Consider the following 72,089-nt stretch of genomic DNA (forward strand, 5'->3'; position numbering starts at 1 on the left):
CCTCAGGGCAACTAAGCCTGTGAGCCACAATTGCTGAGCCTAAGCATCCTAGAGTCCATGCTCCGCAAGAGAAGCCACTGCAATGAGAAGCCCAAGCACCACAATGAAGAGTAGCCCCTGCTTGCTGCAACTAGAGAAAACCCACTTGCAGCAACAAGACCCAGCATAGCCATAAATAAATAAATAAAAATTTAAAAATAAAGTTCTTTTTGGGTAGATGCAAGAGTCATGGCAGGATTTCTCAGCAGGTGGATTTTATCACATGATCGTAAGGTTCTCATGTGGCTACATGACTTTTCCTAAATGAGAATACATACACAGAGAATACCACACATACTACCAAGTTTGGCATTTAACTGTCTCACACCAGAAATGAAGAAGCACATGTATTCGGAATTAAAATTTTAGGAAGAGTAATGCATTGGGTGCTCAATCTGGGAGTTGGCATATTCCTGTGTGATCTCAGAACTGAGCTGAACTTGGGGCGCAGCAGGTGGGGGAGAGGTATTTTCCAAGGATGGAATGTGGAAGCAAAAACATGACTGTGGACCATAGTTACTAATAAAAGAGCTGATTCAGGGACTCAAATTCAGAGTGTTAAATTAAAAATTATCCTGGCATTTGTTAAAGATGGTAAGGAGGCCTGTATTCAAGGGACTACTGCAATGGTGTTTTGCAGTAGAGCACAGGAATTGGACTCAACTGTGAGTACTCTTGCCTGGAAAATCCAAGGACAGAGGAGCCTGGTAGGCTGCAGTCCATGGGGTCTCGAAGAGTCGGACACAACTGAGTGACTTCACTATCACTTTTCACTTTCATACATTGGAGAAGGAAATGGCAACCCACTCCAGTGTTCCTGCCTGGAGAATCCCAGGGATGGGGGAGCCTGGTGGGCTGCCATCTCTGGGGTCGCACGGAGTCGGACATGACTGAAGCGACTTAGCAGCAGCAGCAGTAAATGCAAGGAAAAATGAAAACTTATAGCCAAGGAGCATGTAGGGCATCTGTGGATGGAAAAATACTAAAGGGAAATATCAGAAGTTAAGGAAGGGGGATTCTGGGTATTTAAACTGACTGGACAAGCTTCTTGCTGAAGGCAGGTCAGGGTGATCAGATATCACTGGGGGAATGACAGGAATGAGTAATTTGATCAAACACTGGGGATGATCATGTATACAGGGTAGGGGAGCCTCTTTAACTGATTTAGCATGATTCTTGCTCTTGCAGACAAGGCCCAGGGATAGGGCCAAATCAAAAAATTGTCCAGAGGAACCTGCCTAAAGTTTGGTTAAGGAAAGAGTCTTCATCAAGGATAAGGTTATAAGTATGCAAAGACAAGAAGAAAATGGTTTACACAGCCGAGGTATCCATCCAGGGACATCAAAGAATCAGCAGTGAAGGGTGGCTTAGGACAAGACTCCATGCATGCAGAGTGGTCAATGGAGTTTCCTTTATATTCTGATGTCCAAGATCATGAGGATGGTAGTCAGGACAACTTGCAAGAGGAGGAGTTGACTGAGCATAGTGATCAGTTCTTTGTTCCCTAAAATGAGGGGTCCCTAAAGCTAGCATCATAATAAAAATGAAAGCAGTGAGTGAAAAAAAAAAAAAAAACAAACAACTGTTCTTATTCTCAAATATGAAGCTTTTGGTATCTTATCAGCTATCATCAGCCTTGTCTAGATTTTTCATCAGCTTTTCAAAGCTATTATAGATGTGTTTTGTGATAACACTCCCAAATCTTTCTTGAAGTCTATTCCCTTTCTAAGCATTAAAAAGATGATCATTAATTTCCTAATATTAACTAAATTCAAGCAGTTTTTAAATGAAACTTTTCTAGGTATTTTTATATACTTTATCTTACTTTATCTTGCAGCAGTCATAAATGGTATGTGTGCGTGAGTGTTTGCATGTGTGTCCACTAATGTTCTTTCAGGTTGAGAAACAAAACAGAGAGGTGAACTGACTTGGTCAAGGGAAGTAGCAGCTTGGAAGTAGCAGACATGGGACTTAAACATGAGGTTTCCAAATCCAAGTCCTGAACCTTAAAACAATATTTGTATTGGAACATTAAACATATTAAAAAACATGTATGAATCTTTACAACCCTAAAGGACTATAGACTTTAGACTCCTCTGTTCATGGAATTCTCCAGGCAAGAATACTGGGAGGGTAGCCCTTCCCTTCTCCAGGGGATCTTCCCAACCCAGGGATTGAACCTGGGTCTCCTGCATTGCAGCTGGATTTGGAAGCTGTTATATATATTTTTTCTTGTGTTAAAATTGTGTCATCAAAAAATAGAGAGGGCTTCCATAATTTTCATACCTCCTTTCTCAAAAGATAACATACACAATTGCTTGTTTGATGCTTGCTAAGAACCAAAATATACTCCTGTTAGTGCCGGTCTAGTCATCAAGTGATGGAAATATAAATGCATCCAATTTTGCAAAAGTATTTTCACCAAGCCACATGGAGCCTCTGCAAGGCTTGGTACCCACAAATTCACTAAGGGTCAGTTTTTGTCAGTTTAGGTGGTCGGGGTCCAGGCTAAAGAAGCCGTGTTGAAAGGCAAAGCTCTTGGGAGGACCAGTAGACTTTCTTCTGCTCTAGAGTCAGTGCATCTTCCTGCCTGCTGTTCTAGTGACTGAAAGGGAAACTACAGCAGAGAACTCTGGCTGATGGATTGATGGGCGGGTTCATTTACTCATGTACAGTCTACTTCACACTTCACAAACTATTGTCAATGCTAAGAGGAGAGACAATGTGGTCCTCTTTTCAAACAATTTATTATTTCTTGTTCGGTGGTATGGAAATGCTTGCAATATCATGAACTAAACAGAAGCCGAAGTGCCTGGTACACAGAACAACAGAATGTGGGAGAGCAGCATGGACATCATAATTAGAGCACAGACTCTAGGGTTAAACTGGCCAATGTCCGAATGCTACACGTACAATTTACAAGCTGTGTGACATGGGCCAAGATATTCCACCTCAGGATCTCAGCCTGAGGCTCTTTGATGAGCTAGAGGGTGGGATGGTTGGTTAGATGGGAGGTTCAAGCAGGAGGGGATGTATGTAAACTTGTGCTTGATTCATGTTTGTGTACAGCAGAAACCAACACAATGTTGTAAATAAATTATCCTTCTATTAAAAATAAATTAAAACAAGATATTCCATCTTCTTTTGACTCAGTTTCCTCATCTGGAAAATGAGCATGAACTTACAGTGGTATGGCTAGTTTGAAGATTAAATAGGTTAATATTTTTAAACAGCTTGGCATTTAAGCACTGAAAAAGGTTTTGTTAAAGAAATAAAATTAGGTATCTTGAAAGGCAGGAAATAAAAATGGAAAAAGCGATCAAAATGAACATTGTGGAGTATTTGTGAATGCCAGGTACTCTATAACCTTTAACTTTTAATTGTCACAGTGACATGAGTCACTAGGTTTATGATCTCCATAATGCAGAGTTCTTCAACCTCAAAACAATTGACATTTAAGAATGGATAATTCTTTATAGTGGGGAGCTGTCCTGTGTATTGTATTGTATTTAGTAATATCTCTGGTTTCTGTTCACTTGATCCCAGTGGCACCCTTCTCCTGTTTGTAAAAATAAAACGTCTGTACAATTGACAAATGTCCCCTGGGATACAAAATCACCCTCAATTGAGAATCAATAACTGCTAAAAATCAGGAAAATGAGGCTAAGAGAGGTTAAGCAGTTTTTCCAAGTTACACAGTGAATTACAGTAAACCAACAATGGAAAATTAGTCTGTATGACCCATGTAAAGACAAGGATATAATGAATAATGTTCTGTAAAGATGAGCGAATAATGCATAAACTTTAAGGAAGTTTCCAGTATTGGGTTGTGAAATCCATTCTATAGTGACTAACCTGATTTTTCTTTGGGCAATAGAATTAACTTGATCAGGTGTATGTTTTATGTAGAATATGACACATAGACTGAGGGAATGAAGAACTAAAAAGTGAGAAGTTATGCAATTATCCAGATGTGGCATTTGAACTCAGGCTACGTAGAACAAAAGAAACAACGAATAAAACCATTGCAGAGTACATTTGTCGAAATTCTTCATCACTGTATTCAGGCTATGTGAAGGACTCCATACGCCCTTTTGATTTTACTTTTGGTACCCTTGCCACAAGATAAAGATGCATGCTTAGTTGTTCAGTCGAGTCTGATTCTTTGCGATCCTTTGGGCTCTAGCCTGCCAGGCTCCTCTGTCCATGGGATTCTCCAGGCAAGAATACTGGAGTGGGTTGCCATTTCCTTCTCCAGGGGATCTTCCCGACCCAAGGATGGAACAGAAGCTGTTATTTAACTTCATACTTTAGAGATGTGGCTCAAGTCCTGACAGATTAATTACAAGCACACAGAGTCATACAGATAGTCATTGGTTCTTAGTCTTTCATTTTAATCCCTGGAACACCATGTCTCCTTACACTTCCTTCTAATCTAAATGATCTCCTGTTACTGACTGCAAGAAAATTGATATTTACAAAGCTAATCAATACCAGTTTAATGTATCTGCTTCAATCCACTTTACTTAATAGCATGGCACAATCCTAAATAACCTTTTCAAACAGGAGAGATGCAGATCCTCTCAACTGTAAGTCTGATATAAATCCCTTCTTCCTCTTTCCATTTATCTTCTTTCCTTCCCTCCCTCTCTCATCATTTCTTTTCCTCTCCCTGTTTCAGCACAATACAAATTTTACAAAGTACATTGAAGTTAATAATCACTGTAATAGGATCAACAAAACAACTATCATTTATTAATATTTTGCCATGTGGCTGGCACAATTTTAAGCTTCATGCATTTTTAGCTCATTTAATCTTCACCAAAATTTTATAAGGAGGATATAATTGTTATCCCCATTATACAGATGAAAAGCCGGGCATACTTACTTCCCAGCATTATCAGAGTCAGATAAGCTAGTAAATGCACTAGCAAACTGCAAGACATGACAGATTTGAGCTGTTGTTATTAATTCACTTTTTTGATTTCATTATCTAACAAAGTGAAATCTGACAACTCTACTTAACCTAGACCCTTAAAACAAACAATAATTGGAATGGAGAGCAGATGCTTGCTATTTAACAAGGCTTGTTCTAACAAACAACAAAAGCTCTATGGTTCTTATTTACTTAGTTGAAAATGAATTTTGGTTCACTTTAAATCAGGTCAGGCATAATTAGGATTAAGGACCTACTGAACTTGAAAAATGATTGAACATAAGTGTCATCTATCTGGCCAATATACCTGTATTAAAAGAATTAACATGAATGACTGAAATGCACTGACCTGGTTCATTTGATTTCTGTTCTCTATTCAAAATATTGAGGGATGGACTTAGTGAGAAATAGACTTTCCACTAGAAGCTAATTTTGTTTTTCTACCAGACCTTATCACAGCTATTAAGACTATGTACAGAAATTGAGCGAAGAGGAATATACTATGATGTTGTGGAAATCTGATTTTCTCTTAAAGCTTTAATATATGTCACCAGCCCACACACACTGTTATGGTGTGACTTCTTTTCTGTAATGATCCCTACTCAGTTTTCATGAAAGGGCTTCCCTGGTAGCTCAGCTGGTAAAGAATCTGCCTGCAATGCAGGAGACCTGGGCTTTTGATCCCTGGGTTGGGAAGATCCCCAGGGGAGGGCATGGCAACTCACTCCAGTATTCTTACCTGGAGAATCCCCATGAACAGATGAGCCTGGTGAGCCATAGTCCATGGGGTTGCAAAGAGTCGAACATGACTGAATGACTAAGCGTAGCACACCACAAGCTATGTTAAGTAATTCAAGATGGATTCACAGTGGCCAAGGTGAACCCCACGATAGTTGCTTTCATGGGTGTGATATAGGACTGCAAGTGTCTCTGTGTGATAAATAAGACTTTATCAGAACAAAATGAGCAGTTATGTGCTTCCCAGATGGCCCAGTGTTAAAGAATCTGCCTGCCAATGCAGGAGATGTAAGAGAAGCAGGTTTGATCCCTGGATCAGGAAATCCAGATCTCCTAGAGAAGGAAATGGCAACCCACTCCAGTATTCTTGCCTGGAAAATTCCATGGGCAGAGGAGACTAGTGGGGCTAGAGCCCATGGAGTTGTAAGAGTTGGGCAAGACTGAATGAACACTCATACAGACATAGAAGGAGCAAATGACAGAGATAAGACTTCCTAACCATTATGATAGAAATAATCTTTCTAACCAAGGGTGTAACCATTAGGGAATACTAGCAGATTCCTTAAAATGAGACCACTGAGCCAAGCCACTTGAAGGCTCCTTGTGGGAGGCCCTGACTTTATGCTGCTGGGAGCTGCTCTAGTCGGCACTTTCAGAAGCCCTATTGGAGCAGAGGGTGACTTTCCGCTCAGACTCGTTTCAAGATCTGCTGCCAACTGGAATCACTGCTCATCCTGAGATACCCCTTGCCCGAACTTCTCCCTGGAGTGGTTTCTTACCTCCTTCTCTAATTTCCCCACTCGGATTAACCTGTGTTGTGTGCTGATCATGTGCAACATACTGAGTGATTTGTGAATTGGTTAGCTACTTTTCATGTATTTCCAATCTATGATTATTATCTGGGTTTACCTCTGGGCCCTGTGATGAAACACACAAGCTATATCTCATCTCTTTCACCACAGTATCATACGTATCTTCTCTAAACTGATTTCTTTTCCACTGCATCCAAGTTTAAATGTTCATGTAAGTGGTTCCATCAACTACCAAAGAATGTCTGGTGGTCAGATATAGTGGCATCATGTCAGACTTCATCCTTTCAACTATTCCGCACCACTTTTCCTTGAACTTGCTTCACTTTTCTCTTCTTCACTCCTGAATTTCTGCTTTCTCAGAATATTCAGTTTAGAGTGTTCATCTCAGCCTTTTCTCTTTTCTGTCTCCTCCTCTTCTCTTCTCCCTACTTGCCTCTTCGTTTCCCTCTTTTACTCTCCCCCTCCCTCCCCAACACTCCTGTCTCTTTCTCTTTTATTCTTTCCTGTGGACTCAAATGATACATTTGTCTAGATGATGCTTGAACTCAAACACTTTATGGCTTTATATATGTTCTCATAGTCCTCAAAATAGTGGCAGTCTCCCTCTCTGAGCTAAATTATACTTTGATGTCTCTGGTTGTGATTAAAAAGATATTTCAGGCCATCCATAGACCAAATCCAGTGATACGGTCTCACTTTCCTTTACTGCTCATGAAACAATGCCAAGAAATACTTATTCAGTTCTTTGTCCAAGGTGGGATTTATCAATATTCTGAGAAGTCCAGCCAGGGCTAGCTGAGTGAAAAAACTGCGTAAAGAAGGATTCTTGCTGGTTGCCAAGCACCTATGAGCAACTCTTTCATCAAGAAAGAAGGATTTGCTCTGACTCCTTTCATTATCCTTCTTGTGAAGAAATTAGGCAACATCCAAGCATAATTTTGTTTGGCTTTATTCAATATTCAAAGGGACATATTTTCCTACAAGTTATTTATTTAGGCATAAATATACAAAGATAAATACACATGATTTCTAAGTAAAATGACTTTTTAGTAGGAAATTTGCAGATGTTGTGTGATCTCTTAATGTGAGAAAAGCGGCCTACCTCTTTAGAAAGGGCAATCATGTTACTGACAATGTCTTACTTAAGAGCAACAGAAAATAGTCACCATTGTTAGTTCAGTTTGCTTTCAAAGCAAAGGAAAAATTGCTACTTGGTGGTGTAACGGAGAGGATTCTCCCAGAATTGTCCTCAAACACTATGAGGTTTGAGCTCCACGTGTATTTCCACTCTTTTAGGCAACAACAAAGAGATGGCAGGCAGATTTTTTAACCAAGTTACAGACAAAATTAAATTTACTAATTTAATTGCAAAATCTGCTCAATGACCATATTTCCAGGTTCAAATTACATAGTCAACATCAAGCTAACCCTTCAAACTACAAAACTCAAAGTTGATTTTTTTCTTCTCTTTCTTCCTTACCCTACATAAGCAATCAGTTCCAAAATCCTGCTGTCAGGCATTATTTATTGAACATTAATTATATGAAAGTTACAAAGACCTCCACCCCTTTTTCTATTATCTTCGCCACTGCCTTAGTTAGCTCTCCTGTGAACCTGTCACTGCAGTCACCTCACTAGCATTCTGGCATTCAGTTTCTCAGATTCCAATTTTATCTTTCCTCTCTTTCCTCCTTCCTTTCTACATCTCTAGGCTAAGCTCTTCCTATTGCTTCCTTGAATATTTTACTGAACTTTTATGTTCAGTAAACTTTTATGAACTTTTATATTTTCTATCCCTTTAAACACTTTGTTCTTCCTTCTCCCCAACTCTTGCATATATTTCATACTGTAATGTAGATGCTGCTTTATTTCTTGCTAATTATTCTTCACTAACCACTCTCCTGAAAAATCAAAAATAAAATAAATATGAAAATCCATAGCAGCTGAGTTAGGAAATTTCCCTAATGTGCTAAAAGGCCTTTCTCCTTCCCCACCATAGCACTCATCCCATATAGCAATGTCATTGCTCAGTGACACATGTATCATTTCCTTTTTCTTCCATAAGCACCTGTCCATTCACCCTGTCATGCCACTCACGATAAATATGCATCAGTCTGCTCACTACCCAGATGTTCCATGGCTATTCATAACTCTGTGACTTTAACCTTTCTCCTGGCTCAATATTAAATATACACCAATAAATTATTTTTATTCATTCATTTAACAAATACTTATGATTTGTTAATTGGATGTATGTTAGCTATTGTGTTAATGCTGTGGGTTCACACATCATAGTGCACCTTCTTTTGGATCTTATTCTCATTATTTTGAACTTTTATCCCTAGACCGTGGTGCTCAGCTCACGTCCATGAAATCTTTCCTAGTAACACCATCACATTTAACACTCCCTCTCCTCCCCCACCTCCATAAATTGCTTCAGTTGTATCTGACCCTGTGTGACCCTATGTACTGGAGGCTGCCAGGCTCCTCTGTCCATGGGATTCTCCAGGCAAGGATACTGGAGTGTGTTGCCATGCCCTCCTCCAGTGGAATCTTCCCAACTCAGGGATAGAACCCACATCTTTTATAGCTCCTGCATTAGCAGGTGGGTTCTTTATCATTAGCATCACCTGGGAAGCCTCCGGCTCCTCAACCTCTCCCATATTCACAATTCTACTTACTACTTACTCATTCAGCTTTCTATTTGTGGTCAGTTGCTTACATAAATCTGTCTCTGTTAGACCTCTCAGAAGACAGAATATGCTCTATTCACTTGCTGATATCACAGTTTCAAGTTCATATAGACTTGAAATAAAGGCTTAATAAACATGGAAACCCCAATTACCCAAAACAGCAATTGCTCATCAAAGAGAAATGTTGCCTGAGAGTTTCCTATAGAATGTAATAAAGGAAAAAGTTTATTGTATCCTGGTTAGTCTGTCACAGCATAAATTCCATTTGTTTGGCTCACATTTGCATTCTCAGCACATGATGCAGTGCCTGAACATCCTAGGCACTCAATAAGTAGCTCCTCAGTGAATTAATAGATTACTTACTCTTCTGTTGACTAGCTATATGCCTAAAACTTCAACTCCTTGAGCTTCAATTTCAGTTTATAAAATGTTATAACAAATTTTAACCCGCAAGCTCTTTGTGAGGCTTAAACAAGTTAGACCTCACTTGTGAATGATGAGCTATTATTATCATTATTTGCTAATTTAAAAATCATGTCTTGGGAGTCTTAATCACAATTAAGGTCAGCATGATTTGTGTGCTCACTAATGAGATAATTTAAATGAACACACTTAGTGGTCTTCTACAATTTTTCTTCATTTTCTCTGCTCAAAAAAGGATGTGTGCATGCTCAGTAGGGTCCAACTCTTTGCAACCCCATGGACTATAAACTGCCAGGCTCCTGTGTCCATGGGATTTTCCAGGCAAGAAGACTGGAGCAGGTTGCCATTTCCTCCTCCAGAGGATCTTCCTGACCCAGGGATCAAAGTCTCATCTCTGACATCTTCTGCATTGGCAGGTGGATTCTTTATCACTGGGCCACCTGGAAAATTCCCTAGAAAAAGTGTACAGATAATCAAAAGTAGGCGATGTTTCAAGTTCCCTGCTTCACATCCTGGAATTCTAATATATGGCTCATTTTAACAAGAAAATTTCAATGTATTTCATAGATATAAAATTGTAAGATTGGTTTGGACCATTGTAGACATCTTATTCTTTCTCCTCTTAATGAATGCACAATTTAATTTTAAATAATCATTACTTCTTGTCCCCAAACCTCAACCTTAATACCTCTGACACTAGAAGCTTAAATGTATAATGTCTTGCCTTGTCTTGTAGTGAAAGTCTGCCTTCTCAGTTTTCCTTTAACTTTTAAGAATTATTCCTGTTCACCTTCTAGAACTGTACTGGAAAATCCTATTTCTCCTTCTGATCCTCTGAACTGTCACTGTCTTGAGGCAGTTATTAATTCATCCCTAGATAGTTTTTATCCAGCTAAGTATTTCCAAATCCTACAACCAGCCTTATACTATATGGTTCTTGTATCTTCTGGTATTTTGAATGTCTTCCAGCTAAATCAGATTAACTTTTATTTTCCATATAGTGTTGTCTACATAATTGGGGGGGGGGGGTGCAGTACAAATGAGAATATGAAACCTCTTGTTAAAAATCTTCATAATTTACTATAACAATAGCAGAATCTTAAACCAAATGCAGAGTCCTTCTAGGTATGGGAATTTGTGTAATAGCACAAATTGCATGCTGATGAAATTCTGGAGAAATTTCATTTGCATAGTCTTCCCTGGCACCTCAAAAAGAGCTCTGAGCTCTATTGTATGGCCACTTTGCACACTATTTTCCTTTGTATGTGGTTTAGTCGCTAAGTCGTGTTCAGTTCTTGCTATCCTTTGGACTGTAGCTTGTTAGTTTCCTCTGTCCATGGGACTCTCCAGGCAAGAATACTGGAGTGGGTTGCCATTTCCTTCACCAGGGAATCTTCCAGACCCAGGAATCAAACCCAGGTCTTCTGCATGGTAGGCAGGTTATTTACCAACTAAGCTACAAGGGAAGCCTTTCCTTTGTATATCGTGACATAAATTCTATTCCTGATTCATATCTGTTTCCACACTACAATTATTATATTGAAACCTTACACTATACTCATTTGGATATTAAACCAAATGAGTATACCTCTGAACCAGGAATCAAATCTATTTTGTCCATCCCTGTATTTACTAATCCTTCACAGTGCCTATAAAATAATTGATCATATAATAAACTAAGTAATACTGATCACAATGATAGAAATTGGGAAGAAAAATTTGTCACATTAACAACTAACACAAAATCTCAATTTTCTGTAACTTTTGTGTCATAATGGTCTAATATCAATATGTATGCCGCTGTGCTATGATGCTCAGTCGTGTCTGACTCTGTGACCGCATGGACTGTAGACTGCCAGGCTCCTCTCTTCATGGTGATTCTCCAGCAAGAATACTGGAATGGGTTACCATGCCCTCCTCCAAGGGATCCTCCCAACTCAGGGATTGAATCCAAGTTTCCCACAGTGCAGGCAGATTTTTTATCATCTGAGCCATCAGGGCTGCATGGCGCTGTGCGGCGCTGGAGTGGCAAGCTGCCGAGAGGAGACACCCCACATCCAAGGTCAGTAATAGAGGTAGTGAGAAGATACCCAACTTCCAAGGTAAAGAGCAGCGGCTGTGCTTGGCTGGAGCAGTCGTAAAGAAATACTCCACATCCAAGGTAAGAGAAACCCCAGTAAGACGGTAGGTGCTGAAAGAGGGCATCAGAGGGTAGACAGACTGAAACCATAATAACAGAAAACTAACCAATCTAACCACATTGACCACAGCCTTGTCTAACTCAATGAAACTAAGCCATGCCATGTAGGGCCATCCAAGATGGACAGGTCATGGTGGAGGGTTCTGACAAAATGTGGTCCACTGGAGAAGGGAATGACAAACTACTTCAGTATTCTTATCCTGAGAACCCCGCGAACAGTATGAAAAGGTGAAAATATAGAACACTGAAAGATGAACTCCCCAGGTCAGTAGGTGCCTAATATGCTACTGGAGATCAGTTGAGAAATAACTCCAGAAAGAATGAAGGGATGGAGCCAAAGCAAAAACAACACCCAGTTGTGGATGTGACTGGTGATAGAAGCAAAGTCTGATGCTGTGAGCAATATTGCATAGGAACCTGGAATGTTAGGTCCATGAATCAAGGCAAATTGGAAGTGGTCAAACAGGAGATGGCAAGAGTGAATGTCAACATTCTAGGAATCAGCAAATAAAATGGACTGGAATGGGTGCCTTTACTCAGATAACCATTATATCTACTACTGTGGGCAAGAATCCCTTAGAAGACATGGAGTAGCTATCATGGTCAACAAAAGAGTCCGAAATGCAGTACTTGGATGTAATCTCAAAAATGACAGAATGATCTCTGTTCGTTTCCAAGGCAAACCATTCAATATCATGGTAATCCAAGTCTATGACCCGACCAGTAATGCTGAAGAAGCTGAAGTTGAACGGTTCTATGAAGACCTACAAGACCTTTTAGAACTAACACCCAAAAAAGATGTCTTTTTCATTATAGGGGAAAGGAATGCAAAAGTAGGAAATCAAGAAACACCTGAAGTAACATGCAAATTAGGCCTTGGAGTACAGAACGAAGCAGGGCAAAGGCTAACAGAGTTTTGCCAAGAGAATGCACTGGTCATAGCAAACACCCTCTTCCAGCAACACAAGAGAAGACTCTACACATGGACATCACCAGATGGCCAACACTGAAATCAGATTGACTATATTCTTTGCAGCCAAAGATGGAGAAGCTCCACACAGTCAGCAAAAACAAGATGGGGAGCTGACTGTGGCTCAGATCATGAACTCCTTATAACCAAATTCAGACTTAAAATTGAAGAAAGTAGGGAAAACCACTAGACCAGTCAGGTATGACGTAAATCAAATCCTTTACAATTATACAGTGGAAGTGAGAAATAGATTTAAAGTACTAGATTTGTTAGAGTGCCCAATGAACTATGGACAGAGGTTCATGACATTGTACAGGAGACAGGGATTAAGACCATCCCCAAGAAAAAGAAATGCAAAAAAGCAAAATGGCTGTCTGAGGTGGCCTTACAAATAGCTGTGAAAAGAAGAGAAGCACAAAGCAAAGGAGAAAAGGAAAGATATACCCATTTGAATGCAGAGTTCCAAAGAATAGCAAGGAGAGATAAGAAAGCCTTTCTCAGTGGTCAGTGCAAAGAAATAGAGGAAAACAACAGAATGGGGAAGACTAGAGATCTCTTCAAGAAAATTAGAGATACCAAGGAACATTTCATGCAAAGATGGGCTCAATAAAGGACAGAAATGGTATGGATCTAACAGAAGCAGATGATATTAAGAAGAGGTGGCAAGAATACACAGAAAAACTGTACAGAAAAGATCTTCATGACCCAGATAATCACGTTGGTATGATCACTCACCTAGAGACAGACATCCTGGAATGAGAAGTCAAGTCAGCTTTAGGAAGCATCACTACAAACAAAGCTAGTGGAGGTAATGGAATTCCAGTTGAGCTATTTCAAATCCTAAGAGATGATGCTGTGAAAGTGCTGCCCTTAATATGCCAGCAAATTTGGAAAACTCAGCAGTGGCCACAGGACTGGGAAAGGTCAGTTTTCATTCCAATCCCAAAGAAAGGCAATGCCAAAGAATGCTCAAACTACTGCACAATTGCACTTATCTCACATGCTAGTAAAGTAATGCTCAAAATTCTCCCAGCCAGGCTTCAACCATATGTGAACTGTCAACTTCCAGATGTTCAAGCTAGTTTTAGAAAAGGCAGTGGAACCAGAGATCAAATTGCCAACATCCGCTGGATCATGGAAAAAGCAAGAGAGTTCCAGAAAAACATCTATTTCTGCTTTATTGACTATGCCAAAGCCTTTGACTGTGTGGATCACAATAAACTGTGGAAAATTCTGAAAGAGATGGGAATATCAGACCACCTGACCTGCCTCTTGAGAAATCTGTATGCAGGTCAGGAAGCAACAGTTAGAACTGGACATGGAACAACAGGCTGGTTCCAAATCAGGAAAAGAGTACGTCAAGGCTGCATATTGTCACCTTGCATATTTAACTTATATGCAGAGTACATCATGAGAAACCCAGGGCTGGATGAAGCACAAGCTGGAGTCAAGATTGCTAGGAGAAATATCAATAACCTCAGATATGCAGATGACCTTACCCTTATGGCAGAAAGCAAAGAAGAACTAAAGAGCCTCTTGATGAAAGTGAAAGAGGAGAGTGAAAAAGTTGGCTTTCAACATTTAGAAAATAAGATCATGGCATCTAGTCCCATCACTTCATGGCAAATAGATGGGACAAAGTAACAGACTTTATTTTTGTGGGCTCCAAAATCACTGCAGCCATGAAATTAAAAGATGCTTGCTCCTTGGAAGAAAAGTTATGATGAACCTAGACAGCATATTAAAAAGCAGAGACATGACTTTGTCAACAAAAGTCCTTGTATTCAAGGCTGTGTTTTTTCCAGTAGTCATGTATGGATGTGAGAATTGGACTATACAGAAATCTGAGTGCTGAAGAATTGATGCTTTTGTACTGTGGTGTTGGAGAAACTCTTGAGAGTCCCTTGGACTGCAAGGAGATCCAGCCAGTCCATCCTAAAGGAAATCAGTCCTGGATATTCATTGGAAGGACTGATACTGAAGCTGAAACTTCAATACTTTTGCCACCTAATGTGAACAGCTGACTCATTTGAAAAGACCCTGATACTGGGAAAGATAGAAAGTGGGAGGAGAAGGGGACAACCAAGGATGAGATGGTTGGTTGGCATCACTGACTCAATGGACATAAATTTGAGTAAACTTTTGGAGTTGGTGATGGACAGGGAGGCCTGGTGTGCTATAGTCCATGGGGTTGCAAAGAATTGGACATGACTGAGTGACTGAACTGACCTGAAATCTAGTATGTGCTGAACACTGATTCTATGGAGAGGGGACTACAATGGATGTAGAATAAACATAATTCTAGAAGTAGCTCTGTTATTGATTGGCTGTATTACCCTAGGCAACTCATTTAACTTTTCTCAGCTTGAGTTTTCTTATCTATAAAATCATATAACTAGATTAAAAAAAAAAACTATATTTTGCCCTCAAGGTCTAATATTCTCCAATTCTGTAGGTTAAGTGCTTCTGTTGTACTATAGAGTACACTGCTTGGTTATTTAGTCACTAAGTCATCTGACTCTTTTGTGACTCCAAGAAATATAGCCCATTAGGCTCTACTGTACATGGGATTTCCCAGGCAAGAATACTGGAGAGGGTTGCCACTTCCTTCTGCAGGGGACCTTCCTGACCCTGGGAGCAAAACTGCATCTCCTGCATTGGCAGGCAGATTCTTTACCACTGAGACACCAGGAAAGCCCAGAGGGCTCACATCTGAGGTCTATATGATTTGATTATATAGAGTTTTAAAAGAAAAAAAAGAGCTAATTATATTACAGAAGGCAAAATAAATTCATGAAAATATGAGACTTTGTAAATGTCATAGGTAGCATTAGAAATCAGTGAAAATTTGAGATATTAAATAAATTGTACTCAGACAAATGACATATACAGAAAAAAATAATATTGATATCCTATCCCACACTTTATATAGAAGTAAATTGCATGTTGATTACAGATAAAAATGTGCTAAGCAATACTTTAAAGCTTTTAAAAGAGAATGCACAAGATTATATTTAAGTCCTGTTTGCAAAGGCTTTATAAATAAATTAGGGAAAACGAGTAACAAACCGTAAATGGAAGCATCAATAAGTCAACCCTGTAAACAAAATTAAAAGAGAAACCATACACTGGGAGAAGATATGTACAATGCATGTAAGAAAATAAAATTCACATTCAGTATATGTAAAGAAAATCTACAAATAAGTAAAAGGCAACTCATTAGTTAAATGGATAAAGGATGTGAACAGAAGGCATAAGGATATACATAAATAAAGGACATTCAACTGCGCATTTTCACACCCATCAGATTTAAAAACTTAAAGATCTGCTAACATAAAGTATGCAAGATTTAGAAAAGAGGAAATTTAAATTGAGAATGGTATCGTACTCACTGGAGAAGGAAATGGCACCCCACTCCAGTACTCTTGCCTGGAAAATCCCATGGACGGAGGAGCCTGGTGGGCTGCAGTCCATGGGGTGGCAAAGAGTAACTTCAATATTGTACTTAGAGGCGGGGCATTCAGGTGGCCTTCCCAGAGACTTTGGAGGAAGTGATTTAGGGGGTCTGTCATTTTAGACAAAGCTTGCTGAAATGTGACTAGGAATTTAACAGGTTTCTCAAGTGGCTCTAATAGTGAAGAACCTGCCTACCAGTGCAGGAGACTTAAGAGGTAGAGGTTCAATCCCTGGGGCGGGAAGATCCCCTAGGGGAGGGCATAGCAACCCATTCCAATATTCTTGCCTGGAGGGCTACAGTTCATAGGGTCGCTAAGAGTTGGATGTGACTTAACATACATACACACACATTTTAATCCTAGAGCATCTAAGGCATCAAGTCACAGAGGTAGTAAGTGGTTCCTAAAGTTGATCACTTTAAGAAAAAAAAAAAAGTATAGTTGCAAAAGAGGTGGAATCCAAATGGTTAAAAAAAAATCAGATAACCTTATGCATGTTTTGCCATTATCCAAACATGAAACTCTTTACTTCAGGCTGAATTTGCCTTCTAGGACCTTATGCCACTGATCATGTTTTTTTATTCCCTTGGCATAATGTTTCCAGTAATAGCTCTTCCCCAGTGGCTCTGGTTTTATAACTTGGTTTTTCCTTGTCCTAGCTAACTGCTATAATTCATAGCATTATATATACATTTATATTCAGAACACACACATATGTATCTCTGCTCAGCCATTCCACCTTTTTTCATCACCTATCTGAGGCCAGTTTTAGTCAGTTTCTGACCTCTTCTACCACAGCTTCAGACCTGGGTTACCTGTTCTTCAGCCTAGGACCCGAAATACCCAGTGCATTTTGGGAAAACACAAGAATCTCAGGCTGGTTGAAATAGATTAGATTCTTAAAAGGACATCTTGAAAAGTGTGTTGGGGCTACATGATGAGTGACTTGATGGTAGACTAATGGTTTGGGCAAGCATTTGTTCCACCATATGAAATAACAACTTTGGTTGCATCGTTTGTTTTTGTCAACTGATTGCTTCTTGTGTTTCAAGTTCAATAGTTGCTTCTGGCTGATTTTTTTTTTTTTTTTCCATTTCCCTGCTTCACTAAGAAAATAAGATTTCTTCCCCTTCTTCAGAATTTATCTTATTCTTTGTGACCTCTGTGCTTTCTCTGATAAATCAGATAGCTATATTACTTGCTGTTGTCTCTACCGTGGAGACACTTTCTGTGTCACTGCTGACACTAAGATTTTTTTAGGCTGATGAGTTGTTGTTGTGTGAAAATATTTTGCCTTCATGACATGAACACATACTCCTGGGTATGCAAATGGAATTAGGCTTGCTAGGCTGAATCAGTGCTGGTTCTGAAATAGAGGGAGAAATAACAATAATTTACATGAGGAAACAGAACTTTGGAGATTTAGAAACATAGATTTTCAATCGTCAGGTTAGTCATTTATGGGAAATTAGAAACGTTAATTAACCTTTCTGAATTTTAGTCTTATTACATGTAGTGAGTAAATTGCCACATTTTCTTAATTTTAAGACATCAAACATAAGGCATGTTAGCAATTTAATAACAGCATTTCACAAAAATTATAGGCTATATCAAATGCAATGTATGCATCCATATAAAATGTATAAACAAGGTCTTGTAATAAAAAGTTTTATTTATAGTAGGCACATCTGTAGGTATGTATGCCACATAGTAGGCATCTTATCCTTATTTAACTGAAATATCAAATTATATCTCGCTATTTTTAAAAAAATACAAAATTGACCTGAACCTACAAAGTCTAGTTATGTCTGATATCTTCCTAATATTTCTGCACATCCTCCCTGATAGCTCTTGTTCCTGGTGCTTGGTTCTCTTAAGCTCTGACTCATCTCATTTTCTGTGTCTGTTTTCTTTTCTCACTTCTGATTATCCTTTGATTTTTTTCTCTCACTTAGGCTTTTGTGTGTATGACAGGCTTTATGAAAGTTTAGAGTAACTGGATTTGATCACCATAAAATATTAAAGATGAATTATAAGCTAGTTATTTCTGTTCATAAAAATCCCCTTGTCTGCTTGGTCAGAAATTTTTTCCTAGTTATGTTTTCCTCTGAGTCTGGAGTTCTGCCTTATTGCTTTCTTTCACCAGCATATTCTTCGTTCCCTACTTTTTCTGCTACAAAAACTTGGTCATTTCTCATGCAGAGTACTTTTTTTCCTCTATGTATATTTAATTATATCCTTTTAACCTATGTGCTTAGAGTTCTACATCCTGCATCAACAAGACTAACCAATATACACTCCGACATATACAGAAGTCTCTTCTTAATAAGTCTGATGCTGGTTTTCAATGTATTTTCCCAAACAGTTATAGCTCACGCAGGACATGTTCAATGTTGTCTAAAATGTTAAACCCAAATTTCCATCTGTACTCTACCTACACCCACACAACTAAATATGGCCAGAGAGAAACAACAACTATGCTGACTGGTCTTACTTTTAAGTTTATGACCATGAACTTCAGATATGCTCTTAGTGCTGCCTAGAAATCATACTATGCTTCCTTACTCAATACATTGCCCCCATTCTCATAAATGGCCACTTCACAATGCCTCACTATTTAACACACATGCATGCATGTACATACACACACCTCCCTTACCACACTTCCTCTCAAGCTTACTCCCTTGTATCCAATTGCTTACATCATATCTCCACGTGAAAGCCAGATAAGTATTTTAAGTTTATGTGTGGAACTGCTTCTTCCTCATCCCTCCTCCAGTTCTTTCTATTGATTACATCCCAAATCTTAGTTGATGGTAACTCCATTCATTGATTCAGACCTAAAAATCTTAAAATCACCCCTGATGCTTCTATCTCATGCCACCCCAAAGAGCAAATTCTGTTGATTTTGTCTTCCATATATCACAGATTTAACCACTTCTTAGGACCTTATTTTCTATCTCTCACCATCATTTAGCTACTGAACTATTACAATATCCTCTTAATTGGTCTCTTTTCTGTCTTTCATGCTTTCCCATAGACTCTTCTCAATAGCATATTCAGAGATATCCTGTTAAAAATACAAGTCTAATCCCATCATGATTCCACTAAAAATGCTCCCATGGCTCCTCAATTTCCCAGAGTAAGAGCTAGTCCTTTTAATGATCACAAGGCTCTGGTAATCTCTGTGCCCCACCACCTGTCTGTCCTCAACTCCTATGAGTGGCTCATCTCTCACTCTACTTCAGCCACATCAAGAGCCTAACCCCTGAAACTCACTAAGCGCCCTCCTCCCTGAGGGTGCTTGAAGTGGCAGCTCCCTCCGACGGAAAGCTGTCTCCTCATTATCCACACAGCTCATACCCTTGACCCCTTCAAGTCCTTCCTTTAATGTCACCTTCCACTAAATCTGGCCTCCAATACATCATTAAAATTAGAATTGCTTTCTGTACCCTGGCATTCCTGAAAACTTTTACTCATCCATTTTCCACATAAAATTTATTATTTTCCTGCTTAGCATTTAATTTACTTGCTTAATTTTTTGTTTAATATCTCATTTTCAATATCAGGGTATAAGCTTTGCATCTTTTTTTATTATGGATGGATCTCCAGTAGCTGGAATAGCAATCAGCAAAGCATAGACACTTAGTAAGTATTTATTAAATGAATAAATAAGTGAATTGAATTACCTATTTAGTGGATAAATATATACAATAATTCACTAATTTATTCAATTATAACACAGAGAAAGATACTGAGGCTACAACATGAATAAATTGTAACAACTGAGGATTTTATTGGGAGAGTTAAGTATATAAATAAAGGTAGTATGAAACAATAAAATACATCATTACAGAGTTATGAAAAAGAACTCTGGGAGCATATAGAAGACTAACGTGGAAAATATGGGCAACTTTAAACAATGTTTTGATGGTTCATAGGCTATAACTGGGAAATGAAGGAGATTATAACCTAAATAAAGAGGCTGACATGTGTAGTAAAGGGCTATGAAAGTATTTTTGTTCCATTTCTGTCTAATATTGTATGATTGACCAAGTCAATTCAAAAGAGGTGTGCTCCATAAGTAAGACATTTCTGTCTGCTGTATTCACTGCTATACCCACAGGACCTGGAACAATATTTGGCCATGGTGGATTCACAGTATTTCTCTGTAGAGTGAATGAATGGACTTCCTGTTATAAAAAGAGGGTTTTGTCAAATGAATTTAAAGTTTTTTTCAGTTACATTGTCCTAAGTTACAATGAGTATGCTTTCAATTGTCAAGAAGACCAGTGATCAGACTAGCCTCAAATCAAAGTGGTTGTTAGAGAAACTGGTGATCTCCCCGTTCAATAAGCCTTTGGCTGTTTAAAGATCTATATGACCCCTTTCCAAGACATTGAACAAAATGTCTCTGAATTTGATCAGGAGTTGTGCTAATGCCTGTCTTGAGTCTGATGCTCTGAAGATGACTTTAAAAAACGTCCATGCAGTCCTCTCAGAAGCCATATAGTGAATGAAAAAAAAAAATAATAATAAATCTAAGCTTTTGCCAGCTCTGTGCTTCATTTGGATAGATCCCTGGTTAGCTCATAGTTTTAGGTGCTGTTGTTGACAAAAGTATTTACCTGAATGTGGGCTACCTTTTATAGCCACATAAGTAATTAAATTGCAACTCAGACTTAGAAGAGAAAATCAGAGAAAGCATTTAAAAACTATAGGCACGGTTCTGGGTCCACCAAATATTCTTAAGACCTAAGGAACATCAAAAAAGAAAAATAAATGTTATAAAGGAGGATAAGTTTTATTTTGTGGAAATTATAATAGAAATGTTACTGTTAGGCAGTGTATATGTATTAATAACTTCATTAGTAGATAGTACTTAATATAAGACCTCAGAGATACTGTTTATATTTTTAACTCAACAACCTCTAAAAACCAGCTGAGTCTCCTCAACACAACCTCTGTTGGAGTGCCATTTAATCACTAAAGAGGACTCAGAGGGTCAGGTCATGACTCTGATGCAGGAGCCCCCTGTACTGACCATCTGATACAAAATGGGACAGTTTTATTTGGACTAATTTTACTTAAAGCTTTTGGTTTTTACTGATATGAGAACTTGTTTACAAGTCCCTTGAGTATCAGACTATAATCCAAATATTTCTACAGTTTTCCATTGTCTCCATGTTTGTTCCTTGAGGGTCTTATGGCAGAGAAAATTTTAAAGTGCTGCAAACTCTATTTCTGCTAAAATTCACCTCTACCAGGTAAACTAAACAGGATGATGTATGAACTTTTGGGTAACTTTTCTTTTGGCTTTCCCCCTTTAAACTCTATAAACTAGAGCCAATCCAATCATTCTATACTTTCTTTCCTTTTTGGAAAGGATGCATTATAGTTTATTGATACTAACCATGGACTTCAGTAACAGACACACCTATGTTCCAATCCTGATGCTTAATACTGACTTTGTGATTTTGGGTGTATTAGGTGACCTTTTTACACATCAGTTTTCTCATCTGTACAATGAGAATAATACTTGCTTCATAGTTATGAAGAGTAATTGAGATCATGTGCAGTAAGCATACAGAGAAGGCAATGGCACCCTACTCCAGTACTCTTGCCTGGAAAATCCCATGGATGGAGGAGCCTGGAAGGCTGCAGTCCATGGGGTCGCTGAGGGTCGGACACGACTGAAGTGACTTAGCAGCAGCAGCAGTAAGCATAAAGTACCATGTCTGACTTATATACTAAATATAAGTGACAGTAATTTTTATGCAGCGTAGTCCATTCCTCACTTGCTGCTGCTGCTGCTGCTGCTAAGTCACTTCAGTCGTGTCCGACTCTGTGCGACCCCACAGACGGCAGCCCACCGGGCTCCCCCGTCCCTGGGATTCCCCAGGCAAGAACACTGGAGTGGGTTGCCATTTCCTTCTCCAATGCATGAAAGTGAAAAGTGAAAGTGAAGTCGCTCAGTCGTGTCCGACCCTCAGCGACCCCATGGACTGCAGCCTTCCAGGCTCCTCCATCCATGGGATTTTCCAGGCAAGAGTACTGGAGTGGGTTGCCATTGCCTTCTCCGATTCCTCACTTACCCTCAGTTATATTATACCAGCTACAGGATAGAATAGAGCAAATGGCTCTCATCCAACTTTATGTTTGATATATTTAATTTTTCTAAGAAAGATTTCACTTCCAGTCCTTTGAAAAGATATAGGGAGTTCCCATATAGAGCAGCCTAATTTATTCAATTTTTCTTCACGTACGTGTTTGATGCCAGCACATCCACATGACATTAGACCAAAAGGCAAGGGGGTCGGGGGTGGGCTCTGTGATCAACATCATTTCCCTTTAAAGTGTTCATGCATCTTGAAAAACTTGTTTCTATACCATGTGGTCATCAAGGTGAAAACTTTTGGGTTACAACTTTACATTAAAAACAGAGCTTAGGAAAAATAAAATAAACATTTCAGTGTTGTATAATTGAAGATATCCAGTTAGTCTGTCATTCTATGAGGAGGTTACATTTCTGAGAACTACTCAGTAGTCTCAGGGGACAGATATCTAGAATATTATCCTGCTGCCACTGCATAGGATGAGAAAAGGAGAATGACTGATGGGTCCCTGGGGCTATTCAGTGATACTGTGCATTACCAGAAATAGGACACACAGGGGACAGTGACACAGTGAATATCTTTATATCAGGGACACGCTAGCTACTCTTGTGCTGTGGGAAGAGAGTAGAAGGAAGCTGGATCTTCCATCTGGACATCCAGGTGACACTATGCCAGTTGCTGCAACCAGATTGGTTGCAGAATTCCAACCTGGTTGGAATGCTGGTTGGTTCCCAGAATTCCATACTAGTGAGCCCATGCAGTCATTTATTCATCCAGCAAATATTTACTGAGTGCCAGCACATTCCCAGATACCAAGAACACATTGGCAATCCAGGCAAAAGGAACCCCTGACTTCAAATATGTTCTACATCAGAAGACACATAAAATTAGAGTTGCTATAAAACTCATAGAAGTTGGAACCACAGATTCCCCACTCCTCTCATTTCCATCTTTTCTTGTGCCCCTCACTCCTCACTAATGTATCCCCCAACAACAGAATGCCTGCCTGAATGGTGAATTGCAGGGGAGAACTGAGCATGGTCAAACCCTCTGGTTTCTCTCTTTTGAATAAAAACCTCAAGGGACTGTGCACCTCTGGATCCTCACTTCTCCAAGAAGAGCTCAGCAGAGGGACTTTGGACCTGCGCAGGGAAAGCTAGAAATGGTGAAGACTGGTTTAATTCAGGCTTCAGTATCAGAGCTAAACTACATTCTCCAATCAACTTTACATATCTAAAAATAAGCTGATATTTTGATAATCTCCTGAGCTTAATTTCTCAATAGATTCTAAACTTAGAAAATAAACATGTTATTTATTGATGTTCCTTGTACACCATCATCTTATAGTATTTCCCAAATATCTGAGAAGTGTATGTAAGAAACTGGCATTTAAGAACCAAATTAATCCCTTGCAAATAGAGATAGAGGGTTTTGACTTAAACTGAGGAGATACTGAAATTGCCAGTGCTTCAGGAAGTGTATCTGTGTGGGACTTTGACTTTTGTTACTAAAGATGGTAACATTGGGGTTTCAGCAGGGACTGCAGCCTTTATGACTGACCTTGAGATGTGATCTAAGAAGACACATAGGGATCATGTCATAAAGGAAAGAAGTCTATGTGTCCTACCTAAACCTCATTTTAACAAAGCCAGTACTTCAATACCTTGGCTTTTTCAGGTCTTACTGGGCAGAATATTTTTTCCTGTATTTACTGAATTTCTCAATGAAAACTACAGACTGAATCTTCAAATTCTAAAGACAGCTAATCTAAATGAGGGCTACCAAACACTGATACATGTTTTGTGCCAGGCATAAGGAAGTTCAGTTCAGTTCAGTCGCTCAGTCGTGTCTGACTCTTTGTGACCCCATGAACCGCAGCACACCAGCCCTCCCTGTCCATCACCAGCTCCTGGAGACCATCCAAACCCATGTCTATTGAGTTGGTGATGCCATCCAACCATCTCATCCTCGGTCATTCCCTTCTCCTCCTGCCCTCAGTTTTTCCCAGCATCAGGGTCTTTTCAAATGAGTCAGCTCTTCACATCAGGTGGCCAAAGTATTGGAGTTTTAGCTTCAACATCAGTCCTTCCAATCAACACCCAGGACTGATTTCCTTTAGGATGGACTGGTTGGATCTCCTTGCAGTCCAAGGGACTCTCAAGAATCTTCTCCAATACCACAGTCCAAAAGTATCAATTCTTCAGTGCTCAGCTTTCTTTATAGTCCAATTCTCACATCCATACATGACCACTGGAAAATATACCCCCAATTCTGCTTTTCTCTATGTAGACCATGGTTCAGGACTAATTGGGGAACAAATCATGGCTGAATTCCAGGATTCATTTAGGTTATCTACAAGCTTCTGTCTTAAGTTAGTACTGATTTATTGGTTACCTAATCCTTGACTGGGCTTCCCTGGTGGCTCAGCTGGTAAAGAATCTGGCTGCAATGCAGGAGACCTGGGTTCAATCCCTGGGTTGGGAAGATCCCCTGGAGAAGGGAATGGCTACCCCCTCCAATATTCTTGCCTGGAGAATTCCATGGACAGAGGAGCCTGGCAGGCTACCATCTATGGGGTTGCAAAGAGTCAGACACGACTAAGCACAGCACAGCAAGCCTTGACCATGGTTTTTAGATTACAGAGATTCATACCTGGTATTGATCACAGAAGTGTGTTAGTTTTTATTAACTAACACTTAATTAACATTTTGAAAGCAATGCAGAATCTGGCCTCTTTTTGAATTGACATACAGAAACAACTCCATGAACTTTTTGAAAATATATGAGTTAACTCATATATTACTCAGCCTTTAGAAGTCAAACTTCCTGAACAAATGAAAGAGGGAAAGATAATTTTTAAATCTGTGTATTTCTTGTCATTGGAACAGTAACAGTGGAAAAAATTAAATTCCAAAAGATCAAAATGAATTAAAGAACATGAGAGTTGTATTATTTCTAGATAAATAATGATGATGAGGTACAATGAACAGAAAAAGAGAGTTGAGTTTTTAGAAGATCAGGGGTTACTTCTCTAAAGGAGCCTGGAAAGGCAAGGTGTTGAGGAACAGATGGCAGGTGTTTTGGTTCTCACTAGGCCCATGTTGCTCAGGCTCAGAAGCATCAATAGTATTTACAATGAGGGAAACTGATGATCCTCTAGTATAAACCAATATGGAAAAGAGATACCAAGTATCAGAGAATTTTCATCACAAGGAACAGTGGCAATGACCACAATGGCAGAAGACAAAGATTTCTCTTAAGAAGAGGGTGGAGCCTATGTCACTAGACAAAACACAACACAGCCTTAATGCTAGGAAGTTAGAGGGGGAGCAAGAAGAAGAGATTTTGCATATGACAGATGGGGAAGAGGCAGTGTCTAATAAGATCTCATGATGGAAGTTGCTACTTGTTCCCAGTTCTATTGTCTTTGAAAGACGGTGGGGATGTCTCCAGTGCTGTTCTCTGAGCTTGAGATAATATACATAGGTAGATCCTTCGTCTCTATTCTCCCCTTGAAGATGGCAAACATAGCATTACAATTAAACTTAAGGGAGCTTTTTCTAATAAGAGTTTAACTTCATAGGCGGAAGCCTTCAGATAGGCTTCCCAGGAGGTGCAGTGATAAGGAATCTGCCTGCCAATGCAGGAGATGCAGGAGAGGTGAGTTTGACGCCTGGGTCAGGAAGATCCCCTGGAGAAGGAAATGGCAACCCACAGCAGTATTCTTGCCTGGGAAATCCCATGAACACAGGAGCCTGGTGGGCTACAGTCCATGGCATCACAAAGAGTGGGACACAACTGAGCAACGAAGCAACAAAAGCCTTCAGATAACTGACACAAAATAACAGACATCCTGGTAAATCTCTAAAATGAAGATTTCCCTGTATCATTCCTCTTTTCCTCAGCTACTAAGTTTCTGCACTCATTTTTCTGGCAACAGCAACATGGGTCTGGAATGTACAGAGTTTTGGGTTCTGGGAGCTATATCCCTGTAGAGGCTAGAGATTCAGTTTTTAAATTTTGTAGGGTACGGTTGGAGAAGGCAATGGCAACCCACTCCAGTACTCTTGCCTGGAAAATCCCATGGATGGAGGGGCCTGGTGGGCTGCAGTCCATGGGGTCGCTAGGAGTTGGACACCACTGAGCAACTTCACTTTATTTTTTCACTTTCATGCATTGGAGAAGGAAATGGCAACCCACTCCAATGTTCTTGCCTGGAGAATCCCAGGGATGGGGGAGCCTGGTGGGCTGCTGTCTATGGGGTCGCACAGAGTCGGACATGACTGAAGAGACCTACCAGCAGCAGCAGCAGGCTAGGGTTGATGTGATATTCTTTTACATCCAAATATTAGAAAAAATATGGCATATAAGAGATTTTAGGTTGGATTAATTCCACAATGAACATGACTTAGAAACTATACATTTTAGTAGAAACTGTCTACTCAGTCACAACTCTACCCAACCATAGCACTGGAGAGCTCTCTGAGTCAGAATGAGTGGAATAAGAAACCAGGTGATTGTGATGAAAGAATCTTACATTCTATTTGGTCTTAACTTGTAAAGAAAAAAGAGTATAAACTTTAGATCTCCTTTTGTATCCATGTTTTTCATAATAGGAGATGGTTTTTTTTAATTCAAATTTGGAACTACTTTAGGATTGCTTTTAGAGAACATGCCTAGCTGTAAGTCAGGATGAAAAACTAAGTAAAGAATGGAGTTTTATCCAGGGTTCAGAAGTTGGTTCCATTCTGGCTCATTTCAGAGCCTTTTAGAGGCAAAAGCTAAATTGCCCACCAGTTGCCTGGAAGGACTTTGAAGGGTAAATGTCTGATATGAAGTAGCCTCAGAAAGGTGATAGCATTATCATCCTAGTATCTTGCCACCAGTAAACCAGCAACATCAATAGTTGACCATTTACTTAATGAATAAACTTAGTGGGTTAAAGAAATAAAAAGCTGGGGACATTGGAGACAGATACTTATTCTATATTCTGATTTTTCAAAGGGAAGGGGACTGGAGAGAGGAGAGAATTTCTACTCAGCTTCTGGAAAAGAATGTTTAGATAGAAGGTTCTCAGTTCCCTCTAGTCCCCCAAGGGAGGAAGAGTGACTTGTCTGACACATCAGTTTGGGAGAAGAGATTCAGCTCAGTCCTTCTGCTTTCCCCCTGCTTTGGGAGCAACACTCTGGCCTGCTCTTTACAACGCCTGCAATTGGGAGATTAAGTCCAGTTCAGACAGAGTTGTAGAAGTCCATCTGGCTGCTAATTTATATTATTCAGTCAATTTTGCTTTCTCTATGTTTGTCTTTATCTTATATCTCAGTTGGCCCTAATTCGAAATCAAGGCAGGGCTTTTATTTATTGCCTCTACTGAAACCATAACAATGACAAGAGTATACAATATTGGCTTTCCTGGTGAACCTTTTAAATATTTAAACAAATATAAGTTGTTAGACTGGGAAAAAAAAATAGTAACGATGGCTGGTAGTGGAGCACAGAGCTTCCTAGACTAAAGGGAATAGCTATGCAAAGGTATGGTGCTGATAGAGCAAAACTCATTAAAAAACTGAAATAAGTACGATAAGATCAGTGCTGGAGTCCAGCTCCAGCAGCCAGGGAATCAGTCTGAAGGGGTGAGTGGTGTCAGCGGACTATGATATAGTCTCTGACTCATAGTATGGAACTACATGTTTATTTCAAGCTCCAGGTTCTCTTTTATACTTTAACAAAAGCATTAGGTCAGAGGTTTGAAGTTTTTAGTTTCCCCCACCCAGATTTATTGTACTTAACTTGTGATTACATTGTAACTCATGCTACATTCCTCAGTTTATTTCTTATCTTTCTAAATCCCTTTTGCCCCTAGCATCTTAAGATCACTATCTTCTAAAAAGGCTTCTAGCTGTTCTTAATTATTCCTAAACCCTAAACTCAGCAATCTTCTTTTGCCATAAATATTTCCCTCACAAACAGGTCTCAGATAACAATCCTTCCCATGGCCTCAAGCTGCAGCCTATGTGCTCATCCTGGGACATTATTTGTAAAGATCCTTGAACAAATGTCAATGGTTATTTTATAGATTATTTTCTGGGCACAACTGTAGAAGGCTTTGTGTTTTCTCATGCTTCTCTCAAGCACCTTAACATTCTTTCCAGCCAACTCAACCGAAGAAAGGAAAGAACAAGTCAGAATCACAAGGCTTAACTCCTTCATCCCGGGGCCGTGCCTGCGAGATGAGGAGAGAGGGTTGGGGCTGTGTCTCCATTTTGTCAGTAATGCCTAAAGCAGCTCCTGACACATCAGAGCAAAAAAAGTAGCAAGTAAGTGTATCTATACTAAAGAAACATTATGTACAGCTTGGCTATAAAGTTGAGACTTTCGCCCTAAGGTGGGTTTGCCAGATTAAGTAAATAAAAATATAAGACTGTTTAATTTGAATTTCAGATAAAAAAATAATTTTTTGGTGCAAGTATGTCCTATGCAAAACTTTCAATATGTAGAATACTTACACTAAAAAAGTATTCCATGTTTATCTGAAAGTCAGATTTAACTAACAGTCTTTTATCTTCAACTCTATCCTTATGGAAATGGCAAACCACTGAAGTCTTGAAAACATTCAAGGGACATGATCAAAAATCAGAGAGAAAGAAAACTAGTCACAGCAACAGGCCAACATCTCCTTCCAGATGTTCTGTTTTCTTTAGTGCTCCTTCCAATGGCCTCACCATAAAACCTATAACAATGAGAGCCTTTTATATCCCATGACTCATGATAATATTGTAAATACAGCTTGATAAAGATAAATTGCAGTCTCAGTAATATGTAAATGAGAATGACTTAAAAAAAATGGAGCTTGCATTCTATCTCTTAGCACTCGTGATCTGTAGCAAAAAAGCAATATACACAAAAGTGCCTGATGAACATAGCAATTTCACTTGGCAAACTGGGCACATTCACTTTGCATCCATTGAAATCTAGATTCTACACCTCCCCAATATTCTACAAAGCCTATGTTTATCGTGCCTGACTTTTTCAGAATGCAGTGACTTCTGCTGAGTTCATGGCCACCTCAATCTTATTTACAGCAAAGTGTTTTAAATGGATGGACACTGTGATTACTGAAACATGAGCCATCAGAAAACAGAAACCGAGGCTACCTGCAGGAGAAGTGGGCACAAAGTCAGTGAACAAAAACTGTTCTCCTGACTTACTATCCATTTTCTAAACACAAATCCTCATTTTCATTATGACTTCATGTGTTTCCTAAAAACCTCTATGCCCCTTCTTTGTAACCTTTTCCCTAGGAGTTCTCTCATATGGCAGTTGTTAGGGTTCTAATTGCAACTCTCTGGAACAGAGCAATGGTCCAGTTGGAACAAGTTGTTATCACTGACCAATTGGTCCATTTGTGGGCTTGCAGCTGTGTGAGTACACGCATCACCAGGAAACCAGTCTCTCTGTAGAAGGTCAATAACCATGAGCAGTAGAAGTGTTAAAATGGAAAAGAAAAGGCCAAAGACAAAGTTTGAGAAAGCACTGACATCCTTTTTTTAACAGGGCCAGGAACATAGCTGCAATACATGGTAGGTAGTTGGAAACTCCTCCTTATTCCAAAATGTAACATATCATTGCTGATATTCAGTATGTCCATCCAGTCCTAGTATCAATATTATAAAAATGAAACTGAGGTACAGGAAACCCAAGCCTGACTATGTGGCCAGAATTTCTATCTTTTCAGGCAAACCAAGATCATACTATGTGAAACAGAGTTCAGCAAAGTAATATCAGCTCTGGCTAACATTTGATGAATGTTGACCATGTGTGAGGTACTGTCATTAAAACTTTAATCACAACTATTTAGTACTAACTAGGGCTTCCCAAGTCAGTAGTAAAGACTCTGCCTGTCAACACAGAAAATGCGAGTTTGATCCCTAGGTCTGGAAGATCCCCTGGAAAAGGAAATGGCAACCCACTCCGGTATTCTTAGAGGAGCCTGGCAGGCTACAGTCCACGGGGGTCGCAAAAGAATCAGACACAATTTAGCAACTAAACAACAATTTAATAGTTACTACAGGTCTACAAGATAGGTCTTATTATTTTTGCTATTATACAAGTAAGAATTGAAACAGATGAACACAAGCTATTAGCCAAAATTACACAGCTCAAGAGTGACAGATTAAAGGTATAATCCAGGCAATTTGACTCTTCAATCAAATCACTATACTTCTCATTTTCTGGGAAAGGAGCCCCTTTTAACATTGGAGAGCCCTTGCATGGTCTATAGAATATGAATGGAGACTAGCTTACATTGCTTTGCTTTGGCAAAAAATTTAGGTCTAACAATTTTCTCAGTTTCCCTTTCCTGTTCCACGATTCTAAGTAACTTTGTAAGAATTTATTTTACATACAGAAAAGTAAGTATGGTTGTGAAAAATGCCTGCTCAAAGCAACAATCAGTTCTGTGCTTTGCTTGAATCTATATCCAATTCATTGAATCTATATCCAAATATTGCTCTTTATTAAAAACTCATGCATGGAGTGCCTGCCAACTGAGGTGCACTAAATTTGGTTATCAAGATGTTGTTCATGATCACAAGACTTGCACAGCCTATAGGAATATATAGGCATGTGAGGAGACAATTAGAATGGTAATTACATTAGCAGTTTCAGCTTTCTAATTGTAGGCTAGGCCTTTAATGCTCTGTGAAAGTGTTAATCGCTTAGTTGTGTCCAACTCTTAGCAACCACATGGACTGTAGCCCACCGATCCTCTGTTCATGGGGATTCTCCAGGCAAGAATACTGCAATGGGTAGCCAGTCCCTTCTCCAGGGGATTTTCCCAACCCAGGGACTGCAGATTCTTTACCATCTGAGATGCTCTAGAAAGTTGTAACTCAGTGCTTTAAAGATTCTCTTGTTCTTTTCCCTAACTACTCACTTGGGACCATCTCACCTCTTGCAAATTATCCCAACGATGTCTAGAAATAACCATGGTTGCTTCTTTTGGTAAAGGAACTGAACCATTAGCTACAGGGACTTTATAGTAGACACACTGATTAGGAGAGCCACAGGAGGAGAGAAGGAAAACTGTCTTGTTTTCATTAAACTGCTAATGGGAACTTCACTAGGGCCACTACTGATGGTGGCCCTAAGCCACACCTCTCCTTTGGACCACAGTGGTGTGGAAAAATTGCCCATGATCTGATTATGAGTTACTTAGTAGGGTTTGGTTAGTAGGGCATTCTTTAGTGTAGCCCAGTGGTACTCAAGGTCTCAGAGACTCTTAGAAAAGCAGTATCCCCAGTTGTGAATCTTCTTTTTCTAAAAAAAAACCAACGTATTCAAAGGATTAGGCAGGAACATATGTTTCATTGTTTTTCATTTTTGTTTCTCTCTTAAGAGCTTGAAACAAGCAGATAAAGCACAAACAAAACAAACCTTTCCCTTGTTCTTTAGCCAAAATACATAAAAAGTTTCATGCAAAATGTTCATGTGAATTGTGGCCAACAGCCTGCTAATAATGTGCACTCCCTGATTTAGTTTGGATTCAAATAGGACACGCTGCTATACACAGGACGTGGTAAGTGACATGAGGCATGCAAAGGATCACCGCCATGTCTGGGAGTTCTGGAAATCTTTGTCAACCAGTGGTGATTAGGCTTGATCATGAAAAGTGAGCAGTGGTTTATTGTTTGATGAAGAGACATTATGGCATTTGGGATAGGAAACTGTATAAAGGGTCTGGGTATATGGAAGAATCTGGAATTCTGGGATGAGTGGGTGGTGTAATGCTTGTGTTAGGCTGTCCCTGTGGGGATGCAGTTTAGAGAAGTGAGACTAGGAAAAAAAAGAAAAGGATGGGACTAAACTCAGAGAGGCCATTATTCTGGGATATTTTCAGTCAAAACTTTTCTAAGTGGATCTCAGTTTAGGAGAGGAAAAAACTATTTTTCCTTTCTATCCATCTGAGGTTCCTTGGCTGGGGTCCTATAAGTCAGACTAATAAAAGACAGATGACAAAGAGGAAAACAAACAAGTGTATTAGCATGCACAGCACAGACAGACACAGAGGGGTACTCAGAGATGAGTAACTCACAGGGGTGGGTAGAACTTGAGTTTGTATATCATCTTTTTTTCTTCTTCTTCTAAGCTTAATTCACTTTTATTTTAAAATAAAACCAAAAAAATTGAAATCATTTTTGTTTTAAACTAAGAAATTTGAGAGAGAATATGTTATGATTACCTGAAGCAAGATGTTAATTTCATGGTGAGTGCATGCTAAGTTACTTCAGTCATGTCAGACTCTTTGAAATACTATGTACTGTAGCCAACCAGGCTCTTATGCCCATGGAATTCTCCAGGCAAGAATACTGGAGTGGGTTGTCATTCCCTTCTCCAGGGGATCTTCCTGACCTAGGGATCAAACTTGGGTCTCCTATATTACAGGTAGATTCTTTACCATTGGAGCCACCAGGGAAGCTCAATTTTATGGTACATGGGGGTAAAGGAGGTGCTTTTTAAAAGGGAAGTATTAAATGCTGGGTTTAAGAGATGTACAGGAATTCAACAGATAGGTAATACAATTGAAAGAAAGTGAACATCACATATGAGGGCATGAGGAATTGGATCTTCAGGGAAGAATAAGTCCTCTGTGCTCATAGTGGAGTTCATCTATAGCATCTTAACAAAATAGTAATAAATTTTAGAGAAGTGACGACAAAAGCAAAGGGCTTGTAGCTTCCAGGGGCAGCATACGCAGAAAGTCAAACATGGAAAAACGAATGGTCGATAAGAACCAGTTTGAGCAAGGTTTATTACGTTGGTTCCTTTAGTGTCTTCTCTGTGTTGATAAGGGTTTAGACTTGTCTCCAGTTACTAACTTTTCTTTTTATATTTTGCTGTGCTGGGTTCTTTGCTGTGGCATGGGCTCTGTGGTTGTGGCACACCAGCTTAGTTTCCCTATGGCATCTTGGATCTTAGTTCTCTGACCAGGGATCTAACCCCGGCCCCCTGCACTGGAAGGCATATTCTTAATCACTGGACTACCAGAGAAGTCCCTCCAATGATTAACCTTTGTCCTTCCTTATGCAGAGGGCAGGGGGGGATAACTTCACAAATTTATGTCCTACTTTTAGGCAAATATTGGGAGGCAGAAAGCTTTTCTCATATCTTCATATTCTCAATTGACTTAGCTATTAATCTCTATTGCTCACATTGCTCTCATATAAATTTCCCCTTTGATCTTCATAATAAGTTCGTGGAGTTGGAAATGCAATGGCATTATTCCTGTTTTATAGATGAGGAGACAGTACCCCCAAAAATGAAACGGCTTACTCAACCTGTTCCACTTTCTGGAATCCTGTATTTTGTCATTCAGAGAAATCCACCCATGTCCTGGATGCCCAGTTCTACCTTTGCAGTGTAACAGTAGGATTATAACTTTGGAGTGGTGAGGGCATTGGCATGGAAAAGGGAGGCTTCATGAAGTCTTTGCTCTGGTCCCTACTAGCTAAGCCTTTAAGTGAGTTACTTACGCTCTTTGGAGCATGTCTCTTTTTTTTTTTTTGGAGCATGTCTCTTACTTTGTGACATTAAGATGGCAATCCCTGTCTCTCAGGGTTGTTGTATGCATTAACTGAGAAAATATATATATTAGTATAAACAGCACCATACCTGGTACTTAATAAGAACTAAACATATCAGTGCTTAACATCATTATCATCATCATTATGAAGTAGTAGTAAATAATAGGAAATATAGTAAGCAAATGAAGGGACATGTAGATTCAGGTATGTTTTTCTGATTTCCTGCCATGACTTTCAAATTCAGATTCCCTGAAAACCAATTTTTACTTCCATCCATATGTGCTTGCATTTGAAAAATTCAATTAGGTCTGACGGCTGCTATTAATGCCAGAATGCTGGCTGAGCTTGGTTGCTTTTCAGTCTCTCACAGCTTTGTAAAGTTAAAAAAAAAATACCTGAATTATTGTGGGGGTCATATTTATGTATTATTACTTGTGTTGCTGGACCACTGTGAGCACTTAAATTTATTTTTATGATCATGCTCACTTTTGTGTAACTTAAGGTAGTTTATTTGTTCAACTAATGACTGCAGTATTAATAAAATTATGAGGATATGATCTAACATCACTATTCCACAAAATGACTTATTGATATGTAATATAACATTAATATTGCCTTCAGTTCAGTTCAGTTCAGTTGCTCAGTCGTGTCCGACTCTCTGTGACCCCATGAATCGCAGCACACCAGGCCTCCCTGTCCATCACCAATTCCTGGAGTTCACTCAAACTCACGTTCATCGAGTCGGTGATGCTATCCAGCCATCTCATCCTCTGTCATCCCCTTCTCCTCCTGCCCCCAATCCCTCCCAGCATCAGAGTCTTTTCCAATGAGTCAACTCTTCACATGAGGTGGCCAAAGTACTGGAGTTTCAGCTTTAGCATCATTCCTTCCAAACAACACCCAGGGCTGATCTCCTTCTGAATGGACTGGTTGGATCTCCTTGCAGTCCAAGGGACTCTCAAGAGTCTTCTCCAACACAACAGTTCAAAGGCATCAATTCTTCGGTGCTCAGCTTTCTTCACAGTCCAACTCTCACATCCATACATGACCATTGGAAAAACCATAGCCTTGACAAGACGGACCTTTGTTGGCAAAGTAACGTCTCTGCTTTTCAATATGCTATCTAGGTTGGTCATAACTTTTCTTCCAAGGAGTAAGCATCTTTTAATTTCATGGCTGCAGTCACCACCTGCAGTGATTTTGGAGCCCCAAAAAATAAAGTCTGACATGGTTTTACTGTTTCCCCATCTATTTGCCATGAAGCGATGGGACCAGATGTCATGATCTTAGTTTTCTGAATGTTAAGCTTTAAGCCAACTTCTTCAGTCTCCTTTCACTTTTATCAAGAGGCTTTTTAGTTCCTCTTCACTTTCTGCCATAAGGGTGGTGTCATCTGCATAGCTGAGGTTATTGATATTTCTCCCAGCAATCTTGATTTCAGCTTGTGCTTCTTCAGCCCAGCGTTTCTCATGATGTACTCTGCATATAAGTTAAATAAGCAGGGTGACAATATACAGCCTTGACGAACTCCTTTTCCTATTTGGAACCAGTCTGTTGTTCCATGTCCAGTTCTAACTGTTGCTTCCTGACCTGCATATAGGTTTCTCAAGAGGCAGGTCAGGTGGTCTGGTATTCCCATCTCTCTCAGAATTTTCCACAGTTTATTGTGATCCACACAGTCAAAGGCTTTGGCATAGTCAATAAAGCAGAAATACATTGCCTTAGAAAATCTCTAATACATGTTTTGAACATGTATATCCACATTCTCCCCTGAGAGAAAATTTTACTGTTTATTTAATGAGTCAGGTAAGCTGAAACCAAAGACTATATTCTATTTTTCTCTGTATATAGAAATAGTAATGTAATTTGACCTTCTGTCATCAAAAGTAAATGTATGAAAAAAATCAATAGTAAACATTTTCCAGTGTAAGCTTCAGCTTATTCTTGTTTGCTGTCTGAAAGGGGCTGCTGCTGTGAGAGGTGCATGTCTTAAAGATTTCCCTATCCTTGACACCTGGGATAACTTCAGTAGCAAGAGGTTTGAAAATCTAAATTACTCATCTCTGCTGTGCGTTTATTGCTGTCATTCAGTTGAATGAAATTAAACTTGCCACTTGTACCATCACACAGAAGAAAATTATAGAACAACTTTTTTTGAAAAATGTTATTTCATTTAATTTAGGAGTAAATAGAATTCTGTTCTACTTCAATTGTTTGGTATAAAACATACAACATTGAAAAAAGGGGGAAGTAGTAAGTTTCTATAAGAAGTTCAGCAAGTAGAATAAAACTCACAGCTGGGCAGTACTTTTATTCTTTGTACTTTATTTATCAGAAGGACTCATCAATAACTAAAATTTTACCATTCTTGCTTTCTTGTTAAATTCTGTCCTTAGTATTTGGGAGTGGGAGTGGGGAAGAAGTTCCTCTTGAAATTACTTTCATATTTGGAGATGTTTGATTAATTTCTTTTTTTATATTTTTCACAATTGAAGGATAATTACAATACTGTGGTAGTTTCTGCTGTACAACAATCGTAAATCAGCTACAAGTATATGTATCTGGACCCTCCCTCCCCTTCCCCTATCCCACTCTTCTACCTCTAGGTCATCAGAGAGCACAGAGCTGAGCTCCCTATATTATACAGCAGTTTCCCACTAGCTATCTATTTCATACATGCCAGTGAATATATTCAACAGGGAGAAAACAATAAAGAAGTCTGGGGCAGACCTTTTTCTTGGTTCTCATACTTCTTTTTGTGTTCACATTTAAGAATGCATAGATTTCACATGAAAATTGGGATTGGTGGGTTGTTTTGAAAAGTCAGAAAATCTGGCCATGCTAAGCCTATGTTTTGGCATGACAAACATCAGTGGGACTTGAGCAGCTGCCTTCTTTGAATGGACACTTGAAATCCAACCAGCCGCAGACCTCACCAGTCTCTATTGTCTCTCTGCTCAACCAGACTGCTTCACTCAGTTGAACTGCTGGCATGAACCTGAAGACATTTGTATTTTTATATATACTGACCTATCCATCTATATTTAGATTGATATATATTATTATTACTATTATTTCATCAATATTACCATTTTTTAACAACAGAAGAATACCTACAGGGACAAAGTCTATCTCTGATTACTTTAAAATTTTTTCTAGGTTATTGATGACTTTAGGCATTTCACATAGATAATTTTTTCATTTGTAAAACTGGAGATAGTTTTAACAATTCCTATCTTTTTCAGTTGTATGACAATTAATAATATGATGCATATAAAGCATATTGCAGAGTAGGTATGCAATAAGTGTTGGCTACAGTGTTCTGTGATACAACAAAACAAACGTGGCTTTAAAAATTGATTCTGCATTCCTATCACTCCATTTCATATAAAAGATGCTATGGATCAAGATCTTTGATTTTCAGTTGCATTTTCCCCCTTGAGTGGTCGGGGATAATTGCCAATGGACATGGGGCTTCTGTCATTCTGGGTGAATCTTTTGGTCTTGAGCTTTGAGCAGGATAATGAATGAATTAGGAAAGCTGAAGCAAACATGTGGGTGGATATCCCTTGTCAGAGCTTTGATTTCGATTCCTTACAGAACAACAGAAATATTCATTATATTTTCATCCCTTTCAAAATGCAAAGAATAGCAGAGCTTCCAAAACAGGACAGTAAGGCACTATCCTAGAGGAAGTTGTTTTAGCCTATTTAAAAGCAGCCTCCAGGAATCAGGGCATAGATGCTTTCCTCATTATTCCTTCTGCTCATTATTTGGCACCATTATCTGTTTTGATCCCTTTCTACAGATTTTCCAACGTTAATGTGATGCAAACATGATTCTTGGATCCAATAGAGGGTCTTCACTTCATGCTAATGAACACAGTAGATCATTCAAAAGATTTCTGATTTACTACCTTTAATTTCTTCTTCAGGAGCAACAACAGAAGCTTGTGGGTGGAGGTTGAGGATCTCTGATTACAATCACGGATAGAGAAATGGTTTCTTCTGACATTTTTCTTTCAGAGACTAAACAAAATTGCAGTACAGTTTAACAGTACTCTTAACTCACTGCAGGTTGCCATGGAAACAGGAATCTGGCACCAACATGAAAGGCATTTAGGGAATCTGTTAGGCTTTAACAGTAGCATGATCTAAGCATTCTTGCTCACCACTAACAAGTCTAGCATCTCTTTTAGAATAACATTAATATTCATTAAATTTCTCTGGATGTGGTTTGGGGATCTTCATATCGAATTTGAGGTCATTTTTTGTGAGTGACCAACTCATCAGAGAACATGCATTTTGTGGAACTATACTTAGCTCATCTAGCATATGAAAGATTCACTCTACTTAACATTGTTATTTTCCCATGATCCAGATTTAGATTTTAATACAGAAGAATATGATTGCAATGGCAATTAAAGAAATCTGCTAATATTTAGGAAGTTTATTTATAATAAAGAACCAAATGGGAAGTTTTGTTCTATAAAAAAAGTTTAATAGAAACAGGCCCTTTGGTCACTTACTTGTGCTAGGTAACTTTTAGGTTAGCTCTCATGTGTAAGTTTAGTTAGGTTAAGTATGTGTATTTGTTTTTGAGGACAGTTTATGTTGGAATCTTATAACACTGAAAGCTTATGTTGCTGGCAAAATCAGTTGGACTTTTTGTTTTTCTCTCAAGGGCTATATGACTGTGATTAAAAAGCCACCAATTTGTTTAAAGCAATTATAGCAATGACTAAATTACAATTTTCTTTTATTTCACAAAAGAAGAAAATTTTGGTGGACTTATTGGAAAAAAATAAGAGACATTATTTTTGAATTATGTTTCAAACTCTTCCAATTATTTTTAATGTGAATTAAGTCACTGGTTCATCAATTAGTCTCCTCCAGTTGACTCCCAAATTGGTTCTGTGTCTTTCCTGTTGAAAGGTTCTGAGTGGTATTTAATGCCTATTCCTAGAGCAAGCAGCAAGTTTTTTTTGTGACGAATACATCAGATTTGGAGTCAGAAAGCCCAAGTTCAATTCTCAGCTCCACTGTTTTCCAACTGGATAACATTTTGGGCAAGGTATCTAAACCCTGTACCTCTCTTTCATCATGCAGTTGTTATAAAGATTGAGATAATACATATGCAGTACTTAGCAGATTTCTGCTATAATATATACATACTAACATGTAACACTCAGTGAATTTTAATTATGTAATTATTATATTAATTTTATAGTTTGAATAATCTGACAGGACTGCTAAGCCAATATTTCCCTTTTTATTATAACCAAACATCCTAGCAGAAATTAGGTCTCTTTCTTTTTCATAAGTTTGCTGTTCATTTTCATGAAAAGTGGATTACAATTAATAAAATCTCCAAAACCCAGAAAACAGGTAAGAAATGAAAATAAGGAAACCATGCACAAACTGGAAATTTGATTGGTAGGTGGCAGGTTAAACAAAACCAATCAACTCTTCAGCTGTAGTTGAAAAGAGTCAAAATGTGTCTAGCAGCAGTCGCGTTGCTGGCTCATCTAGCGTTTAGACCAGAATCAATTTGTCTGTAATAAATTATTTATCATGAACAGATGCAGAATCTATGATTATTTTAACTTGATGTTTCATTTCTTGAATGTTGAGTTTTAAACATGTAAATTAATTATTTCCCTTTCCAAGCCACCTGACATGGAAGCAGAGTGTAAAAACAAAATGGTATCAAATGGAGACAAAAGGTGAGCTTGATTAATGATGTAAATAATTAGCTCTTGAGAATATGGCTTAGGTTTGGGGTAACAGTGGAATTTTTTTACGTTTCGTCCAGAATTAGACAAATGTAAACACTCAGGCATTGGAAGCACGGGGAAAGAGTTTTAGGGGCCAAGATTACTACTGTAAAACTTGTAGCATGAATGAGAATAGAATGATGATCACAGTAGGCAGAAAGCTTCCAAAGACAAAGGCAAGAACAGCTGAGATGCTGATGTCCAGTAGATGCTCTGGCCAACATCAGACTGGAGTACATGCTCTGTGGAGGCAGGCAGATCCAAAAAGAAAGAAGTGGGGAGAGTAGAGTCAAGCCAAGCTTTCCCAGTTTTTTATTGCCCCAATCACCAATCAGTTGAGAGGAGTTACTGAAGTAGGAGGATTATTCTGATCAATGGTCCTCCACGTTGGTAGAGAATAAATGCAGTAGGTGATGATGCTGTAACAGAATATCACAGAGTGGGTGATTTAAGCAACAGAAATGTATTATCTCACAGTTCTGGAGCTAGAAGTCCAAGATCAAAATGTAGCTTTGGCTTTTTTCTAACAGCTCTCATTCTTGTTCTTTTGGTCTTGCAGATGACCCCCTTCTCATTGGATTTTCCTTTGTGTACTTATAGCATTGGTGTCTCTTTGTGTGTCCAAATTCCCTCTGCTTATAAGAATATCAGTCAGATTGGATTAAGACCCACTTAATGATCTCATTTTAATTAATCATCTCTTTAAAGGCCCTATCTCCAAACACAGTCATACACTGAGATACTGGAGGTCAGGGCCTCAACATAATTATTTAAGGGAACACAGTTTAGTCCATAACAATCAAAGTGCCCCATAACAGTCTAGTAATAACTAGAGATTGCACTTCATGATTAATACTTCTGTAACTTCCCTTTTTCTTTTCTTCTTAGACTTTTTTTTTTTTTCAGGAGTTAAGCTGCCTTCACAATGAGGCAAGATGAAGGGCAAACCTGTAGCCAGTAACTTATAGTATTAATGATGTACAGAAACAAAAAGAGGAATTGCTAAGTCTATCTTTAAAAGACCATTTACCACCTGGTTTCTTGATGAACATTTTAAATTCCAGCAAGTTCAAAATGTTCCAAAATGGCTAATCATTTCAGAAGTGCCAATAAAAAGGAAAGGATAGATAATTTATTTTTTGAAAAATGAAGGATTATATTTTACCAGATATATTTTGTTATATTTCTGTGTGACACAGAGTTCTAAAATTGCATTAAAACAATTTCCTCCTGGAGAACAGTTTGTTTTAATAAAGCTAAACACAGAGAGTAAGAATAATGATAAAGCCTGTTAGCTTTGGAACAAAATAACTATAAATGAAATGAAATTAAGTGAAACCATAAAGAAAAATCATTTGTTTTTTTCCACAGCATCTTTCCACAGAGACATCAAGAGCTTTGTAAATGCTCATTAGTTAGGTTATCTGGTGCACTGCACCGTGGAAATTGCCTTTGTAGTCAAATCTAAAATTTTCAGATATTGCAACCTGACCATGTAATCTAGAAAAAAATAGAAGTTTCTTCAAAAATTTCCATATTCATCCCTTGGTTCCTATGTTCTGCTCATTCTTTGTGTATGCCATGTAAATGGGAAAGACTTATGACCAGGCCTTATCCCAAATTTCTGGATTTCATTTTAATCTATAGGCAGATATTCAGAAAAAAATGGAATCTGGGGGAAAAAAAAAAAAAAACTCAGTCCCTATTTTTTCATTGTATTTAAATTACTAATTTTAATATCAAGAATTAAGACTAATTGAGTACTATACTAGACATAATTCAGGTTACTTTTGAACACAGTGACCATGGCAGTCTGCTAAAGGTTATGGAAATACCAACATATGGAATGAAACATAGTGTCTAGTCCCAGGGTGTTCACAGTCTAATTTGGAAATTAGACATTAACAACTGTAGTATAATCATAGGTTATATACAGTTTTATATATAAAAACTAGTACTTGTTCATGAAGTCTAGGTTATTTAATAGAAACATAGGAAGCAAAGACTCACTTTATTTAGATAATCAAGGGAAGGTTCTCAGAGGAGAAGACAATTAACCTGGGTCTTGAAGGACATGAAGAATTTTGTAGGAAAGTGTTTCCCAAAGGTTAAGGCAGAACATAAGAGAACAACAGAAAAATTCATATAAGACACAGTGATGGAACACTTGGTGTGAAAAATTAGATAACAGAGGATTTTGACTAAGACTTTGAGAAATGGGAGAAATAAAATACTTGTTTTCCTGGAAGACAGTTCTAGAAGTGTGAGGGTGGCATGCACATAGGAAAGCAAACAGGTAGACGACTTTTCTTATGACAGTTTACAAGCCAGGTTTTCAAGGGCAACATGAACATGATGTTCTTTCTTAATTAACTTCTTGTTCCAAATATCCAAGAGCTTTGAAGATGTGGTCGCTTTAACACAGTGTTCTCACATAGTCTTCTCCTTCTCACGTATCTCCTCCTTGAGGAGCATAACACAATCATAAACAGATAAATTAGACAATCATAAAACAGACAAATTAGATTGTCTCATCAACACAAAATCTAAATTCTTTCCAGACCACTCCTTTATTGAACACTTTACATGTTTTTACATTGTTTATGGTTCTCATTTTTCCCCAGACTCTAAACAAAATCCTATTCAAAAATCAGGTAGTCAATGATAAGTATGGCTTGTTGTCTCCACTTTACAAAATCTCTCTCTCTCTCTTACCTCTGCTACTATTGATATCTCTTACTTGATTGTGCCATTCATTACATCTTCAGCCCATATGCCATTAAAATATGCAGCCAAAGGTTGGCTGGAAGCCATTCTCAGATGTTTTAGAAAACTTAGCTTTTAGAGCTTTAGGGAATCAGATTGGTTAGCATCACAAAGTGTTTACCCCCACTTCTTGGCTGGTGAAACTGGGCAGAGATTTCAACTTTAGCCTAAGGCTTTATTCTTTTAAACAAATTCATGATGTCTGTTGATTAATGTGCCTGAAACAAATTACACTGAAGTCTGGGAGTTTTTACCTGTGTTGGCAAATTGTTCTTAGTTTTTGATTTGTCTTCACTCAACAATAACTCTAAAATGTGTGAATCTCTTAGTGTATAGTCTCTACCACAACCAAATGTCTGGTTGACACCTCCACTTGGATTTATCACTGACATCTGAAATCTAACATGTCCAAACACAGGCTGCCTCCCATAGCTCTCTTCCCCATTTCATTAAATGGAACCACTGTTCATCCAGCTGACCAGGGTTTATACTTCAGAGATGTCCTATGCTCCTTTCTTTTTCTCATCCTTTAAATGCAATCTATCACCAAGTCTTATTAGTTGCAGTCTCAAAATATATCCCAGCTGTAAGTTCTTCCTACCAACTTCATCACTGTTTATCAAGTAAAATGGCCTGTTCATTTCAGTTCAGTTCAGTTGCTCAGTCATGTCTGACTCTATGTGACCCTATGAGTCGCATCACGCCAGGCCTCCCTGTCCATCACCAACTCCCAGAGTTCACTCAGAATCACGTCCATCGAGTCAGTGATGCCATCCAGCTATCTCATCCTCTGTCATCCTCTTCTCCTCCTGCCTCCAATCCCTCCCAGCATCAATCTTTTCCAATGAGTCAACTCTTTGCATGAGGTGGCCAAAGTACTGGAGTTTCAGCTTTAGCATCATTCCAACCAAAGAAATCCCAGGGCTGATCTCCTTCAGAATGGACTGGTTGGATCTCCTTGCAGTCCCAGGGACTCTCAAGAGTCTTCTCCAACACCACAGTTCAAAAGCATCAATTCTTTGGCGCTCAGGTTTCTTCACAGTCCAACTCTCACATCCATACATGACCACTGGAAAAACCATAGCCTTGACTAGACGGACTTTTGTTGGCAAAGACGGACTTTTGTCTCTGCTTTTCTTTTTTTTTTTTTTTTAATTCAACATACCATGTATTCTTTTTTTTATGTATATATTTTTGCTATTTTTTTTCTTTTTTTAATTTTCTTTTATTTTTATTATTTTTTTTAAATTTTATTTTATTTTTAAACTTTACAATATTGTATTGGTTTTGCCAAATATCAAAATGAATATGTTATCTAGGTTGGTCATAACTTTCCTTCCAAGGAGTAAGTGTCTTTTAATGGCTGAGTTGCTGCTTAATCCTTTCAACTAATGTCCCTGCTTTTGTCCTGGGGATATATTTCCATTTTTACTATACCAGCAAAGAAATACATCTTCTAAACATGTAAATACTATCCTATAGCTCCCTAGCACAAAATTCTCCAATACTTTCCTACTGTGGTCAAAAAATATCGTTTTCACAGCCCACAACTAAAGTGCATCACCGTTTACCCTCTATCTGGGCAAACTGATTAGAAGGCTTAGCTGCATCTTCCTTTGGTGCAGGTGGAAGATTCAAAACACACAATATCCTGACAACATGGGAACTGTTGGCCCAACCCTCCTCCAGCCACAATGAAAACCCTGAGTCAATCTCCTTTCTTGCACTGTAAAGTCATTTTTGAATCAGCTCAGGAAGCCTACCCTGTTCTTCCAAAAAGCTATATGAGGAACAAACGTTCTCATACTCTATTGGTGTGTGTATGTGGTCATTGGTCTTGACAACCCAAACAAATTTTGAGTGGGGGGGGGGGGTCCATCCTTGCAGTGCTACTATCTATCAATCTATCTATCATCTATCAATCATCTATTTATCTTCTCTCATCATCTGGAGTTTTTATACGTGCCTCATTTACTTTTAGGGGCTTCCCTGGTGGCTCAGATGGTAAAATGTCTGACTGCAATGCAGGAGACTCGGGTTCAATCCCTGAGTCGGGAAGATCCCCTGGAGAAGGAAATGGCAACCTACTCCAGTACTCTTGCCTGGAAAATTCCATGGATTGAGAAGCCTGATAGGCTATAGTCCATGGGGTCGCAAAGAGTCGGACACGACTGAGCAACTTCACTTCACTTCATTTACTTTTGGTGGTGTGTATACCTTTTGCTCCAACTTCTCCATATTTAAAATTTCTATAAAAAGACACCCATTATTTCTACACATAGACTTAGAGTTTAGGCCTTTATTCCTTCTGCTAAAAACTTTCTTTATATCATTTATTACCAATTATTTTCACTGACAATGACTCTCTTCTGAACCAAACTCTGATAAGCTCCTCTGAGCCTAACTCAGCCCCATCTTTAACATGTTTTCAAGAGCCTGGTTTAGTAAAAATCCTGTGTAATCAGTTTAGCAAGGATTCCCCTTTCCCTGGTGTTTATACTTAGTAGTTTTCTATCCACAGACCCGTACCCTGATCTTTGGCTATAAATTTCTCTTTTTCCTTTCTGTCTTTAGAATTGAGCCCAATCTCCCCAATATTGCAAAACTCCATTGCAGTAGTTCCTACACCTACCAAGATAGTTTTGAATAAACTCTGTCTTTCCATTCTAACAAGTGTCAGAATAAATATTTCTTTAGCACCACCCTTGGATATTTTGAGAAGAGAGAGAGACTTCTCTTCCATTTATCAACTGGCTTGTCATTAAGAACAGTTCATTTGCCTTAATGGGAATTTGATCTTCTATTTATCTCTGTCAAATTTTCTAGCTTTTGAGAAATTAATTTTAAGTACTGTCATATTATGGTCAGAAAACACAATGTCTGTCACTTTATTACAATCTCTATTTATACAAACTCTATCAATTTTCTTGGTGATCACTTCACACTTTTGATAATACTGACCACCCATATGAGCTGCTGCTGCTGCTGCTGCTAAGTCGATTCAGTCGTGTCCAACTCTGTGCAACCCCATAGATGGCAGCCCACCAGGCTCCCCTGTCCCTGGGATTCTCCAGGCAAGAACACTGGAGTGGGTTGCCATTGCCTTCTCCAATGCATGAAAGTGAAAAGTCAAAGTGAAGTCGCTCAGTCGTGTCTGACTCTTAGCAACCTCATGGACTGCAGCCTACGAGGCTCCTCCGTCCATGGGATTTTCCAGGCAAGCGTACTGGAGTGGGGTGCCATTGCCTTCTCCGACCCATATGAGCATGGATACTCAAATCCAAAGTCTCTAATAGTATTCACCTATAAATAATACTTTAATGTGTAGTTTCTCTGATTGTTTTTGTTTAATTTCCAAACCTGGACACCAAGAGTAAATGAATTTACTCCACATTCCATACTTTAAGTTGTACACAGAGCAAGTGCTATATTTTCTGGGAAACTTTCCTCATTCGCATTTATAAGGAGCATATAATCCCAAGTCTTATCCTCATCCCTTCATAATAATAGCTGTAGTTTTTGTTTAGACACTTTTTATCTTTCTACAATAAACACAAAAAATATCACTCCCCTCTTGGTTTGGTGATCAGTGCTTTCCCATCAGTCATGGCACGTTTGCTGTCACATGCCTTCCCTTTCTCCATGGTAAATGTCTCTTATGCTCTGAATAATGCTTCAGAATTCACTCAGAACAGTTTGCCAGGTGGCCATTTCAATATATTTAAATGATCTCAAGAGATAACATCTATTTACCATCCAGTATCATTGTCAAGAACCCTTAACATCATCTCTTATCAAAACATTTCTCTTTTTTCTTCTATCTTTTGTAGTTAATGAATGAGATCTGAGACAGGTATGCTGGGCTACTCAGTCCAGGCTTTATTATTGAACCTGGATCAGAATCGAGGAACCAGTCTTCTGCTTGGTTAGTTGAAGTACTGCTTTATTGATGCTCTCAGAACTGAGAAAGCTAAAAATTCTACTGACTGAGCTCACAAGAAATTGAAACATAAAACAAAATGTTCCTCTATTAATTAATAAAACATGATAAAACTAACCAAAGACCAGAATGTTTATACTGTTTGATTAGCACATTCTATTTCTAGAATAAAAACAGCTGTGTGGGAAACTATAGTGTTTTCCTGTGAACCTGGTATGACCACAAAGCCATGATAAAGGCTGGCACAAGAGACCTACCACATTGTGATGAACCACCTCCATGTTCAGGGACAATTCTGACAAGCAGAGACTCAGACCTTCGCTCAAATGGTTTCTTCTGTCCTAGTCTCCAAGCAGACCACTTTCTCTCCATTCACATATTCCTTCATGGGACAATCACTTCAAATAATAATAACAATCTTATATTAAGTGCCTATAATGCTCCTAATGTTTTAAGAAAATAATAATAATGATAATAAACATATTAATTCCAAATTCCAGATGCTGTTCTAAACAACTTGTTTATCCTCATAGCAACCTTATGAAGCAGGGGCTTCTTACAATCTTTATTTTAAAAACTATATTGGGGAACACATGTTCTTTACAAAAAGTGTATAAAATGTAAATACTGGTAAAAATAAGCACCTAAATATCCACTACCCAGCTTAAGAAACAGAACATGCATTCCCTCCTTTCCTACATTATCTCAATAGACCAGTATCTTGATTGTGTTGTTAGTAATTCCCTTTCTTCTCTCTGGGCTTATTCAATTGACTTTTTATCTTATTGATTTGGAAGGCTTTTTTCTCCACTGTATTCTGAGTATCAGTATTTTATGTTTCTATAAGATGCTAATATCTTCTCCCAGTTTTTGGTTTTTCTTTTCACCATCTTTACTGTATATTTTGCAGTTAATTTTAATGTAATCCAATTTGTCATTCTTTATAATTTAAAATTATTTTTTTCTTGTTGAAAAAAACCTCTTCCTAATCCTGAGGTTGTAATAATATTATTCAATATTACCGTCAAACAATTTGGTGGTTTGGCTTTCACCCTTTAGAAATGATTTTTATGAATATTATAGCAGGGAGGTAATTATTTACATATTCTAGATAAACAAACTGAGGCAAGGACATTGTCTTACTCAAGGTTTACAGATGTTAATTTGTAGAGCTAAGATTTAAACCCAAGCAATCTGCTTTTGAAGTCCATACTCTATATCTGCCTCTGAGGGTATTATTAGAGAAATTATATAGACATGGGAACTGAGGCCCAGCAAGGTTAAGTGAAAGGTTAAGTGACTTGCTCAAGGTCACAGAGTCAGTAAGAGCTACAGACACTATGCAAACTTCAACATGCCTTAGACCAGAGTTTGTATATTTCCCTTTATAAGTCCTGTCTTCTAAGGACCACATGCTGGTCTGTGGATTCTATTTCCACAAATGAATGCTTTGCTCTCTGTTTTATTTTGGAGTCATTTTATTCTCTTCTGCAAAGATTTGGCTTTACTTGTACTCTTTGCACTTCATTTGTTTAACCCACAAATTAAAAAATTTATCTCCTGGTTTTGTATTAATCTTATCTCAGTTTTTTCTGATTCATCACATCACTATTTCTTAATCTGAATTGATATATAATTTTCACCTCTTAGAGCCCCATCTGCTGACCTTCTAATATTCTGCATTCAGATTCTATTTATGGAGGATAATCTTATTTGAGCTTCAGGTTATCTCTGTTTTTCAGTGATTGCAATTAACACTTCAAGGGTTTCTTTGATCTTGCTCCTTCCCTTATCCTTGGGCTCATCTTTTACTATTTCTTCTACTTAATTTTGTTTCATTCTATCCTTCATTCATTCAATCAGCACACACTCAATTCTACATTCCAAGTCTAAGGAACTGTTCTAGATGCTGACAAAAAACATGCTCTCACCCTCACGAAGCTTGCATTCTAGTGGAAAGGCAAATAATAAGCAAACAAGTAGATGCATAACATGTCAGATGATGTAAAGTGCTATGGGAAAGGAAAGGAAAGAGGTCAGCTTGAGTTGTTTTTTTTTTAATTAATTGATTTATTGGGTTGCTATGCAAAGGAACTAACAATTGACAAATATCCTAAGTCCTAGATTTGGCTCACTGTTTTATTTATTTAGAATTGTATTATTTTTCAAATATTTTTATTCAATTTCACTTACACTCAGCTATTTCTCTAGAGTCAATGACAATAGCTGACTTTTCCTTGTCATGCCTTGCAGGAGCAGAATTAAATGTCAACTTTTTGGTAAAAGTCAACTACTGTTTCTGACTCTTGAAGATAATATAAATGCTCCCTTTTGTGGTTACTGGGAGTTCAAAGGATGCAAACTTGTCACTTCTGAGTTTTTAGGGGGTCCTTGATTCAGCCTAAATTATCTCAAAGTACAGCCTTTATGCACACAAGTGACTCTATATTTCACTGATATATATCCCTCTGCTCAAAATGCCATTTGTTCTGTTGTCACATATCGAAGTTCTGCTCATCTTTCAAAATCCAAATCAAATATCATCACCCCATTTTTTGCAATGAATACTTCTCTATCTGAAGCAGAATCCAAGTGCATACCCAAGCATGCTTCATCTCCTTAGTATCAAACACATGGAATCCCTTAGTATATGCAATTGCAATTTCCTTAGGGTATAAAAAGACTGACTTTAGGGAACCTCAGTTACAATAATATTTTTTATTTAAGACTGTAAGTTCTCCAACAACCACAATCTAATAGGCTTATTTTATAAATTTTTAGATGTATTTATTGGACCGAGTTGAATGGCATGATTAGTTGGATTGAATAGTCTTTCCTTCTTCCATGAAATCATTTAATATCACCTCTATGCCTTGAACTGTGTCATGAAGTATTGATAACATGAATATAACAGAGATCCTGTCTCATAGACTCGTGAGGGAGACAGATGAGATGACAACATGCAGTGTAGTGGAAATGCAGAAGCAGAGAGCCAGCACGATTTCTTAGTTACTAGCTTTGACACTTGTTTTTATGCAGCTTTGGATATGTCTCTTAATCCACTGGTACATAACATTTTTCATTTACAAAATGAGAAGAGTAAATTCCCATCTTTCAAGGAGATTTTTAGGTGTAGAGATAAAGTCCAACATAATTATCAATAAATGGAAGTCATTATTAGCATTGTAGTATGATCTTGCAAAAATATGAAAGTGTTAGTTGCTCAGTCATGTGACCCCATGGACTGTAGCCCGCCAGGCTCTTCTGTCCATGGAATTCTCCAGGTAAGAATATTGGAGCAGGTAGCCATTCCCTTCTCTTCCTGACCTAGGGATCAAACCTAGTCCCCTATATGGCAGGTAGATTCTTTGCCATCTGAGCCACCAGAGCATATCAGCTAATTTGAAAGCAGACAAGACTGTTAAACCAGTTCAGGCTGGAGGATAAATCCAGATGATAAAATCAATACCGTGATATGTCCACTCAAACCAGACTTGTTCGTGGGGGTACAACACTGCTTGTAGAGATGACCACTGTCAAGATGACCTCAAAATTCATGTTTAAGAGAATGGGAAAGTAGATAACAGTTACTGAATCATCATTGTTTGTTAGATTCTTATTAAGTGTTTCATGTACATTATGTCATTTGATCTTCACAATAGCCATTCAAGGAAGTGGACATTGTTATTCCCTTAGTATAAGCATAGAAAGTGAGATTCAAGGAAGTTAAATGTTTGCATTTCTAACATTATAGTCTAAAAACAGCCAGTTATACTTCAATAAATGTGTCTGTATGTGTATAATGTATAAAGAAACTATAGCCATTTTACTACAGAGCATGTTATTAAACAGTGATTTTCAACATCGGCCCTCTAACTATAATTCAGGTGTGTTTATAGAACAATGAAATCCCTTTGTCAAGTCAAATGATGCATAATGTGCTGTCTAGCATAACAACTAAAACCTAATGCATCCTATAAAATTTCCCATCTGACTTTTCACGATGTAGTAGACATAAGACTGCTGTCCAGTAGAAGAGCCGTCTTTACCCTCTCACAGAAGTAGACAGTTACTGTACCTCCTAGGTAGTAGAATAGTAGAATATGATTTCTAGATGGAATCATCTATATGTTGAGATCATCACTGTTGTTACATAATCTAGTCTATGTTAATACAAAAAGCATAATTAAACATTGTTATGAATTTTGTCTGCCTCCAGTGGCAAACCAGAGGCTGTTCTCTTTGCTTCTTTTTCTTTGAATTACTAGAACATTGTTCACTGTACCTTGTATTTCATATATCCTGAGAGATAGTCAAGCCCTTAATATTGTAGTCCTTTAACTAAGAAAATATTTAAAACTGCTTTTATGAAAGAATATTGCTGTATATTAAGACTGAACATTAGTGTTCTTCTGCTTTGCCTCAATGACTTTTTAAAAATGTAGATTCATATCTATGTATGATATATATATTTAATGTTGTTTATTGATGTTTTTGAACTTTGGTGCTGGAGAAGACTCTTGAGAGTCCCTTGGACAGCAAGGAGATCAAGTCAGTCCATCCTAAAGGATATCAACCCTGGATATTCTTGGAAAGACTGATGATAAAGCTAAAACTCCAATCCTTTGGCCACCTGATGTGAAGAGCTAACTCATTGGAAAAGACCCTGATCCTGGGAAAGATTGAATGCAAAAGGAAAAGAGGGCAACAGAGGGTGAGATGGTTGGATGCCATCCCGATTCAATGGACATGAGTTTGAGCAAACTCTGGGAGATAGTGAAGGACAGGGAAACCTGGCATGCTGCAGTTCATGGAATTATAAAGAGTCAGACATGACTTAACAACTGAACAACAATGTTCTTTATGTAAATAAATACTTTAAGTATGTATGTGTGAGTGCATCCATCAATGATATTCTTCCCAATAAAACAAACAAGATAATAAATAATCAGGATACTTTAAAAAAAAAAATGAGCACAGTGATAAATGCTTCCTTGATGATTCAGTGGTAAAGAATCCGCCTGCAGTGCAGGAGACACAGGAGATGTGGGTTCAATCTCTGGGTCAGGAAGATACTCTGGAGGAGGAAATGACAACCTACTCCAGGATTCTTGCCTGGAGGATCCCGTGGACAGAGGAGCCTGGTCGACTACAGTCCATAGTTGTGAGGAATTGGACATGATTGAGCGACTGAGCACACACAGGCATGCGTGCGTGCACACACACACACACACACACACACAGAGACAAATGTGCCCAGGTCTTCAAATCCAAGGATCATTCAGCTAGCATTTTTAATATCAAAGATAAAAATGACAAGTAAAATAAATATCTTTTTCTATAATAAAAGGTAGATGACTGTTTCAAGTCAAAGTGGCCTTGTGGTATTGCATCCTTAGGCCTTGGCAACAAGGACAGTGAGAAGAATTTAAGAAGACAGTGCCAGGCTCTGGGAGACTGGCTCTGTCAGCATACAAGCGCTAGCGTGGTTTGGGCAGACCTCACCAGGCTGTGCTCAGGGGAGGAGGAAGAAAAGGAATGTCCAACCTGGCCTGCAAGGCACAGCATGGCCTCTGAACAGTGTGGGTGGTGGACACCTGATATCAATCCTGCTGTCAGGATGCTGCGATGATTCTCACCATCTTGGACAGGAAATCAAAGGACCACTAAAGAAAGGAGAACAACCAGCTTGTAAGGGCTGGACAGTTTCAGAGCTGTTCAGGTTATTAAGTAAATGGAGAAAGCTAAGGAACCTACCTTGTCTTCTGGAGATAAAAGTATTAACACAGAATAGAGATTGTGGAGCAGAGAATACTGTGACTCAGAAGCTTTTTGGACTCAACCAGGAGCTTTTCCATGCACACTGACACTGGGCCCACTGACTTCGTAATGCAGTTCAAAGCCCCTCACATGACAGCAAGAAAGCTTCTTTTATAGCCTCTGACTTTGCCACCATTGACTCAGAGAGACAGAGAGGTAGGCAGAGAGCTTGAAAAGGTAAAGTTGAAATTAGATTGACCTGTAATTGTAGTCTTTTACTGACCTATCAGATAGGTCTGTCTTGAGAGGCAGAAAGAATAACTGCTATTCTGCATTAAGACTAAAGGTACGACCCAGAGGGATGGTATGGGGAGGGAGGAGGGAGGAGGGTTCAGGATGGGGAACACATGTATAATTTTTTTTAATTAAAATTGAATAAAAAAAATTAAAAAAAAAAAAACCCAACTACAGCTAAAAAAAAAAAAAAAGACTAAAGGTATGCCCTTTGCAGCTAATATTTCAAAATTCTTCATTAGGGATTTCCCAATTTGAAAAACAAAAATCTTCCTATCCATATGTCCAACTCAGCATTTTGAGGGACCATAATTACCTGAAGAAAGAATAACAGAGTAAATGTCAAAAACATAATGCCTTAGATTAAAAGACAAAGGCAAAGGCAACCTTCATTTCTGTGATGTTTTTCACATAACCGAATGTCCCCAAATACTTCACAAAGCATTTAATTACATGCTAGCAGCAGAGGAAATGCTGGCATTGCTGCATGCCAGCTTCAGCCCACGTAAAGCAAGGAATGTCAAGTTAACTCACTAAGTGTAAGGAATTTGCAGAAAGCTCACTCCCAGCCTTTTCTCTTGAAAGCAAAGCACAGCTTCTTATTTCTTATCGCTTACACATTTCATGGGGGATGAAGTAGCCTATATATACTGCTTCCTAGCAGGCAGTCAAGGGATGGTAGTGAAGACAAAGTGGTAAAAGTGGGTGCTATCTGCAACCTAAGATTCCACAAAAAAAGACCTGAACATCTAGGAGTATGTAAGAATGGTGGGGAGGAAAGCATTTGAGAACTTCAGCTGGAGAGAGACAGAGTTGGCAAGGCCAGGTATATATATAAAATAGGCTGGGGACATTTTAGATTTTGCTTTAAAGGTTGGCCTACATTTCAACACACCCACTATCTTTAGATCCATAGGTAACAAAGAGTTCCCACGAGCTCTTTGCAGGAGCCTTTAGTGCAAGGATGGCATATTTGACCAGGCCCTGAAATAGTTCAGCTATGGACCTGGGTGACCCATGGCCTTGAAGCCTGAAACTCTAACAGCCTTATATAGAAGAACTTCTTATATTTTAGTAGAATGCATGCTTAGTCGCTCAGTCATGTCTGACTCTTTGCAACTCCATGGACTGTAGCCCACTAGGCTCCTCTGGTCATGGCATTCTCCAGGAAAGAATACCGGGGTGGGTTGCCATTCCCTTCTTCAGAGAATCTTCCCAATCCAGGGATCAAACCTGCTCCTCCTGTACTGCAGGTGAATTCTTTACTGTCTGAGCCACATTCCTTAGTGGAATGTGATCATGAATAAATATATAGATAGCAAAAAGTCTAAACTAAGCAAGAAACTTATGAGGAAGAAACTGATATCCCACTGAAATGAGTTCAGGGTTTATTTTGTAGACAAAGGGCATCTATTAAAATATTTTAAGCAAATGATAAGATAATTATGTATTCAATTTCTTAGAAAATATGTACGAAATATCTGCTTGTGTGCCAGGCACTGGGGATAAGTGAAACAGCCTTCATGGTAGTGGGCTTCCTGGTGGCTCAGACCTTAAAGAGTCTGCCTGCAGTGCTGGAGACTACGGTTCGATCCCTGGGTCAGTACGATTTAGTAGAGAAAATTTTTTGTGTAAATAAATATGTATAGTTAGATATCAGTAGTGTTATAGTAGTATTATATTTTATGTTTATTTAAGGATGACAAAGAGGTATAAGGAGTTGGTTAATTTAACCTGAATGTTTAATGTTAGAGGTTTAAGAAATACAAACTAAAAGAAGGGGTTCGTGAGAAACTTCTGAAAGATCAGTAAGACCTCATTTGGTAAAAGAGCAGAAAAAGGGCATTCTGAGTACAGACCAAAATGTGGTCAAGGGCATGGAGACTTCAATCAGGCTGTCCTGTTTTGGAAACTGGAAGTAGTCAAGTATATCTGGAATGCAGAGGTGAAGCAGTGTGTTGGGAAGCAGCTAAAGAAGCAGATAATCATTTTGAAGTCTGCATTTGAGGTTCTGAGTCTAACAGCAGTGTCGAGAACAAGTTAAGTTTGAGGTCATTGAGCTAGTTAAAAAATTGTCATAATTGTCCATTCAGGATAGGTAAGAAGAAAACATTTGCAAAAGACACATATGATGAAAGACCATTATCAAAAATGCACAAATAACTCTTAAAACTCAACAGTAAGAAAATAAATGATTAAAAATTAAGCAAAAGATCTAAAAAGACACCTCACCAAACAAGATATATAGGTCAAAAATAAGCATATGAGAAGATGCTCAACTTCATATGTCATTACAAATTAAAAATAAAAATGACATATCACTACATATCTATTGGAATGGCAAAAATCCAAAACACTGATAACACTAAATGCTGGTGAAATTTTGGAGCAACAGAACTATTATTCATTACTGGTGGAAATGCAAAATGGTTTAGCCACTTTGGAAAAAAGTGTGGCCCTTCACACAAAACTAAACATACACTTATCATCACACTCCTTGGCATAAACTCAAAGGAGTTACAAATTTATGTCTAAACAAAAACCTGCATGTGGGTGTTTGTTGTTGATTAGTTGCTAAGTTGTGTTGGACTCTTTTGTGACCTCTTGGAAGCCTACCAGGCTCCTCTGTCCATGGGATTTCCTAGGCAAGAATGCCGGAGTGGGTTGCCATTTTTTTCTATAGGGTATCTTCTCAACCCAAGAATTGAAACCATGTCTCCTTCATTGGCAGGCCAGTTCTTTACCACTGAGCCACCAGGGAAGTTTCCATCAGTTTTATTTATAACTGCCCAAACCTAGAAGCCACCAAGATACCATACGATAAGTAGATAAATAAACTGTGATACATCCAGATAATGGATTCAGTCCTAAAAGGAAATGAGCTATCAAGCCACAAAAAGACATAGAGGGAACTTAAATACATACTTCTAAGTAAAATCACTGCAGATGGTGATTGCAGCCATGAAATTAAAAGATGCTTACTCCTTGGAAGAAAAGTTATGACCAACCTAGATAGCATATTGAAAAGCAGAGACATTACTTTGCCAACAAAGGTCCGTCTGGTCAAGGCTATGGTTTTTACAGTGGTCATGTATGGATGTGAGATTTTGACCGTGAGGAAAGGTGAGTGCCGAAGAATTGATGCTTTTGAACTGTGGTGTCGGAGAAGACTCTTGAGAGTCCCTTAGACTGCAAGGAGATTCAACCAGTCCATTCTAAAGGAGGTCAGTCCTGGGTGTTCATTGGAAGGACTGATGCTGAAGCTGAAACTCCAATACTTTGGCCACCTGACATGAAGAGTTGACTCATTGGAAAAGACCCTGATGCTGGGAGGGATTGGGGTCAGGAGGAGAAGGGGGCGATGGAGGATGAGATGGCTGGATGGCATCACCGACTCAATGGACATGAATTTGGGTAAATTCCGGGAGTTGGTGATGGACAGGAAGGCCTGGCGTGCTGCAATTCATGGGATCGCAAAGAGTCGGACACGACTGAGCAACTGAATGGAACTGAACTGAAGTAAAAGAAGTCAATCTGAAAAGACGGCATATTGTGTTACCCAAATACATGACATTATTGAGAAAGGGGGATGGAAAGGGAGACAGATGACAGAAGATTTTCAGGGCAATAAAACTACTCTGTACAATGCTATAATGGTAGATGAATGTCATTTTGATGTTGGGTTCAGTTCAGTTCAGTCACTCAGTCATGTCCGACTCTTGTGAACCAACAGACTGCAGCACACCAAGCTTCCCTGTCCTTTACTATCTCATGGAGCTTGTTCAAATGCATGTCCATTGTCAGTGATGCAATCCAAACATCTCATCCTCTATCATCCCCTTCTCCTCCTGCCCTTAGTCTTTCACAGCATTAAGGTCTTTTCTTTTTTTTCTTTTTTTCTTTTTTTAGTTTTCAAAGTATATTTTAATCCAGTAGACAAAAAATATTATCATTTCAATATGTGATCAATATGTCACAAGTCATGGCTGACATGCAGATAAGTCTGATATTATTTTGATGACTAAATACATTCCTTTCTAAGACAAAGTGCCACTCCTAGGGTGGGAAGCTAAAATGGGAACCCCTTTACCTTGGGAGTAAGCCTGTCAGGTAAAATACAAGACATCTAGTTAAATTTGGTTTTCAGTAAATAATTTTTCAGTATAAGTACATCCCAAGTATTGTAGGAGATAGACTTCTACCAAAAATAAAAATAAAATAAAGAAAGAAAGAAAAAGAAGTTTTCATTGTTTCCCTAAAATTCAAATGTAACTGGGATTCCTGTATTTCTGTTTGGTAAATCCAGCCACCTAAAAGTCATGATTAGAACAGATTCCTTCTTTAGCTAAAAAAGAGTACATCAGTGGTGAATGAACATAGCTCTCTCCCATCAGGGCCAGAGTTACGATCACGGGAGGATGATGTGTCATCAGGTGGCCAGTGCAGTTCGGAAGTGCAAAGGTGCGTCTTCCTTGGCCCAGCACAGAAGACAAAGTACTGGCAATCCCACAAAAGAGTAGGAGATAAAGGCAGAGGAGATGAAGGCAGAGGGAGAAAACGTGGCCAGTTCAGGAAGCAGAAGAAGGTGATGGTGCCCAGGAGGTCACAGGCCAGACTGCTGGGGAGCCTCACAGTTCAAGGTGTGAAGCGTTCTTCCCAGGGTCCAGTGGTGGCCACACCTGCAGGAAGGTGCACAGCTAAGCAGTAGGGGGTCACTGAAGCCCAGTGGCTACTCTGCTCCACTCTTGTTTCTTTTCCATGAAGTTTACAAAATATCTGTACATCCTGTACTCCCATGAACCTTGTGCAAGACCTTTATCTTAATGTGGCATCTGTACCTTTCCAACCTGTTGTAGGATTTTCTTTTTTTTTTTTTTTCTCTAATTTTATTTTATTTTTAAACTTTACATAATTGTATTAGTTTTGCCAAATATCAAAATGAATCCGCCACAGGTATACATGTGTTCCCCATCCCGAACCCTCCTCCCTCCTCCCTCCCCATACCATCCCTCTGGGCCATCCCAGTGCACCAGCCCCAAGCATCCAGCATCATGCTTCGAACCTGGACTGGCAACTCGTTTCCTACATGATATTTTACATGTTTCATTGCCATTCTCCCAAATCTTCCCACACTCTCCCTCTCCCTCTCCCACAGAGTCCATAAGACTGTTCTATACATCAGTGTCTCTTTTGCTGTCTCGTACACCGGGTTATTGTTACCATCTTTCTAAATTCCATATATATGCGTTAGTATACTGTATTTATGTTTTTCCTTCTGGCTTACTTCACTCTGTATAATAGGCTCCAGTTTCATCCACCTCATTAGAACTGATTCAAATGTATTCTTTTTAATGGCTGAGTAATACTCCATTGTGTATATGTACCACAGTTTTCTTATCCATTCATCTGCTGATGGACATCTAGGTTGCTTCCATGTCTTGGCTATTATAAACAGTGCTGCGATGAACATTGGGGTACACGTGTCTCTTCTAATGAGTCAGTTCTTCACATCAGGTGGTCAAAGTATTGGAGATTCAGCTTTAGCATCAATCCTTCCAATGAATATTCGGGACTGATTTCCTTTAAGATGGACTGGTTGGATCTCTTGGTTGTACAAGGGATTCTTAAGAGTCTTTTCCAACACCACAGTTTAAAAGCATCAATTCTTTGGTGCTCAGCTTTCTTTGTGGTCAAACAGCTTCCCTTGTAGCTTACTCTGTAAACAATCTGCCTTCAACGCAGGAGACCAGGGTTTGATCCCTGGGTCAGGAAGATTCCCTGGAGAAGGAAACAGCACCCCATGCCAGTATTCTTGCTGGGAGAATCCCATGGACAGAGGAGCCCGGCAGGCTACAGTCAATGGGGTCACAAGAGTTGGACATGACTTAGTGACTAAAACCACTAAAACCATCTCACCTCCATACATGACTACTGGAAAAACCATAGCTTTGACTAGATGGACCTTTGTCGGCAAAGTAATGCCTCTGCTTTTTAATATGCTGTCTAGGTTTGTCATAGCTTTCCTTCCAAGGAGCAAGTGTCTTGTAATTTCATGGCTGCAGTCACCATCTGCAGTGATTTTGGAGCCCAAGAAAATAAAGTCTGTCACTGTTTCTATTGTTTCTCCATCTATTTGCCATGAAGTGATGGGACCGGATGTTGGGAAGGGATTGAATATTGTGTCTGTGATTTAAATCTTGAGTATAATGAATTTTTTGAATCCTGAGTACTATGTAATTTAAGTATTATGCCTATAATTTGTATTCAATTCTGATTCACAGTCTAGTGCTTACTGTACTGAACCAAAATTGCCACTTTTTAGACAGAAGGGAAAATAAAAATAACAAGCCACAGTCATATACCTAGGATTGAATTCATCTAACCACGTGTACTCTGGGTCTGTACTTATGAAATGGTAATATCTTTCTCATGAGGTCATTTTATGCTTAAAATGAAATGAGGTGATGAAATGTCCCAGAACATAGAATACATTCAACATGTTAAAGAAATCTGCTTTGTTCCTATGTTGCCCTCAGTTCAGTTCAGTTCAGTTGCTCAGTCATGTCCAACTCTTTGCAACCCCATGAATTACAGCACTCCAGGCTTCCCTGTCCATCACCAACTCCTGGGGTTCACTCAAACTCACGTCCATTGAGTCAGTGATGACATCCAGCCATCTCATCCTCTGTCGTCCCCTTCTCCTCCTACCCCCAATCCCTCCCAGCATCAGAATCTTTTCAGGTGAGTCAACTCTTCGCATGAGGTGGCCAAAGTACTGGAGTTTCAGCTTTAGCATCATTCCTTCCAAAGAAATCCCAGGGCTGATCGCCTTCAGAATGGACTGGTTGGATCTCTTTGCAGTCCAAGGGACTCTCAAGAGTCTTCTCCAACACCACAGTTCAAAAGCATCAATTCTTCGGTGCTCAGCTTTCTTCACAGTCCAACTCTCACATCCATACATGACCACTGGAAAAACCATAGCCTTGACTAGACGGACCTTTGTTGGCAAAGTAATGTCTCTGCTTTTCAATATGCTATCCAGGTTGGTTATAACTTACCTTCCAAGGAGTAAGCATCTTTTAATTTCATGGGTGCAATCACCATTTGCAGTGATTTTGGAGCCCCCAAAAATAAAGTTTGACACTGTTTCCACTGTTTTCCCATCTATTTCCCATGAAATGATGGGACAAGATGCCATGATCTTAGTATTCTGAATGTTGAGCTTTAAGCCAACTTTTTCAATCTCCTCTTTCACTTTCATCAAGAGGCTTTTGAGTTCCTCTTCACTTTCTGCCATAAAGGTGGTGTCATCTGCATATCTGAGGTTACTGATATTTCTGCTGGCAATCTTGATTCCAGCTCGTGCTTCTTCCAGCCCAGCATTTCTCATGATGTACTCTGCATAGAAGTTAAATAAGCAGGGTGACAATATATAGCTTTGACGTACTCCTTTTCCTATTTGGAACCAGTCTGTTGTTCCATGTCCAGTTCTAACTGTTGCTTCCTGACCTGCATATGGGTTTCTCAAGAGGCAGATCAGGTGGTCTGGTATTCCCATCTCTTTCAGAATTTTCCAGTTTATTGTGATCCACACAGTCAAAGGCTTTGGCATGGTCAATAAAGCAGAAATAGATATTTTTCTGGAACTCTCTTGCTTTTTTGATGATCCAGTGGATGTTGGCAATTTGACCTCTGATTCCTCTGCCTTTTCTAAAACCAGCTTAAACATCTGGAAGTTCACGGTTCACATATTACTGAAGCCTGGCTTGGAGAATTTTGAGCATTACTTTACTAGCATGTGAGATGAGTGCAATTGTGCAGTAGTTTGAGAATTCTTTGGCATTGCCTTTCTTTGGGATTGGAATGAAAACTGGCCTTTTCAAGTCCTGTGGCCACTGCTGAGTTTTCCAAATTTGCTGGCATATTGAGTGCAGCAGTTTCACAGCATTATCTTTCAAGATTTGAAATAGCTCAACTGGAATTCCATCACCTCCACTAACTTTGTTCATAGTGACTTGCAGCAATTCTTCACATTTTTCATTCCTACCAGTTGCTACTACTAATGTAGTAGATGACTACTACCGAATCTAGTCATTGCAGTGTTGCTAGATACGATGCGGAATGGCTCTGTAAAAAACTCTTCTGTCTTGTACTCCTTAAGAAAATCTGAACATTAACAAGTTACATAAACATGCCTTAGACTGAATTTTGTAACAGATGGTCATCTACTAGCAGGCAGACATGCTGATGGCCACACACGTAGTATATGTGAAAGGTAAAAGGAAGTCTCAGGTCTCTATCATTCTAGGTTCTCTACCAGTACCTGAGTGAAAGATTAACTTCAGAGAGTTACGAAAGTTCCAGTGGCAGGATTCTAACCTTATTGTTGTAGTCTTGTGGGAAAAAAATCATCAGAAGAAATGGTCTAACAAAGAGCCAGTTATGAATTTTAACCCTTGGCTACTCTTCTGCCTGACATAACTATTGAGTTCAATAGGCATCATACATGTAATTAGGCTTAATACACTTAACATTTAAATAAAAAATCACAGACTACAAAATAAAAGGGAAATTCCATGAAGCAAATGGAAAAAGCTCTTTGGAATTAGAACATGTGGGTTTTGATATCAGTCCTGCCGAAAAACTGGCAGAATAACTTTGGGTAAACCGCATTGCTTCTCTGAGCTTCCATGAATTTTATAGCTCATTGCAGTGAGTTATAGAATTTAATATAATATCCTATGTAAGGGAGCTTTATAGTCTCTAAATTTCTAAGTAGTTAAAGATGCTGTCTTTGTTTTTGTAATTGTCAACATCATCATTATCACCTCAAACTGAAATTTAGTTTCAAGTTTATATTATTAGTCAAAATTGGAATGTAACTCAACATCAGTAGGGATGGTCCTGAACAACACAGTCCACTAGAAATATTATGCAAGACACATATACAATTCTAAATTTTTTGGTGGCTGTAATTACAAATGTAAAAAAATTATGTTAAACCTTAAAATCTGGTATGTATTTTACACTTTATCCCATCTCAATTAAATACTAAATATTTCATCAAAAATACTTGATCTGTATTTAGACTTCCTAAAATGTAGAGAAAAGGTAAAATCACATATCCATCTGGCCCCAAACATAAAGTTTACCCATAACTGAATTTAGTGTCAATCTCATAACTACTGAAAACTTATTTTTTAGGGTAGGAGGGAAATTTTAACCTATTTCAAAATGAGAAATTGATTTCAACACTCAGAATGTGCCTGGGCAGGGTCAAAGTCCTTATGGCTCTGGCAGAGAATTCCCTTAGGAAGAGCTACATCCTATAAGAAGCTTCCCACATAATGAGCTTTCTCAGTTCCATTGATCATAGCAGCTTATTTTCTTCAAGAACTTGAAGCTATCTTGCTCCATGTTCCTGCTATCAAGCACATCTATTTGCTATCTCTGGGCACATCTGCTCCACTGCTCCAGCTGTCTCAAGTGTCTGATCAAGAGGCAGGTGTGAGTATCAGTATTTTCTTTCTCTGGCAGGGAAGGTTTATTCCCTGCCATGTACCTCTCCATCTGACAGCCTGACTTTGTTGGTTTTGATTCTGAGACCCTCCACATAAATCTAAATCATCATTTCCTTGTTCTCCTGAAATAACAAAGAGCAAAAAAAAAAAAAAATGTAGAACATTTTTCTCATTTTTTTCTCTATTATATTCATTGGGCTTATCCACATTGCTGTGCTGAAGGTTACACTTAAAATATCATATAATACAAATTTTCCTGCCCATTGAGAATGTGTCAAGAATGCTACTTAGGGAAAATAAATTTCTTCTGGGAAAAATTAGATATAGAACTTAAGAAATGAAGTTAAATTAAATGGGATGGTTTAATTTATATAAAAGTTCAGTTGTGTGATATAAAAAATAAATATTTTGTTCTGAATTTCATCATCATGGTTTGTATCAATTTTTTCTTTGTGTTATATAAGAGGAAAAAAAAAGGACAGACCCAAAAAGGAAAAAAGGATAGGAAAAGAGGAAATAAAAGAATAAAAAAACGTAGTCCTTCAGGATCTTAGTTACTTCCATCACGTTTTATTCTGGCACTGCATGTTACTTTTTACAATCAACCTGCCCCTGTTCCATGAGCCTTCATAATATAAAATCACACATCTAGTACCCCTCATAAGGACCTCATCCTAAGCCCCTTGTCCTGACTCAGGCTGTACATCATACTGAACTTTCTCTAAATGATCATTTTTTGGATGAGATGCTTTAGCAAAACATTTATAGCTTCAACTCATGGTTTATTCTCAAATTATGAATAAAATAGTCTTCAGACTATAATGCCTCTGCTTCTCTTTATTTCCCCTTCCTTTTACAGCTCTGGACCTGCTCATCTGCAGAGACTGCTCAGTGTAATTATACTGAGAGACCCTCCTCTGGGTCAGGAGATATTCCATTTGTGTGCCCCCAGAGGGGAGGGAACACTCTGTGGGAGGTCTTGGTATTGCCAGTGCTTGATGAATAAGTGAAGGGTGAATGGATGGAAGGATAGACTGATGCTTGAGTGATAGGATATGCAGAACAGATTGGAAGAATGAAGCAAAACACAAAGTGACTATATGTGCAAGAAGCTCTTTTTTACCCAGTATGCTATTACTTGGCACTTCACCACTTCTGCAACACAGTGATAACTGAAACAGCCAAAAGTGGCCCTGAGGCTCTGAAAAAGCTAAAGTGCTTTCTGAATTCTCAAAAGAAAAGTGCATTCAAAATAATTCCATGCTCAGGATATTGGGTTCAACTCAAAACTGAACTAGTAACTGAAGTAAATATGAGGTACATAACATAGATTTGATTTTAAAAATCATAGAAATTAGAGATGAAAAGGTAATTGGAAAATTATTTAGCCCACCAGTCTTATTTAATGAATTATCTATATTTCCTGTGTCTGGGCTTCCCTGGTGGCTCAGAGGTTAAAGTGTCTGCCTGCAATGCAGGAGACCTGGGTTCGATCCCTGGGTTGGGAAGATCCCCTGGAGAAGGAAATGGCAACCCACTCCAGCATTCTTGCCTGGAGAATCCCATGGACGGAGGAGCCTGGTGGGCCACAGTCCATGGGGTCGCAAAGAGTCAGGCACGACTGAGTGACTTCACTTTCACTTTCTTTCCTGTGTCTACTTGCTCTTTAATTATTCACAAGAAAGAAAGAGAAGTCGCTCAGTCATATCCAACTCTTTGCGACCCTATGGACTGTAGTCTACCAGGCTCCTTTGTCCGTGGGATTTTCCAGGCAAGAGTACTGGAGTGAGTTGCCATTTTTATCAGCTTTGTCCCCATTACTCCCTCAAATCACATTTGTCATGGATTTCAATACCCTGAACAGTACCTGAACAGTACTAAATTCTAGGGTAATGTCACAGTCCTCGTTGTATCAACCTATTAGCAGCTTTTGAAACAACTGATCACTCTTTCCTTGAAACTACTTCTTCACTTGGTTGTTATACCTATTCCATGGGTCCCTGCTTCTCAGTCTCCTCTGATGTTTTTTCTCTGGCTTGTAAACCTTGCTTAGGACCCTCATCTTCTCTGCCTTCATTTCACTCAACTTTAAATTATATGGTTGTAAATTTATCCATGTTTAGATCATTTGCAGATTTTAATTTCAAACTTTGAGCTCCTCTACTTGTAGACTCAATTATCTTACTGCTGACTTGAGATTTCCACTTGTATCTATCTATATCGTATCCACATCTCTATCTATGCCATATATGTGTATCTATGTCTAAGTCTATGTCTATTTACATCTAAGATGGATCTTTTGTTCTTATGCTTTTCTCAGTGTTTTTCACCTCAGTCAAAGGCGCAAAATTAAATCATCACAGATTATTCCATTATACATCTCACATCCAATTCATCAGCAAAAAAAGCTGTGCTATCAACTCTATCTTCAAAATGTATCTGAAATCTATCTCTGCTCTCTGCTTTATGGGCTCCCACCCTAGCCTGAGTCATCAGCAGTGGTTCCTACCTAGTCTTGCCTCTAGACTTGTCCCCCTAACAGTATTTACTCCATAGAAGAGTCAGAGTGCGTTAAAAGAGCAATCAGATTGTACCTCAAATCTGCTCAAAATCCTTCAATGGATTTTTCTGTAACTCAGAATAAAAAGGAAACATCTCACCACTTGCTACTGAATGGCTTTGTCCTGCCAACTCTGACCTTGTCTCTTTTCACAAGCCCCTTCTTCACTCTGCTCTGACCACAATGGGAGTCTTACTGTTTCTGGAACATGATAAGCATGATCTTGCCTCAGGCTCCTTGACCTTGCTGTTCCCTATGCCTGGACTGCTCTTTCTCCAAAAATGCACAGGCTCACTGTTCTCTGCTCAACTATCACCTTATCTGAAATGCCTTCTCTGACCATCCTATTTCAAACTGTGTCCTCTTGTTTCTTTAACCTCTTTATCCTATTTCACTTTTTATAACTCTTACAGCAACTTGACACACACTATATGCCTACCCATTTGTTTTTGTCATCTCAGATACAATGTGAATTTCATGAGAAAGGGACTCTGCCTATTTGGGCCAACAAGGGACTTCCCTGGTGACTCAGTGGTAAGGAATCCACCTGCCAATGCAGGAGACGTGGGTTCGATCCCTAGGTTGGGAAGATCCCCTGGAGAAGGAAACGGCAACCCATTCCACTATTCTTGCCTGTGAAATCCCATGGACGAAGGAGCCTGGATGGCTGTACTCCATGGGGTTGCAAAACAGTCAGACATGATTTAATAACTAAACAACAACAACATCCTCAAAACCTCGAACTGTGTCAGCCCCTAATAGTGACTCAATAAATAAACATTTTAAGGTATGTGAATGAAATAGAGGCTCAGACACTAGCTTGGAAAGTCAATAATAGGAACCTGACCTTCTGACTCTTAGTTTGGTGGTATCCTGCCTGAACACTAATATACCAAAAACCCAATCTCTGACCTGGTGGGATTACAGAAAGGGTATTGTGCACACTCATATACTGAGTGTAGAATATCAACAGTTCGTTCAGTAATCATTGTAGGAGATCAGTCCTGGATGTTCGTTGGAAGGACTGATGCTGAAGCTGAAACTCCAATACTTTGGCCACATGATGCAAAGAGTTGACTCATTGGAAAGACCCTGGTGCTGGAAGAGATTGGGGGCAGGAAGAGAAGGGGACGACGGAGGATGAGATGGCTGGATGGCATCACCGACTCGATGGATGTGAGTTTGAGTGAACTCCGGGAGTTGGTGATGGACAGGGAGGCCTGGTGTGCTGTGATTCATGGGGTTGCAAAGAGTCGGACACAACTGAGCGACTGAACTGACCTGAACTGAACGGAATCATTGTTGTGTGCTCACTTTGTGTCAGGCACAGAAGAACTGACATGAATACTGAGGCCCTCCCCTCAAACTACAAATTCTCAGCTACTTGTGGTGTAGTTGGAACACAGGCAAAAAATTCTTCCAGACTCATAGGTGTTTGTGTCATCAAAAATGATGTCTGGTAAGCTGTGCAGAATAAAGAAATAGTGGCCAGGTAGTCAAGAAAAAAAGGTATCCCATTTTGTATGATGACACACACGAACCCTGGAGTCATGAGAGAGCCCAGCACAGTTAGGAAATTATAAATATGGGTGAAAGGAAAGCTGCAAGGAGAGGAGTGAGACTGAAGAGATAAGTAGGGACCAGAGGGTAGAATGCTTGAGGGGATAATTCTACAGCGTGTGGATTCTAATGCTAAAGGCTGGTGGAAGACTCTGAGAGGTTTTAAGTAGAAAAACAGCATGCAAAAATTTGCATTTCAAAAAGAAAATTCTATTTGCCAATATTGAGGAGCACTCTTAGAAAGGAGGCAGGAAAGCCAGTTAGGAGGCCACTGTCATAGTATTGGCACAAAGTAATGGGGATCTAAAGCGATGACAGTGAAATTTATTCTATTATACAAATCCTATTGGGATTACAGCATTTCCAGTAAACATCAACATGATTCCTCTACATTCCTGGAAGGAAGCAAAGATGGCAAATAAGGATCATGATAAAGCATCCTTTATGGCCAGCATCCAAACTTTCTCTTATTCAGAGAGCTGAGGCATATATATATGTGTGTGTATATATATATATATATATATATATATATGAGAAAAGATTAACATCTTGATGATCAACTCTGACAGCAGAGGTTGGTAGCAGTGATAAAAGTAGAAAAGATGAGGAGGTTGTAATGGTATATCTCAGATAAGCACCTAGGTTTTTTGAAAAGACAGAGACAAGCAGAGGCAATTCGGACACCAGCTTGTAAGAGTAGGGTGGACTGAGATATGGTAAAAGAGGTGAGACCTTTCCAGGGAGGTTTGAAACAAAACACTGAAAATGATATACTTTTTGGGGCTGGAAGCACCCCAAGACCCAGTGAGAATGTTGTCACCATTTGTACCCCCTTGATTTATGAAAGCTTTGTATCTTTGTTTCTTTCTTCTTCTTCTTCTTTTTTTTTTTTTTATTTGCTGTGCTACAGGGCATGCAGGATTTTGACTGGGAGTGAACCCATACCCTCTGCAGTGGAAGCCCAGAGTCTTAACCATCGGACAACCAGGGAAGTCCTCACCTCTACCTTTTTTAGCCTTACATCTTTTTTTTAAAGAAAAATAATTGCAACTGTGAACAAAATCTTACAAGGGAGAAGCAGAAAGATTGACAAAATAATCTTCTGACTGAGAGAATGATTTTCCATGATGTAATAAGACTCATTGGCAAGCGGCTTGTTTCTTCCTAATAAAGACCAGATTTTTGAAGCTTGAGTTCTGATGTCTAATGATATATGGGTGAGTACAGGGAGAGAGATTTGAAGAATGTCAGAGAAATTAGAAGATGAAGTTTGAAAGGTTTGTCTTCTAAATCATAAACATCTTTGTTCCTTTTTCCTCTCACATCTAAAGCAAGGGTCATAGACTCTACCTTGTTTGCCACAGGGTGTGGGAGAACTAAAAGAAAGATGAAGCCACTTTGCAAATTGTATATTATTAAATAGCTCCTTTGGGAGATCTTTCTAAATGATAAATAAATCATGCTGTATGTTAAAAATTTAAAGCTTACATTAAGCGATACTTTTTCATTTTGCTTTTGTTGCTCATTTTCCCTCATGAAATGCTAAAGTCATACTGAATTGTAAATGTTGAAACACACACACACATACAGTGAGGATCTGGCTTCCTGGATAAGTTGCCGCTCCATTTTCTCTTGTCCTTTTCTTAGTTACATTAAAACTATTTGTTCAGAGTGATCATTGGCCAGCAGCTGCATCTGAATAGGACTTTGTAGCTTCCAAGATGACAGGCACACAAGATGAACAATGAATAAGTGTAAAGAAAATGTGAATAAACCTCAAATGTTATCTTTTCTCACAGTCGCTGCCTATAGCATTTTCAATATTGACTGTGACAGATGCACACCAGCGATTGTACATCTAGGACTCAGATGCTTAGGAAAAAACAGACTGATGCTAAACCCTATGATCCATGGAAGTATCCTGATTCAGTTTAAAGTTTTAAGTTCAAGAATTCTTAGAAGTTTGCAGGCACTAGTCCCTTCCTGTTCCTGCTTCCTTTACAGGGTGCTATGTCCAAAAGATATAAAATGTTGGGAAATGTAATTGAGAAGAAACATGTCTCTCATGTCAGGGACAAATATCAAGACTTGGTTAGCAGAGAAAATCACTGATCCTATAGTCAAATCCCTGGCTGTATAGGCGCAAGGCACCAAGTAAGCTAGTTGGGACATCAGGGCACTGATGAGAAGAAAAGGGTGGACAGTGTATCTTGGGCAGAGATACAACTGTGCCCTGACAGCACAGCACACCTTACAACTGTGTAAACAGGTTAATTTGCAGAAATTAAAGCAACTTAGTATGTGTGGAGCCTAGACTGAAAAATAAATTGTAAGAAATAAAGATAGGACTAGACGTGCAAGGGAGGCAAGACAGATGGGCTTTCAATCAGTCTTAATGGCGGCTATGGGCATATGTGTGTGTATGTGTGTGCTCAGTTATATCAGACTCTTTGCAACTCCATGAACTGTAATCTGTAAGGCCACTCCATCCATGGGATCCTCCAGGCAAAAATACTGGGGGGAATTGCCATTCTCCTCCAGGGGATCTTCCTGACCCAGGAATAAAACCCACATCTTCTGTATCTCTTACATTGCACGCAGATTATTTACCACTGAGCCACCTGGGAAGTCCTAAAGGTGGAGGATTGTCCTAACTATTTTGGGCTGGAGCAATGCCTGGACTGTGGTGTGCAGAGCATCTCTGGCTTTCAAACACACTGGATCAGGGCCTGAATGGCAGCTGTTTTCAGGATTTGTTGGTGATTGTGCCCTGTCACTTAATGGTTAGGAAGGCTTGTGAAAAAGAGATACTTTAGCTTGAAGGTTAAAAATCTAGTTTCTGGTGTCAGATGGCCTGAATCAAAATTTCAGTAAGCTGTGCAGCTTTGAGCAGTTAATTAGCTTCTTAAGTCTCAATTTCTCAAAATCACGGAAATAATAATGCCTATTTTATTCAGTAGTTGGGGAGGTTACAAGAGTGTTTAGCCCAGTGATTGGAACACATAGGCAAAAAGCAAACATGTTTGCATGTATTATTACAGTTATTATTTTTGTGACTTCCATAATTTCCCCAACATAGAACATACTTGTGTGTGTATGGTTAGTTGCTCAGTCGTGTCTGACTCTTTGCAACCCCATGGACTGTAGCCCGCCAGGCTCCTCTGTCCATGGGGATTCTCTAAGCAAGAATACAGGAGTTGGTTGCCATGCCCTCTTCCAGGGGATTTTCCCAACCCAGGGATCAAATCCAGGTGTCCCACATAGAAGGAGGATTCTTTACCATCTGAGCCATCAGGGAAGCCCATAATATACTTATTGAATACCTAAAATGGATAAGGCCTGCAAAACACTGAAAACTACCCACTCTAGCAGTGTAGAACAGCTATGCAGTACAGTCTGCCCTCTGTATTTATGGATTCACATGCAAGGAGTCAACGAAGTATGAATGAAGCAAACCTGCAGATATGGAGGAGCGACTATTCATGGTACTTTGTCATTTTATGTTAGGGACTTGAGCATTTGTGGATTTTGGTCTCAGAGGGGGCTCCCTGTACTTAGGAACAACTGTTCAGGCCTTTGGTTTGAATGGAGCTCAGTGCACTATTGACACTGCTTTTTATCCACAGAGTCTCAGCAAGGTTCTAGGAGTCTTATTTCTGTTTCAGCCAGTTGACAGAAGCTGACTAAAAAGAGAAATAGATTTTGTGCTCCCAGGAACATAGGAATCTAAAGGCGGGAGGACGTGTTTAAGCAGGATCAGGTGGTTTTCAGCTTGGTCTCCATTAGGATCTTAGACCTTATATTGTGTCTCTCTTGCAGAGTGATCTGAGATTAATTGCAAATTCTCTTCAGTATGCCTGATGGAAGTATAGGTCCACATTCAAACATTTTTCTGATGACCAAAATATTTAGAAATTTTTTGGAGACAAATTTGTCTTTTGCAATAATTATATGCATGTGTGTGTATGTTTGTACACACATATATACACATCTGAGAGATTTTGTTTTTCTGTCTGTCGAGTGGATAAAATTAACATTTACTGTGCACCAGGTACTGTGAAAAGTGCTTTCTATACATTACCTTATTTTACACTTCACATTGCTTTTATAAGTGAGATCTCATGGCTTTTAAAGGGTGAAGCCAGATTACAACATAGACCTGTCTTATTCAAAGTTAAAGCTCATAACCATTATACTAGAATACCTACTGTGCAATTTCCTGTTAGGATTATAATCCAGATCCCTATAAAGACTTCTATTTGCATTCCTCTCTTTAGGATTACCATCCACATGAAATATAGGGTACTATATATGCTCATATAAATCTAAATGTATTGTCTCTCAGGAAGAAAGACACCTTTACTGAAGACAATCACTACATACAGTTAAATATCAATGGTGGTCAATAAACTGTGTATGTGCAAACTATTAATAATTTATACTAATCATTAGTAAAGTCTTCTATCTATAACTAATTCACAGGGAAATTCCTTTCATTGGGCATGAGAGGACTTTTTCATTTTATGAGTCTCAATGATTTCTCATAATTTCACATCTTGTCTGTAGAATGATATTAATATCCTCAAAAACAATATCAATCAATAATGTCAACAACTACAACAATAATAATATAGATTACTTGTTAACATCGATACTGTATGATTTATAAAGTAAGATATGTAAGATTTATAAATTAAGATTTATAAAGTAAGGTATGCACTACCTGAGCATATTATACATGTATTATATATGCATAAATTTATATATATGTATATATGTAAAAACTATTTCCATTTACCATAAGAGGAAACCAAGATTCAAAGAGCAATGTGCATGGGGTGATACAAGCAGCAAATGGTGAAGTCAGATATCAAATATAAAGAGAAGTAAATCCAAAACTATATGTGTTCTTTCTACTTCCTGGACTCTACCAGAAAGATTTTATTTTTTTTCATTCAGCACCATTTGCTCTTACTACTAATCACACATATTTTACTCTTCAATGTCCTGAAAGTATTTAGAAACATTGTTTTCTTCAATGTCCCCTCTTCTATTATAGGACTGAGGGAAGGCATAGCCCACAGGGTATTATGAGGCTCAGTTCAGTACAGTTCAGTCGCTCAGTCATGTCCAACTCTTTGCGACCCCATGAATCACAGCACGCCAGGCCTCCCTGTCCATCACCAGCTCCCGGAGTTCACTCAGACTCACGTCCATCGAGTCAGTGATGCCATCCAGCCATCTCATCCTCTGTCGTCCCCTTCTCCTCCTGTCCCCAATCCCTCCCAGCATCAGAGTCTTTTCCAATAAGTCAACACTTCACATGAGGTGGCCAAAGTACTGGAGTTTCAGCTTTAGCATCATTCCTTCCAAAGAAATCCCAGGACTGATCTCCTTCAGAATGGACTGGTTGGATCTCCTCGCAGTCCAAGGGACTCTCAAGAGTCTTCTCCAACACCACAATTCAAATACACCAATTGTTCGGCGCTCAGCCTTCTTCACAGTCCAACTCTCACATCCATACATGACCACTGGGAAAACCATAGCCTTGACTAGACGGACCTTTGTTGGCAAAGTAATGTCTCTGCTCTTGAATATGCTATCTAAGCTATAACTTTCCTTCCAAGGAGTAAGCGTCTTTTAATTTCATGGCTGCAGTCACCATCTGCAGTGATTTTGGAGCCCAGAAAAATAAAGTCTGACACTGTTTCCACTGTTTCCCCATCTATTTCCCATGAAGTGATGGGACCAGATGCCATGATCTTCGTTTTCTGAATGTTCTGAATGTTGAGTTTTAAGCCAACTTTTCACTCTCCTCTTTTACTTTCATCAAGAGGCTTTTTAGTTCCTCTTCACTTTCTGCCACAAGGGTGGTGTCATCTGCATATCTGAGGTTATTGATATTTCTCCCAGCAATCTTGATTCCAGCTCGTGCTTCTTCCAGCCCA

The sequence above is a fragment of the Bos indicus x Bos taurus genome, chromosome 3 (assembly GCF_003369695.1).
Source record: "Bos indicus x Bos taurus breed Angus x Brahman F1 hybrid chromosome 3, Bos_hybrid_MaternalHap_v2.0, whole genome shotgun sequence".
In the NCBI taxonomy this organism is placed as follows: domain Eukaryota; kingdom Metazoa; phylum Chordata; class Mammalia; order Artiodactyla; family Bovidae; genus Bos; species Bos indicus x Bos taurus.